Raw genomic sequence first — 72,089 nt, forward strand, 5'->3', positions numbered from 1 at the left:
TCTGGTTGCATGATAAATTCACTGATTGGCGCTTTGTTAATGTAAATGCTTAGAGATATAAAATTTCCTCTTTTTTTTTTTTTTTTTTTTTGTTTCATCCCATAAATTTTGGTGTGTTATCTCATTGTCGTCATTCTCTTTAATGAAATTATCAATCATTTCTATGATATGTTTCAATGACTATTGAATATAACTTTATTGCATTATGATCTGAAAAGGATGTATTTAAATTTCTGGGGTTTTTTGCATTTTCTGTGAAATTTTATGCTCTAAACAGTGTTAAGTTTTTCTGAAGGTATCATGGAAAACTGAGAAAGGGGTATATTCCTTCCTATTCTAATTCAGTTTTCTCCAGAGGTCCAGCATATTTAATTTTTCTAAAATTCTATTCATCTCCTTAACTTCTTGCTTTTTTTCTTTTTTGGTTAGATTTACCTAATTCTGAGAGGAGAAAAAAATCCTTCCTCAGTATACTTTTACTGTCTATTTCCTCCTGTAACTCCTTTAACTGTTCTTTTAATAATTTGAATGCTAAATTCGATGCATATATCTTTAGTATTAATATTACTTCAATGTGGAACTTTTCCACAAAATGTAGTCTGTTTATGTTTTTAATTGATCTATTTTTGCTTTAACTTTGTCTCAGATCATGATTACCTCTCCTCATTCTTTACTTCAGTTGAAACATAGTAGGTTCTGCACCAGCCTCTTTGCTCTGTATAGGTCCTTCTATTTAAAGAGTGTTTCTGCTCCAAGACCTCCAGAAAACCACCAAGAACTTTACATCTTATAAACAGAATATTGCACGATTCTGTTTTTTAATCTGCTTTGAAGTTAATTGACATTTTATGGACATGCTTATCTTATTCACATTCACAGTTATGATTACTAACTGTGTGTCTACCTCCATCCTTCCTTTCCCTCCTATTTATCTTTTTCTTTTTCTTTTCTCACCCTGTCCCTTCTTAAAAGTATTTTGTTTCTGACCACTGCCTCTGTCACTCTTCTCTTTCTTCTATTAGCACACCCCCTTCTCTTAATCCCTTCTACTTCCATGAAGCATAAGATAGATTTCTATACTCAATTGAATGTATATGTCATTCCTTCTTTGGGACAATTCCAGTAAGTTTAAAATTCAAGCATTTTCTACCCCACCCCCAATTTTTCGTCCATTTTAAAAGCTGTTTTATTCCTCTTTTATGTGAGATAAGTTAACATTAAAGAAGTAGTTCTTCCCTTCCCCTTTCTCCTTGTGCATCCTGATTTTTCAAACTTTAATTTTTTTTTTTTTTTTTGGAAATTATCCCATCATAAACAACTCACACCCATATTCTCTAAGTATGTAACTAACTGCCCTAATAATGGTAAAGTTCATCTTTCTATATAGGAATATAAAGAGTTTAACCTTATTTAATGGCTTATGATTTCTCTTTCCTGTTTACCTTTTTATGCTTCTCTTGAGTCTTGTATTTTAAAGTTAGATTTTCTATTGAACTTTGGTCTTTTCAACAGGAGTGCTTGAAAGTTCTTAATTTCACTAAATATCCATTTTCATTCCTGAAAGATTATACTCACTTTTGCTGAGGTTATTCTTGGATGTAATACTAGTTCCTTATATCCTCCTATTCTTTGATGTAGAAGCTGCTACTGTGGTTTCATGATATTTGAATTTTGTCTTTTTAGCTGCTTAGCTGGGAACTTTGGAATTTGGCTATAATATTCCTGGTAGGAGGATCATTTTGAGATCAATTTTCAGGTAACCAGTAGATCTTTCCATTTTTATTTTATCTACTGATTCTATGATATCAGGGCTGTTTTCCAAATATGATGTCTAGGCTATTTTTTTGATCATGACTTTCAGGTTATCTAATAATTCTTAAATTATCTCATCTGCATCTAGTTTTCAGGTCAATTGTTTTTCTAGTGAGATATTTCACATTTTTTCCTATTTTTTCATTCTTTTGATTATATTTAATTATTTCTTGGTGTCTAATGGAATCATTAGCTTCTCCTTTCCCGATTTTAATTTTTAAGGAATTATTTTCTTTAGTGAATTTTTGTATATGTTTTTTTCTGTTTCAACAATTCTACTTTTTAAGATCTTTTCATTAATGGATTTTTGAGTCCCTTGCCTGTTTTTAAAGTGTTATTTTTTGTGTCTCCTTTACCAAGCTCTTGATTCTTTGTATTTATGTAAGAATTTTTTTCTCTCTCTCTTTCCTTCCTTCCTTCTTCCCTTCCTCCCTCCCTCCCTTCCTTTTCCTTTTTTCCTCCTTTCCTTCCTTCCTTCCTTCCTCCCTCCCTCTCTCCCTTCTTTCCTTCCTTTCTTCTTTCCTTCCTTCCTTCTTTCCTTCCTCCTCTCCTCCTTCCATCCCTTGCTTCCTTCCTTTCTTCAGGGTTCAATCAGGGTTACATGACTTCTCCAGGATCACATGGCTAGTAAGTGTCAAATGTGCAGAACAGAAGAATTACAAGTACTTAGAAATTATTTTTCAAGATCTTAAGAATGGAAAAAATAATACATAAAGATGAAAGAAGATGCCAGCATCTACTAACATATATCTATATTTTCATCTAATTTAAATGTTTAGCAGAGTGGTCTATTTTATTATAAACATGAAAACATAATAAGGGAATAGACAGAATTTGTACATGATATTCCATAGTAAATCATCATTTAACTTGTAGAAATAATTACGATATAGAGAATATAGGATCTTGCTACTGTTTGTAATAAAAAAAAAAGATACTTTGTTCACTAGAGAAAAATGCAACTTTCAGTATATTCCTCAAATTAGATTTCTTCATATTACATACATTAAGTTCAATCTGTTTTTTGTGTTAGATTAAAAAAAAAATACTCAGGAGTTCAGTAACCTGAAACAAGGTTTCTCCATATTACATACATTAAGTTCAATCTTTTTGTGACAGATGAGAAAAATTACTCAGGTTACTGAACTCTCTTCAACAAGCTGCTGAGAATTAACATTATGCAGAGCAAACAGGAAGACATTCATATAATTTGTTTATCTGAATGAGGGAGGATATTCTAATGGCAATTGTAGAAGGATTCTCTACCCATGGGCAGATGCTATAAATATGCAATTAGTGAGGGGTTAGAATTCAGTAGCAAGAAGAAATCAAGTTGAATGACATTTGGGAAAATTTTCCTCTACTTAGAGTAATCCTAAATGTCACATAATGCAGCAAACACATTTTTCACACCAATAAGCTATTATGGTACATGATGATCTTGGAAAAAAAAATTTGCAAGTGACCCAAAGAATGATAGAAAACTAAGTGGTGGGCACAGTGGACTTCAGTAAGCTGTAACCTATGACCAGTAAAGACTTGCAAGAAGTAGTGTAAAAGATAATCAGTGATAGCATCTGTGTAGCATCTGTACACATTTCCTCCACCCCCCCCCCCCAGGACCCTGTGAATAATATGCCAGTTTGAAATAACTCCCTGTACTTTTTATGATTATAAAAATAGTTTGCTGTAGAATATCAGCTGAAAAAAATCTGCTTGTTCCATTTTATTTTCATGTCATAATAATAAAGATCCACTCAAAATTACTACCCTCCTCCTCAAAATGTTTCTTTCATTGCCGATCAGGAAGGACACAGTTCAAAATAAAAGAAAGAATTTAATCATACAGAACAGCAAATTAAGTAATAAGACAACATTCTTTCTGTTCACATGGAATGCACTATCACAACTACTAAAGAGGATACTTAGATAACATATAGGGGACATGTATGGTCAGGGAAAATGAGTTGGATTTTTGAATAACATATACCCATGGCCAAGACATATGGTAGAGGTATATGTTGCCAGTTCACCTTCATGGTCAGGCAGCATTCTTGTTTGTCTTGTAATAGCTGTATGATTTACCTCTTGGTGTGAGTAAGACTCAAAACACAAGGAACCCCAGGCAAATTGCTGAACCAGGAAACCAAGTTTCTTTCTTTTCTGTAGAGAGCTGGTGGGGTTACCTGATGCTGTGAGCAAGACAGCAAACAGAAGAGGTCCCTGTGCTCAAAGTCAAGGCGTGGAGCCTCACAAGAAGCTTAGTACAATGCTCCTTATATCCCAGGAGCAGAGCTTGACCATAAAAGTCACAAAATAAGAAAATGAGCAAGAAACAGAAAAGAATATTAGCCATAGAAAGCTACTATGGTTACAAGGAATGCCAAAACACCAATTCAGATGAGGACAAGATGCCTAGAGGGGAAACCTCAAAGAGTGTTATGAATTAGTCTCAAGCCCAAAGTGGCTTCTTGGACGTCCTTATAAAATATTTTTAAAAGTAAATAAGAGAGGTAGGAGAGAAAATTGTGAAAAGAAACTAGAAGTATGTAGAGAGAGTCAACAGATTGGAAAAAAAAGAATGAAAATTGACTGAAAAAAGCAATTGGCCAAATGCAAAAAAAAAAAAAAATCATGAAGAAATAAATTCCTTAAACAACACAATTTATGAAGTGCATTGAAGAAAGGAACACCTTGAAAAGTGGAATTAATTAAATGGAAAAAGAGATATGAGAGTTAACTGAAGAAAATCACACATTAAAAATTAAAACTGGGAAAATGGGAGCTAATGACTCTATGAGACATCAAGAATCAGCCAATGAAACAAAAAAGAATGAAAAAATGAAAGGAAATGTAAAATGCCTTATTGGGAAAACAGCCAATCTGAAAAATAGATCCAAGAAAGATAATTTAAAATTTTTTTGGTCTACCTAAAGGTCATGACCAAAAAAAGAGCATGGATAGCATTCTTAAAGAGATCATCAAGGAAAACTGCTCTGATATACTAGAACTAGAGAGAGAAATAGTCATTTAAAGAATCCATCAATCACCTCCAGAAAGTAATGCCACAAGGAAAATCCCAAGGAACATTGTTGCAAAACTCCAGAATTATAATCTCAAGGGAAAAATGCTTCAAGCTGCCAGGATTTCAATTCAATTCAAGTTCTGCGGAGTAACAGTCAGGATTATCCAAGATCTGGCAGCTTCTATAATAAAGAATCAGAGAGCCATATTTGGGAAGGCAAAAAACCTGGATTACAACCAAGAATGAACTACCCATGCTAAGTGAAATGATCAGAACCAGGAGATCATTATACACTTCGACAACGATATTGTATGAGGACATATTTTGATGGAAGTGGATTTCTTTGACAAAGAGACCTGAGTTTCAATTGATAAATGATGGACAAAAGCAGCTACACCCAAAGAAAGAACACTGGGAAACGAATGTGAACTATCTGCATTTTTGTTTTTCTTCCCTGGTTATTTATACCTTCTGAATCCAATTCTCCCTATGCAACAAGAGAACTATTCGGTTCTGCAAACATATATTGTATCGAGGATATACTGCAACATATCCAACATATAAAGGACTGCTTGCCATCTAGGGGAGGGGGTGGAGGGAGGGAGGGAAAAAAAAATCGGAACAGAAACGAGTGTCAATATAAAGTAATTATTAAATAAAAATTAAATTAAAAAAAAAAAGAATGAACTACCCAATGAGACTGAACATCATCTTTCAGGGAAGGAGATGGGTCTTCAATGAAGAAAGAGACTTTTAATTATTTCTATTGAAAAAGCCAGAACTAAACAGAAAATTTGATCATCAAACACAGAAACAAAGAAAGGTAAACACTGAAAAGTTATTTAAATGTTAAACTGTTTACATCCCTATATGAAAAAATAATATCTTTAATTCTTGAGAACTGTTATTATGGCAGTTAGAGGGTGCATAGAGGGTATTGATATGAATGAACTCTGATGTTGTCATACCAAAGAAAAAGGCATTAAGGTGTAGAAAAAGGATTGTACTGGGAAAAGAGGAAAGGGAAGGTAAAATGGGGCAAATTAAATCACATGAATAGGCATAAAAAAATCTATTAAGAAAGAAGGGAGGGAGATGAGCATTGTCTGAAGATTAATCTTATCAATTTGGGCACAAAACCAGAGTAACATCCACTCAGTTGGGTATAGAAATTTATCTTACCCTGTATGGAAGTAGTAGGAGAAAGGGGAAAGAAAAGGAAGAAACTAAATAAAAGTGAGGGCAGAAACATGAAAAGAAAAGGGTAAGAGAAGGGAGGAAGGATGATAGAAGGGAGGGCAGGTTGAAGGTGCAGTGGGTTAGAAAGAAAACTTATAAAGGACAGGGTGGAAAGAGAAAACAAATGTATATACAAGGAAGAAAATAGGAAAGAGAAGTACACAGTTGGTAATCATAACTGGGAATATGAATGAGATGAATAACAAGCAAACTGGATTAAAAACAGAATATTACAACATGTTGTTTACAAGAAACACCTTTGAAACAGAGAAATACATACAGAGTAAGGGTAAAAAGGCTGGAGCAGAACTTATGTTTCAGCAAAAGCAAAAAAAGAAGGGGTAGCAATTCTGATCTCAAATAAAGCAAAAGTAAAATAGATCTAATTAAAAGAGATTCATCTTGTTAAAGTTATTAAAGTTAAAATAAAGTCTATTCTATAGACAATGAAGTGGTATGGATACTAACTGTATATACACCAAGTAGTATAGCTTCCAAATTCTTAGAGAAGAAGCTAAACAAATTACATGAAGAAATAGAGAGCAATACTACTGGGGGAATCTCAGCTTCCCCTCTCAAAAGTAGATAATTCTAACAATAAAATAAACAAGGAAAAAACTAGGGAGGTTAATAGAAAATTTAGATATGGTAGACCTCTGGAGAAAATTGAATAAGTACAGAAAGGAATATACCTTTTTCTCAGCAGTATATGCTACCTACATAAAAATTGACCATGTATTAGGGCATGAAAACGTCACAATCAAATGCAGAAAAGCAGAAATAGTAAATGCTTCCTTTTCAGACCATGATGCAATAAAAATGACATTCAATAAAGTCAGGGAAAGATAGACTAAAATCAATTGGAAATTAAATAATTTCATTCTAAAGAATAAGTGGGTTAAACAAGGAATCATATAATCAATAATTTCATCTAAGAGAATGATAATGAGATAATGTACCAAAACCTATGGTATGTAAGCAAAGCAGTTTTTAGGGGAAATTTTATATCTCTAAATAGTTATTCTAAATATACTCTAAATAGTAAATGAAAAAAGATCAATGAATTAGGCATGAAACTAGAAAAGGGAGGCAAAGAACATATTAACCCCCTTCTCCATTAATCACCAAATTAGAAATTCTGAAACTCAAAGGAGAGATTAATAAAATCAAAAGTTAGAGAACTTGTGAACTAACTAATAAAAAAAAAAAACAAGAGTTGGTTTTATGGGGAAAAAAACAAAAAAACAGTTAAACTCTTGGTTAATTTGATTAAAAAAAGGAAAGAAAAAAATTCATCAGCATCAAAAATGAAAAGGCTGTGGGGGCAGCTAAATGGTACAATGGAGGACAGAGGGAGGACCTGACTTCAATCCAGCCTCAGACACTTTACATTGGCTATCTGTGGGACTTTGGAAAAGCCACTTTACTCCCAATTGACTGCAGAGAGAGAGAGAGAGAGAGAGAGAGAGAGAGAGAGAGAGAGAGAGAGAAAGAGAGAGAGAGATGAAAATGGTGAATTAACCACCAATGAAGAAGAAATTAAAACAATAGTTAGGAGCTATTTTACCAAACTATATGCCAACAAATTTGACAATATAATTGGACAATTATTTACAAAATATAATTTATGCAGATTAACAAAAGAGGAAATAAATTACTTAAATCATCCCATTTTAGAAAAAGAAATTGATCAAGCATCAGTGAATTTCTAAGAAAAAACCTTCAGGGTCAGATGGACTTACAAGTGAATTCTGTCAAATATTTAAAGAATAAGTAATTCCAATACTATGCAAACTGTTTGGAAAAATTGGTAAAGAAGGAATACTGTCAAATTCTTTCTATGACATAAATATGGTATTTTTACCTAAACCAAGAAGAGTCAAAACAGAGAAAGAAAATTGCAGAATGAATCTCCTTAATGAATATAGATGCAAAAATTCTAAATAAAATATTATCAAGTAAGATAATATACTATGATTAAGTGGGATTTATACTAGAATTGCAGGGCTGGTTCAATGTTTAAAAAAAAAACTATTACCATAATTGACCATACCAATTATAAAACTAATGGAAATCATATGATAATTTCAATTGATGCAGAAAAAGCTTTTGATAAAATTTAATACCCATTCTTATTGACACTATAGAGCATAGAAATAAAGGGAAGTTTTCCTTAAAATGATAAACAGCATCTTTCTAAAAGCACCAGCAAGCATTATTTGAAATGGGAAGAACCTAAAGGGATTCCCAATAAGACCAGAGGTGAAATAAGGATGTCCATTATCATCACTATTATTTAATATTGTACTAGAAATGTTGGCTTTAGCAATAAGAAAAGAAAAAGAAGGGAAATGGAAGGAATTCGAGAATAGGTAATGAAGAAACAAAAACTATTACTTTTTGCAAATAATATGATGGCATACTTAGTGAATCCTAGAGAATCATTCAAAAACCTACTTGAAACAATTAACATCTTTAGCAAAGTTGCAGGACATAAAAATAAATCCAAACAAATCATTAGCATTTCTATATTACTAACAAAGTTCAGCAACAAGTGATAAAAAGAAAAATTTTATTTAAAATAACTATAGACAAAATCAAATATTTGGGTGTCTACCTGCCTAGAAAAACCAAGAAATTATATGAACACAATTACAAAACACTTTTCACACAAATTTTCACTCAAGTCAGATTTAAAGAATTGGAAAAACATCAATTGCTCATGGGTAGGCTAAGCTATGATAATAAAATGATAATTTTACCTAAATTGATGGTCAATGCCATACTAATCGAACTATTAAAAATGTTTTATAGAGCTAGGAAAAATAATGTCAAAATTGATCTGGAAGAATAAAAGATCAAGTTTATCAAGGGAATTAGTGGGAAAAAATGCAAAGCATGGAAACCTACCAGTCCCAGACTCTATTATGAAGCAACAGTCATCACAAACATATCATCGTGGATAAGAAATGGAGTGGTTTATCAGTAGAATAGATTAGATACACATGACATAATAATCAATGATTATAGAAATCTACTATTTGACAAATCCTAAAATTCCAAATTCTGGGATAAGAGCTCACTATTTGATAAAAGTTTCTGGAAAAACTGAAAAATAATATGTAAGAAATTTGGCATAGACCTACATCTCACACCTCATACCATATTAGGTTAAAATGGGTACATGATTTGAGCATAAAAGGTAATATCATAAACTAATTAGGAGAGCAAGGGATAATTTACCTATCAGATCTATGAGAACAAGGGATTTGTGGCCAAAAAAGAACTGGAGAACACTATGAAATGCAAAATGGACAACTTTAATTACATTAAATTAAAAAAGGTTTTGCACAAATAAAATCAACACAAACAAGATTAAAAGGGAAGCACAAAACTGGGGAAAATTTTTTATGGCTGATGTTCCTGATAAAAACTTCATTTCTAAACTATATAAAGAGTTGTGTAAAATTTATAAAAAATACAGGTCAAAGGACATGAACAGACAATTTTCAGATGAAGAAATTAAAGTTATCTATAGTCATATGAAAAAATGGTCTAAATCACTATTGATTAGAGAAATGCAATTGAAACAACTCTGAGGTATCACCTCAGATTGGCCAAGATGATAAGAACCAAAAGAAAAGTGTCTTGGCTTTTAATCCCTTAAGAAAGCAAAAAATTATCACTTTCAATCTTCTAATGAAATTTAATTTAGAGTGTGATAAAAGATGCTTGAAAATTATTCTGTTTACTTATTGTACAGATAAATCATAGGATAAACGTGGGAGAACTAACTACAGTTGCAGCATTTTTCCTAATCCTACTTTAGTAAAGAAATTGCCCAAGGAAAGGAAATGTGAGTGACTATATTCAGTTTCAATTTATGATCATCATGTTTTTAATCTACTTTGTTTTATATCCTATGATCAAGAACATCCAAACAGCTCTAAATTTACTAACTATACTATAGTTAGTAATTAACTATACTATACTATCTATACTAAACTATACTATACTATCTATACTATACTAAACTATACTAAAACTATCCTATATCCCTCTATCTTTTCCACAAAAATTACAGAAGAGACAGTGATGAATGTTTTGCTAAATCTAGATAAACTACTTATAGCACTCCTCTGATCTACCAGGTCAGAATCATTTCAAAACAAGAAATGAGATAATTATGATATGACTTGTTCCTGATAATGCCATGCTACATAGCTCTTGTAATTGTTACCTTCTTTTTCAAATGACCACTGGCTATATATTTAATAATCTGTTCTAGAATTTTGCTAGGAGTCAGTCAAGCTCACTGGCCCATAGTTCACAAACCCTGTTATCTTTCTTTTTTGCCTTTCTTCAATCCTATAGAGACTCTCCTGTTTTATAGCACTACTTTTTTTTTTTAAATAACTTACAGTAGCTTAGCCAGAACATTAGCCAGTTCTTTTAGTCCTCATTAGAGCTTGGTGAACTGAACTTGCCAAGGGTGCCAATTCCCTAGCAGACATATTCTCAGAATAAAGATTGTTCTCCTTATTAATGAAAACAGAATTGAAGTGAGTTGAGCAGCTCTTTCCTTTTTACTACCCAACATCATTCAGTTTGCCACAAGCTGCTATGATGTGTTCCTTCATCCTTTTTCTGAAATCAAGAGAAAGAAATTCCTATTTGCCTTAGTTTTCTTTGCAGGCTCAATTTATAATGAGTTTTAGCATTCTTAATGTTCTTTTAGTGGAATTCACCCCACTTTTATATTCATCTTCCAACATTTACTCTTGCATCCAGCATCTTTATATGTCTTCTTAAAAATCAAGTGATTAGCAAGTTGCCTCTTCGGCATCTATATGGCTCTTTTTAGACCACTATTTCTTTTCTTCTTCATTAAAATTATGTATGTGGATTTTCATTCTTAAAAGCTTCTCATCCTTCCTTAATTCAATTCTGACCAAAATTTTAGATCATGAAAGATGTAGGAAGACTTAGATGTAATAGAAAATGTCCTTTCAAAGAACTCTATTCAGGTAAAGTATTAAGCAAAAACAGAATGCATGAAAGTCATCATGAAAAGCATCTTTTATCACACTCTAATTTTAAGCCCTGGGCAACTTTCCTTGTTTGGACAATCAGTCTTCCTACCATTAATTTTTAAAGTCTCCTGCCATTCTTCTGACATAGCTATTCTCTATTCTCTATCATTTGAATCATCCAGAAAATAAATAAAGCTTTCCACAGGGGTATAGGAGATTCACAATACTCCTTAATTCTGGTTGTCCTCCATGACTTCCATCAGAATTAATATCTGCTCTGCTCTTTTTGTAAATAAAGAGTACATATGTCTTTATGAGGGAAGAAATTCATGATATCTTTTAAGCTTATTTTCCCATGGTTGATATAATAGAACAATTTGTGGAATGTCCTCTATTAATGCAAAGCAGTTTATACAGAGAGGATAAATCTTTGGGGTACACATAGTTTTTTATTCAAATAAGATATACTGACATCAGCACCAGCAGAACTTGGCACTCTCAGGAATTGATTTGGAATATTTCACAGTTGTGGGTTTTTCTCATTAACTCCCCCCCCACCAAAGACCATATAAAATATAGAAAGCTTTTAGAATTTGAAGTATCATTATTTGGATAGGCTTGATTTTAGCAAAGATTTCAGAATCCCTTAGAATACACTTCAGATTACATTTTAATTATATTTGTAGATATTAGAGAAATATGCTGCCTAACAGTTTTCAACTTTCATTATTTCAGATGTATTTTCAGAATTAAAATAAGATACAACTTTTGGGAAGTCATCTCTTATATTTACAATAAATGTAAGCAATACAATGCTGTTAATTTAAAAATTGTTCCATACATAGAAATATGACATTATACACATATTAAACATGTTAATGAATCAGGAGACTACCTGTAAGACATCAAATGCAACTACAAAAGGCAAAGAGTGAGTGCCTAGATCCCAAAATAATATGGGACTTGACCACATCCACCGAGCACAGGAAGGAGGTTCACAGCTCTGGCTCCAGAGCAGTGTGAAGCTGCTTTCACCTGTAGAGGAGGCTTGGACAATCTCCCCTTTACCCTAAGATCAGACCTCAACATTTAAAAATGAGCAAAACAAAAAGAACTCTCACAATAGATAGCTTTTATGGAGATAAAGAAGAACAGACCTCAAACCCTGAGGAAACTAAAGGCAAACCATCTCCAGATGAAGTTTCTCACAAGGTTCTCTTGGAAGAATTCAAAAAGGATCTTAAAAGGGAATTAAAAGAAAAGTGGGGAAATCACATGAAAACTTTGAAGGAGTTTGGAAAAGAAAACATAAATATTATCTGAAGAAAAATCCTTAAATAGATTTGAAAAAAAAATTCATTGAAAAACAAAATTTGTGAAATGAAAAAAAAAAAATCTACTGAACAAAATACCTCATTTAAAAGTTTATTTGGCCAAATGCAAAAGAAGATAAAAAAAAACTGAAGAAAAAATTCACTAAAAATTAGAATTGAACAAATGGAAATAAATGACTCAATGAGACTTCAAGAATCAGTCAAACAAAAAAAAAAAAACGAAAAAATAGAAGAAAATGTAAAATACTTCATTGGAAAAGCAACTGACCAGGAAAATAAATCTAGGAGAGAAAATTTAAGAATTATTGGACTGCCTGAAAGCTATGATAAAAAAAAAAAAAAAAACGAAGCCTAAACATCATCTTTTAGGAAATCATCAAGGAAAATTGCCCTGATGTCCTAAAACCAAAGGGTAATAACCATTGAAAGAAGTCACCAATCACCTCTTGAAAGACACCCCCAAATGAAAACTCCAAGGAGCATTGTAACTAAATTTCAGAATTATCAGATCAAGGAGAAAATATTGCAAGCAGCCATAAAGAAATAATTAAAATACTGAGGAGCCATAATCAGGATTACCCAAGACCTAGCAGCTTTCACTTTAAAGGATCAAAAGGCCTAGAATCCGAAATTCCAAAAGGCAAAGGAACTTGAATTGCAGCCAAGAATCAACTACTTAGCAAAATTAAGCATTATCTTTCAGGGGAAAAGATGAATGTTAAATAAAACAGTGAGTTTCATTCATTTCTGATGAAAAGACCAGAGCTGAACAGAAAATGTTATCTTCAAATACAAAAATCAAAAGAAATATAAAAAGGTAAAAAAGGAAAGAAAAAAATAACTTTCTTTTGAAAGTTAAAAAGCTTATATCCATATATGGGAAGATGATATGTTTAACTCGTGAGATATGTTATAGGTATACTTAGAAAGTACAGATATAAGTTGATTTTATTGTAATGATATAAAAATTAAATTAGAGGAGGAAAGTTGATTCTACTGGAAGAAGAGAAAAATGGAGTTAAAATGGAGTAAATTATATCTCATGAAAAGGTAAAAAAAGAAGACCTATTACAATTGAGGGAAAGAAGGGAGAGGGGATGAGCATTGTATGAATCTTCCTTTCATCAGATTTGGCTCAGAGAAGATTATCAGACATACTTAGCTTCACAGAGAAACTTATCTCACTCTATAGCGAAGTAGAAGGGGAAACGGGAAAAGAAAAAGGGGAGGCCAATAGAAGGGAGAACAGAAGTAGAAGGGAAAAGGTATAACAAAGGGGAATGGGCTGTAAAAGGAGAGAGCTGTTTGAGGGAGATAGTAGTCAGAAGCAAAATACTGAGGAGGAGGAAAAAGGGGAAATGAAAAAAAAAAGTATAACTTGGGGAAAATAAGTTGGTGGGAAATAATAATTTTAACTGGGAATATGAATGGGATGCACTTTCCCATAAAATAGAAATGGATAACAGACTGGATTAAAAGTCAGAATCCTACAGCATGTTGTTTATAAGAAACACATTTAAAGCAGAGTGACACATTTAGAGCAAAGGTAAAAGGCTGGAGCAGAATCTATTATGCTTCAGCTGAAGCAAAAAAAAAAAAAAGAAAAAAAAAAGCAGGGATAGTTATCTTGATCTCAGATTTAGCAAATGAAAAAAAATAAATCTAATTAAAAGATATAAGCAAGAAAACTACATCTTGGTAAAGAGTACCATAAATAATGAAGCAATATCAATATTAAACATATATGCACCAAGGGGCATAGCATCCAAATTCTTAGAGGAGAAGTTAAGAGAGATACAAGAAGAAATAGACAGCAAAACTATACTAGTGGGGAATCTCAACTTTGCTCTCTCAGAACTAGTTAAATTGAATGACAAAATAAATAAGAAAGAAGTTAAGGAGGTAAACAGAATATAAGAAAAGTTAGGTATGATAGATCTTTGGAGAAAATTGAATGGAGACAGAAATGAGTTGCCTTGTTTTCAGTATTTCATGGAATCTATACAAAAATTGACCATGTATTAGGGCATATAAACCTCAAAATCAAATGCAGAAAGGCAGAAATAGTAAATGCATTTTTTTTCAGATCATGATGCAATAAAAATCCCATGCAATAAAAGGCCAGGGGAAAATAGACCTAAAATTAAGTAATCTAATCCTAAAGAATGGATGGGTAAAACAATAAATCATAGACACAATCATCAACTTCATCCAGAGAATGACAATAATGAGACAACATACCAAAATTTGTGGAATACGGCCAAAGTTGTTTTTAGGGGGAAAGCACTAAGTAGTTTCTTTGATTAAAATAAAGCCTATGAAATAAATCAATACATATTATCTGTAAGCTACCAACTTAGTCCCTTAGGAAGAACTAGGAAGAAAAAATCCATTCACTATAGACACATACTTTTAAGTATCTAAAAATTTTCAACCTTCAAAGGCATTACACAAATAAAAGGCATAGAAAATTTGAGAAATATTCCATTTTCTTGACCGGATGATACTAGCAGAAGTAGAAATGATAATACTACAATTTATAGATATGATGATATTCTAGCCAAGTTACCAAAGAGATCATCACAGAATTAGATAAAATAACAAGATGTTTAGTAATAAAAACATTAAGAATAGTAAGGTATATGGGGAAAAAGCAGGAACAAGAGGTGCAATTCAGTAATTCTCAAAATTACTTGATATTGGATTAAAAGTAATAAAACACAGAGGCAGCTAGGTGGCGCAGTAGATAGAGAACCAGCCCAAGTTCAAATCTAGTCTCAGACATTTAATACTTTGTAGTTGTGTGATACTGCTAGGAAAGTCCCTTAATAACAATTGCCTCAGGAAAAAATAAATTAAAATTAAATTAAAATTAAAATAGTAAAACACACTGAGCAAGATTTAGAAAAATATAGACAAAAGCTTAATTTATGATGATATGCAACTGGGGAAGGAACACTATAACAAGGACTATTGGCAAAATCAGTAAGAATCTATGTTAAAATTTGTATATGATTCACAACAGTAGCTTTTCCCTATACTGTGACAAATTCTAGATTTATAAATATTCTAAATTTAAACAAAAACACAAAAAATAGAGGTGAATGGGAAGTTAAATCTTTCAAAATAATAAATAAGAGAACAATTCCAACTAGATACATAGTATAAGAGGAAATAGTGAAAAACAATAGACAAAAATTATACAAAATTTTAAACCTTAAAATAAAACATAAATAGGGTTGCATTAAATATTTGTGATGAAAATTTGATATGTAAAATCTATAGGCAACTGACAAATCTTTGCAACATAGATTTTGAACAGAAATGAAATTTATAATCTAATCCAATCCCCTCATTTTTATAGATAAAAAAAATTAAATCCAAAAATGTTAAAGAACTTGCTCGTGGTCACAAAGTAGTAATCCAGATTTAATGATTCCACATTCATCTAGTTTTCCTCTGAATCATGCTAATCTCTGTGAGTTAATTCTAAAGAGAGAAGCAGGCAAAGGATATAGACAACTATTTTTAAAAACCAAATCAATAACATGAAAAATATTTTAAAATCACAAAATAAATAGATAAATACAAATTAAATAAATTTGAAGGATCTTTTTAAACTCAAATAAAAAAGTTGCTGAAATATGGGAAAATTCATTCTTGGTAAAGCTATGGAAACACAGGCATACTAATTAGTTGTGAATCTGTGATGTTTTGAAAAACAATTTGAAATTATGCAAAAAAATTAAAGTTGTTTCTAACCTTAGATTCAGGGATTCTAGGATATTTCTCTGAATTATTATGATGTTAAAACATAACATATGTTGACATTGTACAATGCTTTACATATATTTTATGAATTTTTGAGTTTTTAAACTTTTTTTGTATTGTCTGATGATCTCAAGGTGGGTGATGAATTCTGACAGAAGGATAGAAGTTATGATTTCTATCTCATTTAAGCGATGTGAATAGGGAGGGAACTCTTATGAGTTCTAGGCAGTCCCACCCAAGAGAAGGATCAGAGGATCGAGTTAAAAAAAAACAGTAATGTGACCATGATAATGATGGGTCTTTCCTCTGCCCAATCAACTCTGATCAGTTGTAAGACAGATTCAGAAAATAAAAAAGAGATAAGGAGAAAGGGCATTTAATGGCTAAACTGTACAACATTAAGTTTTTATATCTGTATTTATATCTCAGGTTAAATTGCATAAGAAGCTTCAATTTTTGATTGTGTTTAAAATATAAGAGCTCAAAGGAGAAATTCTCAAGCCATCAAGTTACATTGTTACAAAATAAGTTGTCTTAAATTATTCAACCTCCTAGATCACTTTTATTTTTTCACATAATAATTCACTTAATGAGATTTTTATGAGGGTAGCATGACACAAAAGAAGAGCATGATTTGCATTATATCTTAAGCACTAGAATGTTAAATAAGAAATCACAGATCTGTCATAAAAATGAAGTAGATAAAAAGATATTCTTGGCAGTGAATTTCATTAAATCAATATAGCTTGTGCAAAGCAATGTTAGAATCAAAAGCAATTTTGTAGAATAAGATTTGGTTTACACAAAACAGTATTTTGAAATAGAGTGAGTGTTAACTCATAGTACTTCAAAAATATAAAGGTACAAGTGGTAATGCTTTACTCAAAGAGTATGTTCAGGAGAACACTTCAAACTTCATGCTTCTTTTGAAAGGAGACTTTTAGAATATTCTAATACTCTCATGGATCTTTTATCTCAATCCAAGTACTATTTTAAACAGGGTAAATTACAAACTATACAAACCTCATTTTCATCTCATTCTTTATTCATGTTCTTTGATAAATCCTCCATATTTAATCTTATCCAATATCTTGAGAGGTTTTTGTTGTTGTTGTTGTTGTTGTTTTAGTTCTCACCATTTTCTAAGTACATCAATACAGAAAATTTGGGCTAATAACTATCCCTTGCTCTCACTATCTGAGCAATCTACCACAGTTTCATACAAATTCTGGAAATCTTTTATGTTACTTTTGGTACATTATTATAAGCAATGTGCTTTGTTCTACTTATGTTTTTTCTCTGTTATATTTGATTCATGCAGTTTTAATTCTTGGATGACTAGAGTGTTATCTAATTTGTTCCCTTTAAAACAAGTTTCATCTGCATCCAGAGAGAGAATTAAGGAGACTGAATGTGGATCATAATATAGTATTTTCACCTTTTTTGTTGTTATTATTGTTTGCATAAATGTTTTTTCTTCATTTTTTCTTCTTTTTTATTTTATTTTTCTTGTGCAGCATGATAGATGTGGAAATAAGTTTAGAAGGATTGTACAAGTTTAACCTATATTGGATTACTAGGGGAGAGGAGAGATGGGCAGAAAAATGTGCAACAAAATGTTGAAAATTATCTTTGCATGTATTTTAAAAAATAAAAAGCTATCATAAAAAATAAAACAATTTTTGCTACATTTAAAATTTTAATCTCTTCCTATATATCTCCCGACACAGACCTGACTTTACCTTTAAAACTTTTTTTTTTTTAGCAAAACTGTATGATTTCTAGTGACTAGGAAAACATAAACATTCAATATTTCTCTTTTTTAAACCAATTCTTGTTTTAATAATATTCACAGATATATATCATCATTGGGAGGAAATTAGTTTTAGAAATACGAGTTTAGGTCAAAGAATTTGAGGTAGTTGAAAGTACTATGTTCTTTATTTAATGTAAACTAGCCTTTTTGTTTCCTTCTATTTAATTGTGAGCCTAATTATTATTCATCTGCAGTATAGATCCTGATTGTAATACTGGTGGGATAACCTAGTGGTATGCTTGTAGGAATATGTCATGGTCTGGGTTTCTTGTATAGGAATGTTTCTTGAGTAGTCATGGATTTCATTGAGAAGGTCCTCTAGGATTCGGGGGTTTAGTGTTATTATTATACTGCCATACACAAACATGAACATCTAAAAGGTCTCTCCATTTATAGGGATTCTCATCCACTTGGGCTTTGCCTAGACTGTTTTCTATGATAATGAAGAATTTCTATATTATTTTTTTTTACATTTTTTATTATAGCTTTTTCTTTACAAGATCTATGCCTGGGTAATTTTTCAACATTGACCCTTGCAAAACCTTCTGTTCCAACTTTTCTCTTCCTTCCCCCTACCCCTTCCCCTAGATGGCAGGTAGACCAATACATGTTAAATATGTTAAAGTATATGTTAAACACAATATATGTATACATATCTATACAGTTATTTTGCTGCACAAGAAAAATCAGACTTAGAAATAAGGTAAAAATAATCTGAGAAGGAAATAAAAAATGCAAGTGAACAAAAACAGAAAGAATGGAAAGGCTATGTTGTGGTTCACACTCATTTCCCATAGTTCTTTCACTGGGCATAGCTGATTCTCTTCATTATTGAACAAATGGAACTGATTTGGTTCATCTCATTAGAACTTCTATATTATAAGATTGGTCCTGGTACTACTCTTGAAAGCCCACGATAGTCTCCCCTTAAGGAAAACTACAAACTTATAGAGCATACTCATGGAAAAATATCGATAATAATATTTTTCAAAGCCATATGGACCTATGTGCCTGAAATATTTCTACCAGCTTTTTTTCTCTCTGATGATAACCTCCAAAATAATATTTTGCCCTGACCCATTATAGACAAATTGGATAATTCCAGGAGAGCTATCCAAAATCAGAATATAAGAACTCCATTCTCAAAAGAGAACTTTGAAGTACACCCTCCCTACTGAAGCATGTCCTCCCTCCTGAATGGACCCAATTCTTTGTACTTTGTACTCCCCAATATAGCACTGCCCTCATGTAAATTATACTCTATGTTAATGTGTGCCTCTGAGTTGTAAATCAGGTTCCTTTTTTATTTTTTCCTGATCTTCTATTACTTAAATATTTTTATTTACTATTACTTTAAATAAATTTTTACATCAATTTTTTTCATATTATTTTACACATTATTCCAAGTATACAAATTCATTAAAGGCACGTTTTCCCCTAAGTCCTACAGACCTTCGTTTGGACACAAACCAGATTCTCTATTGATAGCCATATTTACACTCAGGAAATATGGCACTGTAAGCCCAGATGAAGAAAGCAAGGGTCAATAGAGAAAGCTTAAATCTTCCTGAGTGGGTCTTCCTTATGCCAGAAGGCTGTCACATAATATTTATATTTCATCAGATGTGGTAATAAAATGATCATTAAACAATTTTTTTAAAATGATTGTAGCTATCAAGGAATCTTTGTTATCTGAACCCCAAATCAAAAATTGCTTATGTTATATGTAAATAATGTGCTTTTGTGTAATCCATAGATTACATAATTGAGCTTATAAATATAGGTTCTCCCTCTCTAATGGTGCAGATTACAGCTCACCTATACTTTCTTATGCTTTATGTCTATTTTCCTCTTTTCCCATAAATTTTCCATAGGGAATCCATTCAATATATTAAGGTCCTTTTTCTAGACTTCTTGAAATTGTTTGAATGTCAAAATAAAATAAGTGAAAAAAACCCTCCTTTCTCTCTCTCTCTCTCTCTCTCTCTCTCTCTCTCTCTCTCTCTCTCTCTCTCTCTCTCTCTCTCTCTCTCTTTATCTCTCTCTCTCTCTCTCTCTCTCTCTCTTTATATATATATATATATATATATATATATGTGTGTGTGTGTGTGTGTGTACATATATACATATATATCTTTTTAATTTAATCCCATGATTTTAACATGTGCATGGGAGCTACCATGTTGAAGGAGAGCTTTTAGGTGACACGACTCTAAATCAAAAACTTAAAAAACAGTCAAACAATAAGCTCAGTGGAATTTAATATACTCAATACATTTCAGTGAAACTGACTAACAAGATGCTTTTTACTGTCATTTGCAAAAAAGCCTGATTAGTCCCTCCTTAGACCTTCATCAGGGATACTCCCAATATGTGTATAGATTATTTTCAAACATTTTATATATAGAGGGAAGTGCTTGGAAAAAAATAATAGACCTTACAACTTATCAAAGGCAAGCCAGGGGATGTCATTAATTATATTGACCCACATACCTATTTTCTCATCTCTATAAAAAGTTTTGAGATCCGACTTTAGCAGGTACTTTTCTATAACAGAAGCATATTCACAGTCATAAAATAAAGAATATGAGCTCCCAGTGTAATAATGCTGGACCATTACATAAAACTCTCCATTCCCAGAGTGGTCCATTACTCCCTGCTTGGTCACTTGGTGACCCCTGGCAATCTATGAAACAAAGGGAAAAAACAAAGTGGCCTTCTCTCTTAAGCTTCTTCCTTTGGAGTAATGTTGATAAATTGCTGAAAATGAAAGAAAAGAATATTAAGAATAAAATTGTGTCTTTACAATGTATTAATGTTTGCTCATTTTATTTTCTACTGTCTTTTTCCTATTTTGTTTGGAAATATTTCTCAAACAAATTTATATATTAAGCCACTTTGTCACTGACCATCACATGTCTCCACATGATATCAGCATAGGTTAAATTGTTTTAATAAAATGCAATATTCTCCTTCCTTCTAATTTCTTTTCAATTTTGATTTTCATTCTGGATGATTGGTAATCTTCCTAACCACAGAAAACTGATTTGGGAATGACTCTCACACTTCAAGATCCTAGGATTTAGAGCTGACAAGGACCATAGTCACTGTCTATCTTAAACTTCTCATTTTACATGTAGCACTCAGGACATTCCTGCCTTGTAGAAGAGGACCCTGTGAGAATGATTAGCCCAGGTTAAAAGTTTTATATAATCATATTTACTCAGACAATGGATCACGAGCCCTCACTAATGTCTCTTTTTTCCTCTAGTCAACTAGAAGATACATGCTCCAAAGGAGAGGCATTTATTGAAATCAAATAAGATTTGTAATAGAGTATTCTATATATAATTCTAGGCCTATTCTCCCATAAATACCTATGTATCATCAGTGGATAGATCTCACAAATGTAAACATTGTATAAGAGGGTCCAACTTATATCTTTAAAATACTATGTCCTTTATGTCTTTTAATGATTTATTCGTGATATGCCAGATCTAGCAAGGAATCTCTTTGCAATCTCTATTCTTACGTAAAGAAGTTTCTTTGCTGGATTTTGCTTGGTTGCACACTCTATCGACTCCAATTTCTAACTCAGCTAAAATCCTTGGCAGGATCCTGCTATACTTTTTTTGGGGGGAAGTTCAGCAATTCTATTCTTTGGGCCAGCAGGAAAACCTCCTCAAGAAGTATCTGGAACCTCCAAGGGAAAACATCTTTGTATTATTATGAAAATAATTTTGACATCATGGCCTTTCAGAAACAGTCTTGGGGACCCTAAAAGACCCTATGGTTATACTTTGTGAAATATTCTTGTACACTATTTGCATGTAAGAAATGTTTATGAGATCCAATTTATCCAGTTGATCCATGATTTTTGACTATGGGTTTCTAGGGGCTACCTAGAAATCTAAAGCGCCTGTCACTATTCAAGTAGGAAATCATAGATAATAGGAAAAGAGCAATTGCTGGTGTTCAAAAATTCCGTCATGTCCCACTCTTTGTGACTCTCTTTGGAATTTTCTTGGCAAAGAAAAGTGGTTTGCTTCCTCATCTCATTTTACAGATGAGGAAACTGAGGCAAACAACATTTAGTGACTTGCCCAGGGCCACACAGCTAATAAATAAAAATCTGAGGTTAGATTAAACTCAGAAAGATGAGTCTTCCTGATTTGGGCCTCGCATTGTATGCACTGGGCTCTATAGCATCCAAAACTATTGATTATGCCTTTATTGTACCCTAAGAAATCAGAAGGTGAAAATCAAAGAATACATTTAGCATATTACTTTTAAAAATCCTTTAGACTACAGTTGAAAAGTACATCAGTGTTAATAATGAAATATAAACCATTTTAAGTTTCAATAGTTAATCTGTATATTGCCATAGGTATGCACCCTAATTTTAAAACAAATAGAATTCTAGACCTTGTAGTGTAGAACTATCTAGGAGAATTTGCTCTGAGTTACCTGAAATAGCAGGTTGGAAGCTATATCTATATTTAACAACACATTTCTCCAAGAGTACATGTAGTTAACTATATTAATTTATATTCTTTCTTTCTTTCTTTCTTTTTCCTGAGGGCAGTTGGAGTTAAGTGATTTGCCTAGGGTCAGCTAGTAAATGTCTGAGGCAGAATTCGAATTCATCTTCTTGATTATAGGTTCAGCATTCTCTCTACTGTACCACCCAGCTGGTGGTACATATATATATATATATATATACTACACAGGAATTCATTACCTCTTGTTCCTTCCTCCCTCCCTCACTATGCTATGTGCTAATCAGATACAGACTTGGAAATTTGCACTCAAATGCAATGTTGGAAAAAAAAAAAGGTTAAGAAATTGTTGCAGTCATTTTGTGCAAATTGGGTGAGAAAATGACATGACAAGTGGCTATAAATCAGTCTTGGGCTTCTTTACATCAGTGACAAAAAGGGTTCTTATGGTAAGAAATCACAGGATATAAGCGCCTTAGGAAAAGCCTGCATGATCCAAGTGATGGAAAAATAAAATGATCTTGGTAACTGCTGAGAATTTTCTACAAAAGGGCAGACAAGTTGGCAATTTTGTGAAGGTAGGTCAGAGGCATGTACAAAATATCTAAATATAACAAAAGCCTAATTCAAATCTAGAAGGCAGGTCAGGCTTCCAACTCATGTAATGTTAAATCTAGGTCTAGAATTCAAGCCTCTCAGTTCTCAAATCTCAACCATATAGCACTGACCCAAGAGAAATAGAGCATTTGGGGGTACAATTATATGCAATTTTGATCACATAGACAGAGGTAGGGAAAGAGTTGTTTCCCAAAATTTCCAATAGAAAATGGCTAAAACATTTCAAATTTTCTCAGACACACCTCTGGTGACATTGTCAGAGGTGTCTTGAGCTAGAGAATCTTGTTCAGTCATGCAGCATAAATCTGAACCTAAATTAAAGTTTCATCATAGGCTTAAATCTTTCAATAAATTGAACATCTCTATTCTCCAAGATAGGTACCAATCATCAGACACCCCCCCCCCAACTCTTCCTTGCTCCCAACCTGTGTTCCCTACACATGATTAGAACACACACCAAATAAAAGGGAAAGGTCATTCAATTGCATACTGTTTCTTTCAGTTTTATTAGAGTCTCTCTCCTTGTTGCAGCTAGCTCAAAAATACTCATAATGGTAATTATTCATATCCTCCTTATTTCAGATGAATATCACTCCCATAAATTGCAAATGGTGGAGCAATCACCATTAGGAATATTTAAAATACATTTTAATGATACAAGAAAGTATTTTTTTAAATCAGATTTCATTATGTAGAAAACAAGTTCTTGTTATTAAAATTCAATGAAATTAGTTAACATCTTTTGAATGACTAACTTTATTTCTAATTTGGCATCATAAGACTACATGTTCCAAATCCAGATATATCCTAGAATTTTTTTCACATACTGCATTTATAATTGAGCAAACTTTGTCTTTGACTACAACTTAAATTGGCAAATTGAGGCAGGGTAGATATTAAGAACTACAATATGGTGTTGGTTTAGAAACATATTTCATTTGAAAATAGTGATATGGTTTGAGCAGGAAAAGAAAAGAAACATCTGAAATGTGTGACACATGTACAGGAAAAGTTTCAAAAGAGAATTACCACACCTCCCTTTTCTCATATATTTAATTTTATCTTGAAAATATTTCAATTAGGAGGCAACTAGGTGGCATAGTGGATAGAGCACCAGCCCTGAAGTCAGGAGGACCTGAGTTCAAATCTGGCCTCAGACATTAAATACTTCCTAACTGTATAACCCTGAATAAGTCACTTAACCTCTTATTCCCTCAGTTTATTCAACTAGAAAATATGGATAATAATAACATTTACCCCCTAGGGTCAAATGAGGTCAAATGAGATAATATTTGTAAAAGTAATTTGTAATAAATAAATAAATTAAAAAGTAATATTTGCAAAGTTCTTCAGAAGAGTGCCTGGCTCACAGTGTGCTCTTAATGTTCTCTTCCCTTCTTTCATTCCTTTTGAATTGTAAAAATTGAATTGATCTTTTCTATAGTGTCTAGCATAGTACTGGATGTTAATAGTCATTGAGTAAATGTTTTCTGATAAGGACAATGAAAAATAAAATAGGATTTGCTAACAAGATTGAAATATTTAATCTTGTTATCTGTAGCCTGAGCTCACAGCTCTATGTTAGATAAAGAAGTTTCATTTTGTGTGGGTTAAAAAAAGAATTAATGAGAAGAAAGTAATGGATTCCATTATCAGAGATAATTCTTTCTAGTATATTTGGAGACTAGAAATAGATACATCAAGGAGAATGAACATGGAATTTAGCCATGGTCTTAGGGCAAATGCTAGCTCCCAAGCAATTGCCTGTTTCATAACTCAAGATATAGAAGCACATTAAGTATTGAACAAATAGGTTTCAGTGAATATTAAATTGCTTACTATACCTGCTCTAGAATCAAGTGCATCAAGTGAACTGAGTTGAATAAAAACTTTATAAAATTAACATATTTTGGCATTCTTATTCTTAATTTTGCCCTTTTGAAAGTCCCTCATGAACTCTGGACCACTTGGACTCTGGGAAAGTTTTTAGTCAAGGGGACATGAGCCATGGCTCATTGCAGCTATGTAAACAGGCCCCAAAGCAGCCAGTCCGTAATTGAAATTCTCCTAGGAAGTTATCTCCTGTACATGTGTCACACATTTCAGATAAATGTTTCTTTTCTTTTCTTGCTCAAACCATATCACTATTTTCAAATGAAATTATGTTTCTAAACCAACACCATATTGTAGATCGTAAACTCTGTTATCTCCATTTTTAGGATTGCTGATCTTTTACCTATATTCAGAAACTGGAAGAGTAAGTTAGAAGAAAGCAGCCAGGAGTTAGAAGTCAAAAAACTTCCTTCTCAAACTAACAGGAAGTAGAGGCCCCTCTCATTTTCAAACTTCTAAGTCAGAATTGCTGGTGAAGCAATTAAGAAATATTTAAATTTTAGAATATTGATTAAATTAAATAAGTGACTTAGGGGGTGGGAAGGGGTCACAAATGAACTTTTTAGAAATAGTAAGCTGAACTGACTCAATGGCTAGAAACTATTTGTGAAGTTTCTATTCCTACTGCTGTCTCTGTCTCATAAATGATCTGATTTAGATTCACATATCCTCTAACATATACCCTTTTGCCTTTCTTCAACAAACCCTTAATTCCTTATTCATTTTTTTTTGTTTCCTTTCATAATTACTTCTTAAATTTCTTAGCACATCTTGTAGGGCAATTTGTATGGAATATGTTGTTCTACATTTTTTTTAATTTCTAGAGGAATGGAATTATTTTAGGTTTCAGAAAGTGTTTTAAGACTCACCACCCACTTAGCAATAAAGGTTTAATGATAGCTCTTTTAAGTATAATGAAAATTATTTTCTAGAATTTCATGAGTGGTCATGAAGTAAAGATTTCATTCTTTAAAAAGTTTCCTCAGGCACTTTTTGTACAGGTATATTATGGTGTTTTGTTTTTGTTTTTATTTTTTCTACAGACTTCCTTGAAAACTGATCAGAGGACATTGTTGATGGAATTGTGAATACCTCCAGCCATTCTGGAGAGCAATTTGGAACTATGCTCAAACAGTTATCAAACCGCATACCCTTTAATCCAGCAGTGTTACTACTGGGCTTATATCCCAAAGAGATCTTAGGAGAGGGAAGGGAACCCACATGTGCAAAAATGTTTGTGGCAGCCCTCTTTGTAGTGGCCAGAAACTGGAAACTGAGTGGATGCCCATCCATTGGAGAATGGCTGAATAAATTGTGGTATATAAATATTATGGAATATTATTGTTCAGTAAGAAATGATCAACAGGATGATTTCAGAAAGGCCTGGAGAGATTTACATGAACTGATGCTGAGTGAAATGAGCAGGACCAGGAGATCATTATATACTTCAACAGCAACACTATATGATGATCAATTCTGATGGATGTGGCCATCTTCAACAATGAGATGAACCAAATCAGTTCCAATAGAGCAGTAAGGAATTGAACCAACTATACCCAGCGAAAGAACTTTGGGAGATGACTATGAACCACTACATAGAATTCCCAATCCCTCTATTTTTGTCTGCCTGCATTTTTGATTTCCTTCTCAGGTTAATTGTACACTATTTCAAAGTCCAATTCTTTTTGTACAGCAAAATAACTGTTTAGACATGTATACTAATATTGTATTTAATTTATACTTTAACATATTTAACATGTATTGATTAACCTGCCATCTGGAGGAGGGGATGGGGGGAAGGAGGGGAAAAATTGGAACAAAATGTTTGGCAATTGTCAATGCTGTAAAATTACCCATGTATATTACTTGAAAATAAAAAGTTATAATAAAAAAATTAAATTAAAAAAAAGAAAATTGATCAGAGGAATTGGCTAGTATTGACTTTAACACTTGTTCACTCAGAGCAAGACTAGAGTTATCACAGAGTAATACATTGTCACAGTAACAGAATATAATTTAGTTGACTATATTAGATATGGCATGAGAAAATGCAAGCTATTTCATTGTATTTTGAAAGCTAGGAATATAAGCTGTCACATTAAATTGTACAGGTACTTGTAACAGAAGTTTTGGCCTTAGCTTTGTCCATTTATTATCAGATATGTCAATAATAATAGCTCCTATTTGCACAACACTTTTAAGATTTACAATGTCCAGTTATTTAGCCTTAAATTATTATGCAAATAGGAGCTATTTTTATTGACATATATGTCTGTATAGACTTAAAGTTCTTATCTTCCCTGATCTTTGATCTGTCTTGCTGCTATCTGAGCTCTGGCTACAAAAGAATAAGAAAATCTTATTATATTTTGTACTGAGAGGAAAAATGTGATTGAATCTGAGTTAATATTTCCATTTTTCCTTTAAATTAGGATATAGGTGCCTGGTGGGCTTTGTCCTTCTCTACCACCTCATATTATTCTTGAATGTAGAATTTGGGACTTAGGTTTTATTGTGTCCTAGTTGTTTCCATAAAAATACCAGAATTATGTTAATATGGTTTGTTAATTTGTGGGTCAAAAGTCACTTTATTAAACTTATTGTTGAACAGGCAATCTGATATAACAGAGTTGTCAATCTACTCACCTGTTTGGTGAGAAGTTAAATCTTTTTCCATAATAGCCACATATTGAGGATAAATATCAACACATCTTGCAAATTAGTTCATGAAACAGGAGACTGGACAGTTATTAACCTGTGACCAATTGGTTAAGTAACAAATTTGCCTAAGTAGACTGGTTATTCAGTCAAGCTGGCTATTAAATGATTAATTAATTAATAGACAAATTGGTTTGTGTGTATAGAAATAGCTTGCATCTATCCCCTAAACAGCTCATCTTCCTATCTTTGTCATTTTCATTTTCATTTAATTATTATTTTATTCCTTCAGAGAGCAATATTTCCATGTGTACACTTTGGAGAAAAGGAAAATGAAGAGAGTGGGAGGGAAAATCAATTTCCATTTACATTTTTGGTCATTATTTGAAAGACTATGGTATTTGTTATCAGTCCATATTTATATGTAACAAAATGTTCTTGTTAGAAGGACGGCACAACTAAATGTCTCTGATATACACTGACTTGTTCAGACACTTTATGTGGGGTTTGAATATTATTAATATGCTTGAAGCCAAATGTACCAGATGTCTAAACTCTCAGATTTTTTTTCCTTTTTTCTAACAATCTCCTGTTTCATGAACTAATTTGCAAGATGTGTAGATATTTATAACACTTTGGAAAAACTTAATGATAAGAATCCTCTTGGAGGATTTCTTCAGAAAGGACTTTTCCTCTTCCTTGAGGAACCCAGATGCCAAAATGCCTAGCAGAGGTCCAGGAAAGACAAAGTTGAAAGAGCTTAAAGTGCTAGTAGAAGATAACACAGATCTAGCTCTATCCCTCTAAAGAGCCAATTATAATTTGGAACTGTGAAGTCTGCAGGTTAAGTTTTGGGGAATTCAGCAACTTGTTAGCAATTATTGGAAAAGGGAGAAAAAGATTGACTTGGGGAAGCTATTTGGAACTAGGAAGAGACATAGTGACCCTGAATCACCAGTCAAGATACTCTAGTTAATAGATAAGAGATCAAGAAATCTGAAAGAACAGGAGATAAAAAAGAGTAAGCCAGAAGTGTGTGCCTGAGTGTCAAAGCAGGCAACCAGAATGAAATGGAGAGCACACTGCAAAAGTAAACACCTTATGATGATTCTTTCTGTATCTGTTAATCTCTCCCCACTACAATTCTTTAAAGAACTACAATCCTTCCAGTTCAGGGAAGTCCCTCTGACCACAGATACTACCTCTCAGCCCAAGTTTCTCTCTTCATCATCTCCAGGCCATTCTCACTTTACTCTATGAGCAGTTCAAGACACTTTGTGATGCTCTTAAATAGACCTTGAAAATAATCAACACTTGCTTCTCTCCGAATTCTCCCATATACAATTGCTTTTGCTTTCTCTTTTGTCTCAGGGAAGAAAAGTGCCAAATTTTTAAAAGTTTGATATACATATATATGCACACACACACATACATATATGTATATATATATACATATATGTATATGTGTGTTTTTCTATATTCACATTATACATATACACACATATATACATATTACAAATTCATATCTGAATTTCAGAAATCACAATGTGTTTACATTAAAATCCTCAAAATTTATACTTAAGGGAAGAGCAGTCTCAGTTTTTAAGAAAAGTTCTAATGAAATAGTTCAGTGGTTGAAAAATATTCATGCATTAAATTAATTGTTCAGAAACTTATAGGAAAAGTTTTTGTTTGTTTGTTTGTTTGTTTGTTTGTTTTTTACCAATTGTAAGATCTAATGTGATTTTATAGATTGTGTTTGCTAAGCTAGAAACTTGTTTCTGTCTTCATTCTAGATGAAAGCCTCTGCTCTCATATGAATGATGGTACTTCTTTATTCCAAAGGTTATCAACCCATGTTAGTCAACTCAACATGTTAAGCAATTTTTTTTAATACACATACTTTATATTAATCATTTTAAACAAGTAGGATAGATCTAGAAGGATCAGAAGTCTGGCTAATAAAATAGCTAGAATGGTCAGATAGGTTAGAGATTATGTTTGGAATGTCTAGAATGATACATAGACTGGAAATTAAGATTATGTTCAGGAAGCCAATTTCTGCATTTCAATTCTTTAAACATTTATTAAGCACTTCTAAAATGGGAGAATTATTTTGTCCTTAAAATTTATATTTTTATTTTCTTTTTTAAAGATTCTTACTCTTTTCTATTAAAAGTATCCATATCACCTATAAGGTTTAGATAAAGATAACAGAACAAATGGTGAAATTATCAAAATTTTCACACATTATAGGTACCTAAGTTGATGTTCTTCCTATAACTTTAGTGTTTATAAGATCAATTCCATAATTCCATTGAACTAGCTTTCATCACCTGAACTAATTACCAGAAGGTAAATGTGATTATGTTTTGTCAGACTGTAATAAATTATACTAGGAGGTTTTAAGTAATATTACCTAAGAAACTTTTATAACTGACTTGGAACCTGGAAAGTACATCTACTAGGAGAAACATGACTCAAAAATCTTCCTGGTCAAAAGGCTGATTCCAGGTACTGTTAACAACTAATACCTGTTAGAGAAACCAAGATTTTAGAAAAGCTCACAAAATGAGTTATAAAATGGTTCTTTTAAAAATGATTTGAAGCTTTAATAAAAATTTAGTTACAATATTAAAATTCATTATTTGTTAGAAGTATCTTTTCAGTATTTTGAAAAATTTGACTTTTTAACCAAGCAATAAGACTATATTGAAGATTTTTTCCCTTTAGAACCATTTAACTATTTTGCAATAGTAAAATGCTGTTGACAACCAATCTGTTTAATGTATGAGCTTTAACAAATTGTGACAAAACTTTTCCTAAAGCTAAGTTCTTTAAGATTTTCTAATTGTGGTGGTGCTGGAGAAGATTCTTGAGAGCCAGGATATCAAAGTTAACACTTAAAGAAGTTAATTCAGGCTATTCACTGGAAGATCAAACATTGAAGATGATGCTTAAATACTTTACTATGTATTGAGAAGTTAGAACTCATTGGCAAATACCCTGATGTCTGAAAATATGGAAGGCAAAAGAAAAAGGAGGTGGCAGAGGATACAATGGATATGGTATCATGGAAATAATTAACATGATATTGGAAAGACTTTGAGAGATAGTGGAAGACAAAAGGACCTTGTGTTCATGTGGTCACAAGGAGTTGAACACAACTGAACAACAACTGTAAAGACCTATTGTATGGTTTGACAAGGGACTTTATAGTCATCTTGATAAATATAAGCATTTTCCTTTTTTTTCTAGATGTATATCCATATAATATATGATATATTATGATATATGATATGATATAGAAATAGTAGTTTAAAAGTTTCTTGATGACTAAAACATTTCTATATGTTAAAGCTTCAATTTAACTTGAGACCTTAGCAAAAATTACTAAAACTTCTTCAAATCCTGTGTATTTAGGCATCTGTATATATTTGAATATTTAAGTGGACCTGAATGAAATTTAAAATATATCATTTAATAACATCATTTTTACTTGGCTTTTCCCATTGTTTTTCACTGGCACAATGGCAGTAGTTCTAAGATTATTAATATAATTACAAGTATCATAAATTCTTTAAATATATTCCTTTTTTCATTGAAAACATTTAAAAACTAATCACATATATTTTAGCTTTCAAAGGAAATCATTTCTTCTTTCATTTTCATTTTACAAATGAGGAAACAGAGTCCCTGAGAAATTATTTAACTAAGATCACATAAATAGTAAGCATCAGTGATGAAATTTGTTCTAGATTTTCTGATTCCATGCCTCCATCTAAATCATGATAAAAGAAATAAATTGAAATGTAAAAAGGATGAAAACAGATCCCTAAGGCACTTTCATATAGAATTCTCTCCAATTTGACAATGTTCCATTAATCCACATTTTAGTTCCATTAGTTGGTTCAGTTCCAAGTTTATCTAACTGTATCATTGTGTAACCTACATTGCTTTATCTTGTCCAAAAAGAGATCACAAGAAGCTATCAAATGACTTGACTGAAATTCAAGTATATGTTTTAGGTACATTTATGTCTACAGCTTTCTATTAATCTATCAAACTAAGAACCCTGTCATGTGTCTGAGGCAGAATTTTTTACTCCAGGACCAGTACTTTATCCACTGTACCATCTAACTGGCATTTATTTTCCTATGTAAAGAAAAAAAATACAAGTAGAATAAGGATTGAATAGTTCTGCATTTTCTCCGTTGTTTTTTATGACTTTTTATTCATCAGAATCAATAATCTTATTCCTTTATTCTAATCTCCTTTCCACAAAAGAGAGCTAGATGTTTATTAAGAAAATCAAGGACAGGGTTTATGAACTCTAATTAAACTGGAAAGCATAAACAATTTCTGAGTGGAATTAGGTAGGCTGGTGTTGAGTGTTTGATCTACTTCCAAAATCACAAACAAGTGGTGGGCTGGGATAGAGGTAAGGGCAAAATGGATTTAATTGAGCCCAAATAATAAAGACAGAGATGGGATGTGATTGCACAGGCATGATCACAGTTTGAGTTTCAATATGGACATGAGGAAACAAACAAAAAATGGAATTCAGAGTAAAAGAATGGCAGGAATGTCCCAGGACTGAGATTAATGAGGTAAATCCACACAATAGCTCAACTGGATTATCATGATTTTAGGAGAAAATCCCATACTTTCTGAACTCTTTTTTGGCATTCTTTTGTATTCTAATAAAGGTTAGAAAGTATATGCTGTTTCCTAAAGCAAGACAGTATTAGAGATTCTGATGTTTGTAATACAACTCATTGATGATCCTCTCAGTTCTAATGATAACCTTTACCAATTACTGCATAATTTAATTGAAAGATATTATGGTTCAGTTAGCTTGTGGGTAAATCCTTTAACTTCTATGAGGTTTAATTTTCTCATTTATAATAGGAGGGCATAAGACTGGGCCATGTCTGAAGTCCCTTCTCATTTTAATTCTATGAGACTTCCTTTAGGCCCAAGTGGATTATTGTTAAATATTTATTGGTTTATGTGAGGCTTGTTAGTAGTATCAGGACCAAATACAATAGTCAGTTTTGCTAGGTTTGAAAAATCTTTCTTCTGCAAAAGAACTGGTATCCAGCTCTCATTAACTAAGTACTCAGTTTCTCTTTTTCTCTTTGAAATGAAAACACTGGCTCTTTACTTCACAGATTGCCCAAAACTGAAAAGTTAGATCATTTTCTGTACATCTGTGTACATGTTATGACAAGTGTCCTTTGTGTTGATCCTTCTTTTAGCTAGAAAACAGTAATTTTCCTTTTTCAAAGGAAGAATAGGGCCTTCCCATTCCTATTAGTTCATATAAGTAAAAACTTTGTTATTTGTGATAAGCATTCTACCATCTTTAAGTATCCTGAATTATTTGGAAAGTAAAAAGATGCTGAAAAAAAATGCTGTTAACAGCAAAGAAATAGTCCCTGAGAACCTAACAGCTTTTTAAAAAATAGTTTAAGACTATTATTCCAAAAACATATTACTTTGCCTTATGATTTCTCCTTTATAGCTAGTCTTTTTTAAATAAGAAAACCTGAAGACAACACCTACCACTAAATATGAGGCTGGTTCACCAAGTAAGATTAAAAAGAAAACTCTGAGGTTCAAGATCCATGAAAAGCCAACCTTTTAATATAAAAACTAAGGACCAAAGGAGCAGCAATAAAATAAGGAGAAAGCATAAGAAAAAGTCAAAGGAAAAAATTAGGAAACTAGTGGCAGAGTTTGGGAGTCACAGTGGTGGCAATAATAGAAATGGTGATAAACATTATATGTGGTGATGAGAGATGATAAGCTCTAGACATTTTGACAGTATGGAAGAGAGCCATAAATATAGACCAAGGATAGAACAACTTTATAGTCTGGTCCTTTACTGGATAAAAACCAATCATGCTTTCCTTCTTCATTAGTTTACATTAATATTAGATCTATGAGTTACAAATATGTCTATTTCTCATAGATAGTATTTTGCATAGCTAGTCATCATTGATGAACACTTGTCATACTCATTATTTTTGAAAATCACCTTTGCTGCTTACATTTTCCACAATTGCTTGCCATTTTCATTTTCTTTTAAAATTCTCTGCTCTCTCTTTTTCTTCCCCTGCCTAAAACTCATTGATCAGAGCTCTATACTTGAATTGTTATTACTTCTTTAAATTAATCTTCTCTTCTATGATTTAATTGCTACTTCTTCTAATTGTATTTTTGTTTCTTGTAGTTTCTTTTTTTTCCAGAATTTTATGAACACAGAGAGGTCACCATGTACCATGTAAGAATAGAAAAGAATTACATATGAAAATTAATATATATTATGGATAGTTTGCTTATAAGAAAAGTATAACAGAAATTTGCCATGTTACTTTTTGAAGTTGTCTTGTTTCCCTATGAACTTTATTCCATTCTTTTTTGCTCATTAAAAATGTTTAAATAACCCACTTCAGTTTTTCTTCTCTTCTTCTTCTTCCTCCTCATCTTCTCCTCAATCCCAAATCAGGAGATAAGCAGAAGAGCTTTTCACTTCAGAAATATTCTGCTTTGAAAAGGATAAAAACACATTTTTAAAGAGAAAAATAAATAGGACCTATAACAAATATGCATAGTCAAGCCAAGGAAATGTACATATTCTTTACAGACTATTTAGTTTCCTTTTTTTTTCATTTCTCATACTGCCTCAAAGATCCTTCTAAAATATATCAGGCTCTGGTTCCCCACTGTACATCTTGGTCTTTTTTTTTAAAGCTGCACTTAAAGAATTTAAGCATTTTTTGCCTCATTTTCTTGCTCCCAGCCAATATCACTGACTCTATTTTTCCTGCTCCCTAGATTTCTTCCCTATTTTAATCAGCTCCCAATATGAACCTTTCTCTGTTGCTCCTTCTCCAAGAATGTATTCTTTTATTATTTCTCATAGTTCCCAGGATGTATTCCTGATTTTCTTTGTCTTAAAAGGCAAAACAACAGAAAAACAATAGTCACTTTACATTTCTATCTCTTTTCTTATAAGAATAAAGATTTTAAACAAAAAGCTCTCTTCTCTTTATGAACAGCCACTACACATTATTTTCAATTTTAGACACCTAGTGGTGAGTAGGTAGAAATAAGCTTCAAACTAAAGTACAGGTGCAACAATAAATTGTTGTGATCCACTAAATCTGACTGTAAAGGTGAACAGAAGATTCTGTTGTTGATAGATGGGAGAAAGTTGTCTATTTCAGTCATATTCTATTTAAGAGAAGAGGACAATAGTGTGAAATTAGATATGATTGAAGAAGCAAAGAAAGAAAATTACTTGGACCAAATTAAGCAGCAAATTGTTGTTCAGTTGTTTCAGTCATGTCTGACTCTTACTTACCTCATTTGGGGTTTTCTTGGAAAATATACTGGGATGGTTTGTCATTTTCTTCTCTACAACTCACACAGCTAGTAAATGTTAAGTGTATGAAGTTACATTTCCAGCACTGTTACTCTCTCCATTGTGCCACCTAACTACTCTAGTAGCTTATTTACTCAGGAGTTCACAAACTATATTTCTTTATGATATGATTAGTGATTTTGTGCCCAAGATAGATAGAAAAAGAGTGCAGGGAAGTCAGTGCCATTGACAAATTATATAATTATAACTGAGAACTGATTATTTTTCTAAAATTATGGAGCCTCATTAAGAAGAAAGAAATTATAGAACTAGTCAGAGAATATTGGCACTTTAGTGGGGCAAAGATAGCTAGAAAACAGTATAGCTAAAAAAGCAACTTACCAAAGTTTGTTTTAATTATTAAGGAATCACCTGCTTTTTAGTCACTGGTCAAGAAATTGTTGTCTGGAATAAAGTCTTTTGTAATAGCATACATTGATGCCACTGATATTTTTAGTTCAGATACATATAGAACAGTCACAGACTTCTCAAGGAAATTCAGGAAATTGACCTACCTATAAAATCTTTTTGGAACTAGTATATTTGGGCTGCAGAGCAGGGAGTGGGAAGATAAATTCTTTTGGGGATAAAATTTAGGTCATCCTTCTGGGTTTGACTGTCTATGACCATAGATACACACAGCCCAATTTTAAATTCTTGGCTCTATATTTCCTAAGAAAATAATAGATAAAATAACTTCTATCCCTTAAAGTAATGGATCTTTTAATGCGTTAAGTAAAGGGAGGGAAAATGAAAAGAAAGAACTGAAATAATTTTTAGTGTATTCAATGTAATCCAAAGAGTTTGATCTGGAAGGAATTTTAGAGGGCATGGATTTCAACCATCTCATTTCACAGAGGAAACAGACTCAGAGAGAAGAAATGATTTGCCCAGAGTAACACAAAGTACAACAAGTAGGAATCAAAGTCTTCTGGTTCCAAATATTTCCATGGTCCCACAATCAATCAAACATTTATTAAGTGCTTCTTACACTTAAGGCACTTGCTAAATGCTGGGGATACAAAAACAATATGGGAAATGGTCACTGATTTCAAGGAGATCATTAGATTGGGAAAATACAACATGTTAAGACATAATTTTATGCAGGATGATTTGAGGAGAAAGTCCGAACAACTATAGAAATAAGAAAAGACTTTCCACAGGAGCTGGTCCATGAGTTAAGTTTTGAATAAATTAGGGATTTTGTGAAACTTAAGTGAGAAGAAATTGCATTAGTGGGGATAGTTTGTATACATGGTTGGAGGTGGTGGATGAAATATTAAACTCAGGAAAAGGGACTTTCATTAGAAGGACTTATGGTCAGGAAGTTACCTAAGATTTTTTTTTTTTCTAATGGGGAAATATAGAGAGAAATTGGAGAGAGAAAGAGAGACAGGCACAGAGACAGAGATAGAGGAACAAAGACAGAGACAGCAATAGAGAGAGAGACAGACAGACAGATAGCCAGACAGAGATTGAGAGAAACTTTTTTGAGGAGTAAATGAATCTCTCTTCAGTTTTTGAATTTCAGTTCAGGATCGTAAATGCACCTAATGCATCAGATTCAAGAGGGAAAGACAAAGCCCAAGAGTGATTTCCATATTTAAAATAAGATAAAATTCAGCAACACTAGCCATAGAAATAAAAGGTTTGAATATTTTTGGCATTCTCAAGGAATGATTAAATTAAAGTCCTTAGAGAATAATAAAGAAAGCTGGGCTTAGCCTTCTCTATGTTAATTCATTTTTTTAAAATATTTTTTATTATTTTTACTATTACTAAAAAAAACAAAAAACATCTCTTACAAAATCTCAAAAAGGATACATATAGGTTTTTAGGGACAGAAAAATAAGAAATTATAAGCAGCAAGGAAAGAGGAAATATATGAATGAAAAAGAATCTGTTAAATATGTAACATTTGCTAACAGCTGTGATGATGGTCAATATAAATACAAAAATGAGACAGTCTTTGGCCTCAAGGAGTATATATTCCAACAAGATAACAGATATTTTCAGTATTTTCTCTTCCATGACCTATGTTTCACATTTGGCAATAGAAATGGTTAAATGAGATTATCTTTCATACCTGATAAATAGCCTGAATAAATAGAGGTTGAGAGATTCTCCTGGTTGAAACCTTCAAAAATACTATATGAATTGTTGGTCAATTTAAGTTTTTTTAAAATTTAATTTAAGTTTAATTTAATTGTTGGTGTTTAAGTGAAACAATCATTATGATTCTGACTAATTAAAGATTTTTTTAATCTGGCTTTCATTTTTACTGTTTATTCTAAATCAGTGTTATCTCTGATGATTTTTAAATGCAGAAAGAAATATTAAAGTACTACTAATGAAAGTAGTCTTGTGGTATAAGATGTTGAATATCACATCTGGAGTCAAAATGATAAGGTTTGTATCTCCTCAATTCCTGGTGGTGATGAAGTTAGTAGCAATAAGAGAGTAGTTAAAATCCCCTTTTTGGTCAGCCACAGGTTAAAAGTGAAAGAATTCACTTATTCTCGAATTATTAATTGCAAAATGAAAGTTTATTGTTGGGTAGAAACTGGTTTGCTAAGAGATTGACTTCTATAGTGGCAAAGTCCCATTAGGGAAATGGAATCTTACACTGAGAATGCCTTCTCAGTAGGCAGGGTCCTAGCAAATTGCTTGGCCCTCTTCAAGGAGTAAGTCCAGACACTGCCCTTTAAAAAGAGTCTTGAAACTTCAGGACTCAGGTTCCCAGTCTTAGATGCTTATCAATTTTCAGCCCAGATCTCCTGTTGGAATTAACAACACTTCAAAGGAGTGCTTTTTGACAAGGATTTCTAACTGAATCAAAGGCTCTGGCATCCCAGAAAGATAACTTATCTGGGGGATATGCCTTCCCCATGAGGGGCTGAGACTGAAAGGGATCATAGATCAAAAGGAAACACAGTTTCTTAAAGGGAACACAACTTCAGTAAAGGGAACAGTTTCCCTCCTACTTCAGGTTGGGAAGGGACCCTGTATGGGATGAGATCACTGGTTCAAATAAATAAAATAAATTAAGGAGATTTCTCAAGTTAAAAGCAGAAAGGAATTTTATTACAATCTCGTAAGAAAGGGCATCTCCCTCCCCACAATCAGTTGGACATGGAAGTATGGAGCCCAGTTAATAGACAACAATTATATAGGAGCCTGAGATAACACTCCCTATAGGCTGGATCTTTGCCCTGAGTAGCTAGGACAAATGATCTCACATTTTAAGTCGTAAATGAGGAAAAACTTTCAACCCCACCACATGTTTAGGATTACTAGATTACCTTATATGGGAGTTTCAGAGCCAAGGGGGCCCCAACTTAGTCTCACAAAGAAAAGGTCCCACTCCCTGTAAACCACCTGATTTCTGGAGAAAGAGATCTGGGCCTGGGGCACAGCCGACCTTCACTCAAGTCTTTAGAACACTGTCTCCATCTTGTGAGACATCTTTCACAGTTCAGTTCATTCACCCTAAAAGGTTTGGGTCACAGATGGGTGTTCCTAGGTGTCTCAAAAGAATTTGCAAGCTTCAGCCCGATCCCAAGTCAAGGGACAAAAGGTCTAAATTCCAAGAGAATTTAGCTAAATTGCAAGAGAAATTAAGCACAATAAAGGAGACACATTTATCTAGTTCTCCATGTTATTGATATGCTAATTTTATGCCCTAAGAGTAGAACCAAGGAGAGGTCTCAAAAATTTGGTTATTAGTGACCAACTGGCAGTTATGTTTGTAGGACAATTTCCAAAACCAGAAGACTTTTAGGATCATTGACAGAACAATAGCAATCTTAGATCAGAGGGCCTCAGTATCAGATTCCAAAGCCAGAAAATTTAGAATCGCTGAAAGATTGTCAAAACAGAAGCTCCCCAAGGTCAGGGGCTGTCTCCCCTAGAAGTTATATTACATCATATCTATATTTATAAAGTTCTTAGCACAAGCTACACCCAGAGAAAGAACACTGGGAAATGAATATAAACTGTTTGCATTTTTGTTTTTCTTCCCGGGTTATTTATACCTTCTGAATTCAATTCTCCCTGTGCAACAAGAAAACTGTTCGGTTCTGCACACATATATTGTATCTAGGATATACTGCAACCCATTCAACATGTAAAGGACTCTTGCCATCTGGGGGAAGGGGTGGAGGGAGGGAGGGAGGGGAAAAATCGGAACAGAAGTGAATGCAAGGGATAATGCTGTAAAAAATTACCCTGGCATGCGTTCTATCAATAAAAAGTTATTAAAAAATTAAAAAAAAAGTTCTTAGCACAGTATCTGGCACATAATAGGTGCTTAATTACTGTCTTCCTTCCCTCTTCCTACATAAATGAAATCTGTACAAAGATTTTATCCTAATGGGAGGCTTAAGCAAAATACATTGCTAACTATTTTATATATTTTTCTATTTCTTATGTTATCTCCAGCTTATCAGATTTTCAAACTTCCTCCCATCTTATTTATTTTGTGTTGCTCCCTCTCTCTCTCTTCTTCATGAATCAGAGAGGAATGGTAAATATCTTGCATAACAGAATTAGAATCTAAAAATTTCTCAGTGAGCTGAGTCTAATAATCTGAAATTCAATAGGGATAAATGTAAAATCTCATTTATTTAAGTAAACAGTCACTGAAATTCAACCTCTAAAAAAGATTAAATAAAATATTTTTGTTATTATCTTCTGTCCTTGGGGATCTAAGTACATTAAACAGATCTGACCTACAGAATGCGTTTAGTCAGGCTTTAAAGGCTATTTCTAATGGCTTATGGATTTTGTAAGGCTACTGTAATTAAGCTTCTACTCAAACATTCAAACTTCCTCCTTTATTTTCTACAGAAGAATCTAAGATGATACCACCAACATGAAAGCTTGAGATTGTAATCAAGTTAAATGACTTCAATGGGATTATTTTCTCCTTTTGGAAAAAATTAGCTTGGGGCATAATATCACTAATTTCAAAAAAAGAAAAAAAAAGGTGTTTGAAGGCTTACCTGGAACAGAGTTATTTTTGGATCTACAAGGAAAAACAAGGACATGAAATTCAATTTAATAAACACTTAAGTGCCAGACACTGGGTTAACTGCTAAGGATACAAAAAGAAGCAAAGAGACAACACTTGCCCTCAAGGAGTTTAGAATCTCATGGAGAACACAATATGCAAACAAATATATATAAAGCAAGCTATAAACAGGATAAATAGAAAATAATTAAAATAGAGAAAGTCCTGAAAGTAAGAGGAGTTAAGGAAGATTTCACGTAAAAATTATCATAGGATCATAGATCCAGAGCTGGATAGAAGCTCCGAAGCCATTTAGTCTAACATTATTTTATACATAGGAAACTAAGGGTTGGAGAAGTTAAAGGAATTGTCTGAGGTAACCCAGGAAGGGAGCCCAACCTCTGATTCTGAAGTCAGTCTTCTTTCAACTCCATATCTTTGTGAAGACAAGTCCCCAATAAGGAATTTATTTTGAGTAGCCAAAATTAATTGGGGAATTAAATTCCAGCACAGGAAATTATCATTTGCCTTTGCACTCTGAAGCCTTGTGGTAGGAATTAGTCACCTGCTTTTTCTTGTGGAAGTCACACTGTAGAGTTCTTTATTAATAATATAAGGTGAGACAGACAGTAAAAAATAGATATTTTCCTGCATATGTTTCCAATTTAGAAACTTTTATTGAGAGCTTGGAAAAAAGTAAATAGGACTGTGAGTAGACAAAATAAGTAGGACAGTGAGCAATTTAAAAGAATTTTTGAAGTTGAACAGACTAAGATCAAGTTATCTGTACTTGTAAAAAGCTTAATGGAAAACTATTTCATAAGCTATTGATTGTGAATGATGGACTCTTAGGAAGAAGGAACTTTCCACAGAAGCTGCTTTATCAGAAGTCATGATTGAAATTTGAGACTTGAGACTAAATGTGTGAGGATTTTCTTGGAAGGGTAGTGAATATGAGGGAGGGAAAAAAAAGAAGTAGGAAAAAACAAAGAAACAAATTTCTAAGAGTCCCCTTAACAATGTTTAGGAAGTTTATATTTGACCTTTTAAAAATTGAAATGTAACTTTACCTTCAAGAACATAACACAAATCTAGAGAACATAAATTATTAGGAGACCATTGATATGTAGGGAGAAAGACATCTGTCTGTATGCTTATCACTGTCACATACAATGTTGCTCTATGGCAAAGGTGATGGAGTTTTCTGTTGGCTTGTTTGTTTTAATGAAATACATTGTGGATAAAATTCTGGACTAGAATCAGGAAGACAAGTTCAAATCCTTAGCTATGTAACCTCAAACAAATCACAACCTTTCTTTTTTTAAAAAAAAAATATTCATTTACTATTTTCCCCAGTTACATTCAAAATCATTTTTTACATTTTTAAAAGATTTTTGAGTTCTAGGTTCTCTCGCTTACCCCCACCTACAATTAAGAAATCACATGTGAAGGTATTCAAAACATTTCCATAAAAGTCAAGTTGTGAAAGAAAACATGGATCTTCCCACCCTAAATAAACCCTCAAGAAAAAATAAGTTAAAAATAGAGAGATAGAGAAAGTAATAGAGAATGCTTTGATCTATATTCAGACTCCATCAGTTCCTTCTCTGGTTAGGGATAGGAATTTTCATAATAAATCCTTCAGAGTAGGTGTGGATGATTGTACTACTGAGAATAACAAAGTCATTTTTAGCTGGTTATCCTAGGACACTACTATTACTTTGTATATAGTATATTTCACTTTGTTCATGGAGGATTTTCCAAGTTTTTTTTTTTTTCCCTGAGAGCATTCTACTCATCATTTTCCAGAGAACAATAATATTCCATCACAGAAACTTGCTTTGAATTTTTTTTACAGCTACTATCATTAATTGTTTGCCCCCATTTATTCTCTCTTCTTTCACCCTGTGCCTTCTCAAAAGTGTTTTTGCTACTGACCACTCCCTCAATATGCCGTCTCTTTTATCACTCTCCCCATCCTTCCCATTCCTCTCCTATTTTCCTGCAGGGTAAGATAGATTTCTATGCACCTATTGAATTTGTATGTTATTTTCTATTTGAGCTAATTCTGATGAAAGTAAGGCACAACCTTTATTGACTTAAATTCCTTATATATCAAAAATGAGAGCTGGATTAGATAGTCTAATTTCTTTCCACCTCTAAATCTGTGATTCTTTAAGTCTAAGTTCTTTAAGTTTAAGTATCTTTAAGATACTGGCTATTCAGTATACCCTTGTGTAGAGGGTCACAGATATTGGGGGAACTGTGGGTGAGGTATAAGACCCTTCAGCCCAGAGGGAACTGCTGACAATGTCTGGTTTGGCTCCCCATCTCCCCTAAGGGCTCTCAGCCTTCCTGAGAAGTCAGGGGATGGTGACAACCTGTGTTGTAATTAAAGCAGAGTGATACCAGGTGGCAAACTATGTATAATAGCAAGTTGTTTATGTGGTCCCACATGCTCAGAGTTGTTTTTGTTACATTATAAAAAGGGGAAAGCCCTGAAAATAAATGGACTCCATTTTTCCAGTATCCTCAGGAGTCGCGCCTCATCATTTCTCCACTAGGAAAGTAAATTTATTCACCCCAGTATGGGGGCTCTAGAAAGCAATGGTACATTTTGTCACCCCAACTTGGGGGATCTAGAAAGCAAGACACAAAACCCTTCCTCAGGTATATTGGTGATACTTAATTTGATAAATACAAAGTAATGGTCAAAACATTTGCTTCTGTTAAAATAGCAAAATGATTTATGTATCTAGAAACCTACCTGTGAAAGAATCTCAGAAGTCATCTGGTTCAATTCATGCTTAAAAAAAAACCCCTCTCTATAACTTTCCTTGAGAGGATAAGAGGATACCTAGTACTCCCTGAAGCAGCCTATTATACTTTGGTACAGCTCTAAGTGTTAAGAACTTTTCCCTTATTGTAACTCTAAATTTGATTCTTTGCATCTTCTTTTTATTGCTCTAACTTCTGTAATCTGAGAACAATTAGAACAAAATTGACCCTTCTTCCAATTGATATGACTTTAATTACTTGAAGTAATTTTGGTAATGTTATAATTTTTTGCCAAACAGTATTTTATTTTTCTAATGACATATACAAATAGTTTTCAACATTCATTTTATAAGATTTTAAGTTCCATTTTTCTCTTGTCCTCTTTCCCTTCCATTTCCTCTCCCCAAAACATCAAGCAACCTGATAGAAATTATATGTGTATAATCATGTAAACACATTTCCACTTTAGTCATGTTGTGAAAAAAAATAGAACAAAAGGGAAAATCACAGGAAAAAAAAGTGAAAATAGAATGTTTCAATCTGTATTCAGATTCCATAATTCTTTCTCTGGATGTGGATGGCATTCTTGATTCAATCTTCTACATTCTTGTTTTTTGCCATTAAATTTGCACTAAAAATTAACTTGATTTTATTTGAATATTTTTGAAAAAAATAAGAAAAACGTCCTAACATTTCTATGCTTGTTAGTGTTTTTCAACACATAAAAGTATTTTATTTGTTAATAGCGATAAAAAATTACTGTAATACTTATATGTTTGTATATTGATATTATTTGTGTTTTAGTTCTTCTCATGCTAGAATATCCTGCAACTAAGATTCACTATCTTTTTGAATTTTTTGATAATTAATAATTTCTAGATTGTTTAATCAAGTGGTCCTCTAGCTCTATTTTCTTTGATTTGTATAGGTTTGAAATAATTCTATTGTTTTTATAAGTTTTACTATTATTTGTTCTGCCATGCTTGCATTTCTGTCTTCTACCTGTGCCACTGTTTTCTTTTCCTTTTGCTGAGGCAATTGGGATTAAGTGACTTAGCCAGGGTCACACAACTAGGAAGTGTTATGTGTCAGAGGCCAGATTTGAACTCAGGTTCTCCTGACTTCAAAGCTGGTGCTCTATCCATTGTGCCACCTAGCTGACCCCACTGTTTTCTTTTAACAATTCCTTGCTTAATTAGGATTTTTCACAATAATTTTAAGTTATTATTTCTCATTTTTCTCTTTTAAAAATCATTTTTGAAAGATATTTTATATATCATCCTTGGTTCTAGATCTTCATTAATATCTGTTAGTGAGTTTTTAACCTACTCAAGATTCTCAAGATAAATTTATTAGACTAGAGGGTCTAATTATTATAATGTGTTCCTTTTTTCTAAAGATTTCAACTCCCTTTTCGTTTTAATAAGATAAAAATGAGAGTGCAATTCTCTGTGTGTGTTTCTGTCTCTGTGTCTCTCTGTGTCTTTCTGTCTCTCACTCTCTCTCTCTCTCTCTCTCTCTCTTCTCTCTCTCTCTCTCTCTTTCTCTCTCTCTCTCTCTCTCTCTCTCTCTCTCTCTCTCTCTCTCTGACTATTCTGTCTCTATCTATCTCTATCCCTCTTTCTCACTCTTTTTCTCTCCCCAAATATATGTGTATACACACCCGTATATACAGATGCATATATAGATATATATAAATGGAGAGAGATAGAGACAGACACAAGGAAACAAAGGGATGCTAATTTTGCATTTTTTATTCAGGTGCACTAATAATTTTTATACCTCTGAAGGTATAATTAAGGAGTTACCAGTTAGAGAGGTTGTATAATGCATGGGAAATAAGAGTTTTTATTATGGAAGTTCTAGATGTAGAAAACTGCAGAAAATTGAAGTGAGTCGTCCAAAATAAGAAACATGGATAGAGCAGATAGAAGGAACCTAGGATTAGAAAACCAGAGCAGTTTTCTAGACTACCTCAGACACCTTTCAAGTAACATAGAAGCTATATTGGGGAAGATTTCTTCAATAAATTAGGTACAGAGGCCTTCCTCTCCAATAGGGTGAAATTAGTTAATAATACAGAGCAACAAAAACAGAGATTGTGAAGCAATTAGAATAAATCTTCAACGTACATACAAGTGATGATTCGTGGGCAGGGTTTGAGGCTATTATAATCTTTTCCAATAAAGTCTCCTTCCTTAATTGGTTGTAGGAGAGAAAGAAAAAGAAGGAGATGAAAATAATTTTTAAAATAGCAGAATACCTTTTTTCAAGGATGAGGATACCCCTGTTGGGTGAGGTATCCCTGCTGATTTGGCTTCCCTTCTGTTCACCATGCATTTGCACTGGTTTTGAAACAGGGTTATAGGTTTAAAGGATTCTTTCATATCTTCTATAGTAAATTAATTGTACTGTTAGGCAGCTTTTGTTCTTGGCTTCTGAAGAGACAAAAAGAAATCCTTCTAATTTTTCAATTTTCTCAAATCTAGGTCCTTTCCTTAAGGATCTAAGTGTAAGAGGAAAAAATATCCCAAAATAGCATCAGCTTTTGCTGCCTCATCATAAAAGTGGAGCCAGACTACTGAGACACTCCCCAGATTTTGAGTTAAGAACACTTTGGCTTGTATGTTTTGTTCATGAACTGTGAAGGGCTTTTACTGGATAAATTCCTAGAGATCAAGGATTCTAATCTTTTTTTGTGTGTGATAGTCCCCTCTGTCCATCTGGTAAATCCTATGGACCTCTTCTCAGAATTATATTTTTAAAATACATAAAATAAGATACAAAAATACATAAATTGTATTGAAATATAGTTGTCAAAATATTTTTAAAAACAAGGTCATGCATCTCAGATTAAGAACCCCTGGTGTAGAAGCTTTGAGATGTAATATAATGTATGTCTTTGAAGCCATCCAAAAATGAGCTCCTAAACCCATGTATATGCTATGAGTAACAACTTTTCAAATGAAACCCCAGCTTGTCTCCCCTTTACATCTCCTAGATCAAGTATTCTTAACCTGGAGTTCATGGACACCCAAAGGGTTCATGAATAGATTTTAGGTAATCAATATACTTGAATAGAAAAAAAATACAGCTTTATATTCACTAAGCTCAAACTAAAATTTAACACTCTTTTAATTATGAAATTAGCCAATAAATTTTAATATGAGAAATGGTGAATAAACTTTATTAGGCTGCAGAAGGTGCTTATGACACAAAAATGGTTAAGAACTGTTCTAAATCAGTCATGATGCAATACTAAAGTCTTGGGGAGGCGTATATAGATAGGAAAGTGAGAAAAAGATAATTTTATTGTAATCAATTGTGAGACTCAAAGTTCTCAAGACATAAATTGTGAAATAGAGGGGAAAGTAATAGATAAGAAGGGGCAAGGAGAACCCTTAGTTGTAAAACAACTAGGACCCAATCAGTCTCTGATGTGTACTTTGCACAGGAATATTTTTATCCTTCATATGCCCCTGGAGAGCTGAATAAGCCTGAATCAAGAAGCCAGGATCAGTCATATCACTTTTATTTCCAGATAAATTTTTCCCATCTTCAGGGAGCCATTTCTTGTAGCAAGTCATAAAAATGAGAGGAAAAAATAAGCTCAATAAAATTAACCAACCTATTGTCTGGATGTAACAGTATGTGCAATGTTCCACATTTATGTTCCTCCACCTCTGCAAAGAATAAAAGAAGGTACATGTTCTCCTTTTTCTTCAAGGCCAAGATTGGTCATTACAATAATATTTTCATTTCCTTACAGACTTTAGAAATGGTAGGAAGTAATCGCTTGGTCTTTGTTGAAAGAAGGCTTGCTCTCTTAAATATACTGCAATAATAGTCTCTTAACAGCCCTAACCAAACAGTTAAGTTTGACCTTCAGTTCAAATTGGGGCCTAGCTGGAAATATTTATGAGAGACATCTATATTTTTTACTCTGTAGGTTTCAGATATTTTAAAGGTACCAATCAGCCTTGGAAATAACAAGTACATACTTACCTAAAATTAAAATAGCTGGGCTGCTAATTTCAATGATTCATATTTTATATCATATATTAGCATTCAATTCAAAACATCTTCTATTTTATTTATGCTTATTGGATAAAATTCAGAGATAGGAAAAATATAAGATTAAATATTCTTATAAAATACAGAATGAGCCATTTACTATTGTTTTTTAATCTAGCTGAAAATAGCAAATGAACATCTAACTTTAACAAAGTGTTATTGCATACTTGCATACAGAAAAAAGTATGTTTTATGTGTATTGTTTCAACATTTGTTAAATGATGAAAAGGAATTTCTAAACAACAAATTTAAAGTTTCAAATAAGCTATAGTTTTATTTAAAGTTTTTCAGAAACATATATGCTATTTTGATTTCCTGTTTTATGTATTTGCCTAGAAGAAGTATTATTATAATGCATTCATATGTTATATTAATTATCCCTGTCAGATATGGGGACTGCTTTTAAAAACATATTTACTTTGTCTATTTCAGGGCTTTTAGAATTCTTTTATTATACTCAGGATACCCTTATTTTGTCTCAGTCCAATTAAATAAATGGCTTTAAAATAGGCATATCATATTAAAACTTTGATAGTCTTCTTTTTTTCTGTGCATTTCAAAGAAGCTAAGATTTGGAAAATCTAGAATCCAAATGGAAATTGATTATAGTCTAAGCTGTAAAATAATTGATGGGTATAAAAATCATATATTTAGTTTCAGAAAACCATCAGTACTAACCCAGAAGAAATAATAATTTAGGGGGGAGCAGGGAAAGAAGGAGAGATTTAGAAATTGGAATAAAATGCAAACTCAATATGAACTGAGACTTAATTAGCCTGGGGAGATGAAGAAGGCCCCAAGGTCAGGGTGAGAGTGAGACAACCTTTTTCTAAGGTTTCCTTACTCTCCAGAATAACACATTTTTACCCTGTGACCCCTGTATATCATTAACCTTCCATGCTACCATCCTTAGATTCTTATCGCCAAAGTCTTAACATAGGTAGAAACATCTGAGAATCTGCCAACATGGTGCTTATCCTTAGATACTAATCCTTATTGGGGAGAGGATCTGTGATAGTTCCTTCCCATCTATGCTGTTTTTCCCTACATAGAAAAAAATTTCTGGTTTTATCTCAGTCTTTCCTCTCAGAGAAAAGTACGATACTGTACAGAATAAGAGAAGTGGTACATTTGCTATATAGTCTGCTTTGGCTAGATCTTGAATAGATTATGTTCAATTAAAAATGATACATTTTAGGTAAGATATGATTTCATTTTTAAATTTGTATCCCTAATATCTAACAAAATTCCTAGAAATAGAATACTCTTAATAAATGCTTATTGAGTGAACAATTGTGTCATACTGTGGTACCTAGAAAAGGGCAACCAGCCTGGTGAGGTAAGTCAAAACTGTGCAATGATGATTGAAGGAACTAGGAATAAGAAGAGTGGGAACATGATAATTATTTTAACTATTTGGTGGGCAATCATGTAGGATTAGACTTATTCTACCTGGGCTTAGAAGGAAGAATTATGATTAATAAATGTTACAAAAAAACATATTTTGAGTCAATATAAGAAAAAGTTATTAACAATCAGAGATGTTTAATGACAAATGTAGAGAAGGAGCTGTGAGAAAACAGGTATATTGATACACTGTTGGTGGAGATGTAAATTGATCTGGCCCTTCTAGAAACCAATTTGGAATTCTACTGCAAAGTCAAGAAACCACGTACACTCTTTTATTCAATTATACCAAGACTAGGTCTAGACTTCAAAGAGATGAGAAAGAGGAAAAGGATATATACAAATATACTGGTGCTAAAGAACCATAAACTAAGGTGTCCATCAACTGGAGTATGAATGAACAAATTATGTTAAATGAATGTAATGGAATGCTGTTGTAAAAATCTTCAACAACATACTAATAACTAATCATTTAGCCTTTGTTTAAAAAAAAAAACTTCCATTGAGGGACAACCATTCTACCTCTTATTGTTGTGAATTTTATCCTTACTTTGATACTAATCTAATTAATTTTCTTACATAAATCTTGATTTGCAGATGAAGAACAAAATAGTAGGTAGAACATCATCTTTGGAATCAGGAAGACTTGATTTCAAGTGTCACCTTTGACATATATGGCTATGTAATCCTGCCAAATTGCTACTCTCTTAGTGCTCCAGGGTACTCTCTGTGACTATAATTTACAGAAGAACTGCTCATCTATATTGGTAGAAGAAATTTCACACAAGGAGTTTCTCCACATAGACAAGACCAAAAATTCAACATTTTCTTATGCCTACTCTACTCAAAGTCATATGACACATCACTCTTATTTCCATTAATCCTGCCCTTACTTTATTATAATAAGTAAATTAATATGCAAATATTATCCCAATTTTCACAAAGAAAAAATAATAGATTTTAAATGTCATATTAGAAACCTCATATTAATAACTAAAATTATAGACAGGTCATTAAATAGTGTGTGTATTTGTATGAAAATTTAGAAAATGATGCAAGCTAACATGAATTAAGTCCTGATAAACTTGACACATGGTTGGTGTGTGATAAAAGTTCATTCATTCATTCATTCATTCACAAAGTGATAGTATGGTACAATATAATGGAAAGATGTCACCTCTGGGGTCAGAAGACCGGGGTGCAAATTGTAGCTCTGTTATTTACCTTCTACTGCATATATGACTTTGAAAAAGTCATTGGACTTCATTCATTGTTTACTCTCTGTAAAATGCAGCAATTGGTTTAACATGATTCACTGCAGTTCCATTTTATCCTGTATTATAGCATAATTTCTAATTTTTACATGTTTATGGGGATGGTCAAAGAAATGCTGTAGGCATAGTCAGTTTTTATTTTGTTAAATAATTTGACAAAGTTTTCCATCATGTCCTTGTGGGTATATGGTAAAATATGGACACTTTATGACTGGCAGTTATTTAAATTCTCATGTCATAACAATTGAATTAACACCTCTAGGTTAATCTGTGGTGAAAGTCATTCTTTGGCTCTGACGTGGTCAGTAACTTGAGCAGAGATGAGCAAGGGGTGCTCATCCATCCATTCTATAGGTAACACAAAATTAGGAGGAAAATGAAAGAATCAGTTCAATACCATCCATCTCCATGGAATCATATATCTAGAGAAATGAAGATATTTTAAGGGTCATTAAATCTAACACCCACATTTTGCAAATAAGGAAACTGACTCTAAGATCAAAAGACTTTCTTAAGATCATAAAGCTGGGATTGGAACCCAATGCCATTCATGTTAAATCTAGAGTTTTTCTTGCTGTATAATGCTGGTTATAATCCTGGGTTGAAACTTCCAGAATAACATTTAACATCCTTTGTTTATGCTTAAAAATCCATAAAACAAGTAAATCTAGTATTAGGCCCCAAATTTTTTTTTAAAGAATGGTATTTTTAAATGTTAGATATTAATGAATATAGGTTGGTTAAGGCAGTTAATTGAGCACAGCCCTGGAGTCATAAAGACCTCAATTCAAATGGGGCTTCAGACGTTATAGCAGTGTGACCCTAGACAAGCCACTTAAACCTGTTTACCTCAGTTTTCTCATCTGTAAGATGAGCTGGAGAAGGAAATGGCTAACTGTTATGAGCCAGAACTTGAAACAAGGTGTTGACTCACTGGGATTGATGGAAGCAATGCTTGTGTGTTTGGGTTTGCACCTTTGAGAGTTCACACGTTAGCTCACACACATTAGTTCACAAGTTTGGGACATTCTCAAGTCAGAATTTAGTATGAGATTCACACCTCCCATAATTCCACTCTCGGAGGAGGAGTCAACCTTTGAGTTTATGCCTCTAAAAGAGCATAAAAAGGAGCTGAGTCAGGGGAGTCAGTCAGTTGGGGAGATTGACAGAGTGAGGAATCAATGGAGGAGTCAATTGGGAGATTGAGAAGCCAGGAGTCGGAGTTGAGCTAAAGACAAAGGACTAGCAACGAGAGCTCTTGGAACCAAAGAAAGCTCACTGGGCTATTTTGGAAGAAACAATAAAAGAACTTTTATCAGCTGGCTGCATTTGAGGTGATTATTGATCTGAACTGAAACGAACGCTGCCTCCAGAAACCTCCCCAAGAAACCTGCTCCCAGAGAACACTACAGCTAACCACTCCATTATATGAGAAGAAAATCCCAGATGGAGTCATGAGCAGTTAGACACAACTTGACTGAACAACCACAGAATTAATGAATATATTATTTTCCTGAGGACAAAATAGCTCCTCTACACAATCTCACCATTATTTTAATTGAATTTTATAAATATTAGTCCCTCAGAGGCTTATGATCATCTCTTTATTAAAGATTAGTAACTGAGACCAAGTAACTGCTCCACTCTCAAGTCACAAAGGAAGTTTGGATTAGAATATAAACCTCTCTCTGAATAAAGGCAAATACTTATATACAATCTTTCTTCGATCCTCAGAGCATGATATAAGATGCTATTGTTGGATGTATTTCCTTATCTATGTAATTATCTAACAGTTAAAAGAAATTAGCAAGTGAGATCCAAATCCTATCAGTATCTGAACTACTCCATATTAAAATCAAAGAAAAAAATCCTATAAATTCAAATTATTTTTGCTATTTAAAAAATATTAACAGAATTCCAATTGAGGCATGTATAATTACTAAAGAACTAGTTTCCAAAGCAACAGTAGCTAAGATAAACTCTTAAAAACGGGCCATGTGATTTGTTTATTTCTTAGAGGTTTGACAGTAGGGATAATAAAAGCAAGTACACAGTTACTTCCCCACATTAACAGCAGGCTTCTCTAAAAGAGAGAGTAATGTTAGTGGCAGAAGGAATAAATATTTTGAATTTCCATGTATATATACAATTGTTCTCACTTACCTGATCATAATGTCATGGGGAAAAAATAGATTTTCTGCAATTGCAGAAATAAGCTCAGAGCTACATGATGTTAATTACTAATCAGCTGAGAAGAATAAGGGATAAGCAGCTCAATGGATAAAATAAAAATGTGAATTCAAGAACTCTTTTAAAACACTGATTTTATCACACGTAACTGGGGGTGACAATGCCAGCTTTATGTTTCTATGATAAAGAGAAATCAGACAATCAACTTGGATCTCTGCTCTTGAGAGCTTTGCATGAAACTCAGAGAGTCTATAAAATCTATAAAATAATATAAAAATATAAAATAAATTCTATAAAAAGAGAGTCCCCTCAAAACAGGGACTGTCTTATTGAAAGTTTTTTTTTTTAATATGAAGATACCTATTAAATGTTATTAACTTTTTATGGGTCAATCATATATTCTGGTAATTAGGGGCAAGAGTTTTGACTTGTGATAGCATTCCAATTCCAATATTATTTAATAATTGAGTTCTCATGGATACTCTGAAATCTGTATTTGTAGTATAAGGATTTATAATCTGTCAGTCCAAGATAGTGAACTTCTATTGGATTGTTTTAGCTTCCAGATCAAATGTTGTTAGGTATTCTGTAAGTGATCTTCAGTGATATATTACATGGTTTCTATCAATTTTTTCATCATCTACACTGATTGCTAAGTTTGTAGTCCTTGAGGACAATTTTTCTTTCATTTCTGGTTGCTATCACCTGATCCAGAGTTGCTATCATAAATACTTCTTCTTTTTTTTTTTTTTTGCAAACCTACATGAATTATACATTGACAGAATGCTATTTATTAATATATTGATGGTTGAGTTCATATGGATGTTACTGATGGACAGTTTTAATTCTTCTCTTGTATCTTGGCTGTTTCATAGGTTATATCTGAAGGTTAATCAGTTTTGCTTAAAGTTGACAGATCCAATTATGTATACCAATTATCAACCTTCACTATTATTCAATGAAGTAATGTTTGCTTATTCCAAAGATATTTTTATACATTTTTGACTTACCACAGGTTCTAAGAATGTCAATTCTCTTCCTTCTTTTGGTGAAGAAGTATTTTTCCAGAGCATATCATGGTAATAGACTTTGTTTAATAATATATGGATTTCTATTAGGATGCTTTTCAAATCTTATGTTTCACCTAAACATTTTGAAGTATACATTAAGATTGGTAATATGTAACTATTAATTGTTTAAATACAATCTCTCTATTGAATTCTAGAATACCAAATAAATCTCTTGATATTTTCAACCAGTGCATCATGCCTGAAGGAGAAGTTTTTGTGTTTGTAAATGTTATCTTTCTAAATTGGCTCAATTTGACCTCCAAATTCAAGGTTGAAGATTGAATTTAGTATTTATCTTTTCTTGGTATGCATAAAAATAGTATACCTTTTGAGTCCAAATAACATTTTTATATTTATATTTATATTAATATAAAATTATAGCTTGATGCCATCCATTATTAATAAGATCTTTAGTTTTGACTAAATCTTTAGCTTGGAAGACAAACATTTCTATTTAGTAGAAATGATAATGGATTTAAGCCTGAGTAGAGTTATCATGGATTTAAACAGTATCCCTGAAAAATGCCATGTTTTATAACAACCCTTTTTGAAATTATTATGTTGGTGGGGTACTTTAAATAGAGAATCATTTTCCATGTGGACATTAAGTGTGTTAGAGTTATTATTATATTTGGATCTGTTTTGAATATTTATAGTACATGAACAAGCAAGCCATGAGTGTGGAAGCTAAAGGCTTTGCAATAAAGACAGAATGCATTTTATGATAATTTCTGGTGTTTTATTCAGTAATTACTGAAACCCTGTTAAACTGCTTTTAGGGACTTTTTGTATGTATTCTTTTTGCTTTTCAATTATATTTTTACAGATGACTTGTGTGATAGGAGTCGTATTGGGGGACTCCCTGGTATTCTCATCTTTTACCGGTAGTAGACACAGGATACCTTTTGTTAAGAAAAACGAAATCAGGGACAGGCAACTAGATGGTGCAGTGGATAGAGCACTAACCTTGGGGTCAGGAGAACCTGAGTTTGAATTCAGCCTCAGCTATTTAATACTTTCTAGCTGTACAATCCTGGGCAAGTCAGTTAATTCCATTTGCCTAAAACAAAAATAAATAATTTTTTTTAAAAGAAAGATGAGATCAGGCTTGTACTTGAGAGGAAAATGGCAAAGTATTTTGTTAGTAATTTATGTGCTTCCATGAAGGACTTGATATTATATGGTTTTGCTACTTTGTGGTTTTGCAGAAAAATTAGAGCTTCAATCACTTCTCTTGATTTAACTGATGTGTTGAGGGAAAAAAAAGTGAAGGGAAAGAAATAAGGATTTATTAGGCACATATGAAACACTGTGTTAAGAGCTTCTTCCTCCCCCATTCCAATGTTATCTAATTTGAACTTCACAACAACTCTAATTTTTAAGTATTATATTCATCTCCATTTTATAATTGAGGAAATAGAGGCAAGCAGAGGTTAACTGAGGGTCACATAATAAGTGACTGAGCCTAATTTTATACTCATATCTTTCTGACTTCAGGTCCAAAGCTTTATTCACTGTACTGCCAGCTGCCTCTATATTGGTTATTATATTAATAATGCCCAAAGTTTTCATCATTTTGTATGCAATCCAATTCACATTTTTGTCATATCAGACTTCTCTCTGGAATACCATATTCCAAATCTTGTGGTCCTTTAATATAGAAGTTGCTAAATTTTGTGTTATCCTGACTGTGGCTCTACTATATTTAAATTGTTTCTTTCTGGATGCTTGCAGTATTTTATCCTTGACCTGGGAGTTCCAAAACTTGACTATAATATTCCTGGGAGTTTTCATTTCAGGAAATGATTGGTGGATTTTTTTCAATTTCTATTTTACCCTCTCTTTCTAAAATATCAATACAGTTTTCCTTGATAATTTCTTGAAAGATGATGTCCATATTCTCTTTTTGATCATAACTTTCAGTTAGACCAATAATTTTAAAATTATTTCTCCTGGATCTATTTTCCAGGTTAGTTGTTTTTCCAATGAGATATTTTACTTTTTCTCTATTTTTTCATTTTTTTGGTTTTGCTTTATTTTTTATATCAGACTTCTCAAAAACCATAAGGTCAACCAAAATTTTTCCATATTTTCCTTCTTTCATCATCGTTATTATTATCTACATTTTCATGCTTTTCCTTCTTCTTGTATAGAGAAACTATGGGAGCTTAGATATGGGAACAATAACTTAAGATTATTATCTATATAATTCACTGTGTGAGCATTTTGTCCTGACAAGGACAAGTGGGAAGAAGAGTCCAGAAAGGGGAAGCCTCATTGAGCATCTAATTATTATGACTCTGATACGATCCTTATTGTTGTATTGTATTAGGACAAAGAATGGCTACAGGAAAAGGGAGTTGTTCAAATGGGTGTCTAGGAATTACAGGGAAAATTTTTAGTGTAGTGAAAAGAGCAATGAATTTGTGTCAGAAAGCTTGAATTTTGCCAGTTATTAATCTGTAACTTGATTTCTCTGAGTTAATTCTCTTATCAAAAAAAATTAGGAAGTTGAATGACATGATCTCTGAGGCTGCTTCAAACTTTAAATCTGGGATCTTATGACAACTCCTGAATTGCATCCTGAATAATATGGAGAAAAAAAAAAAAAAAAGGAAATCTCCCATAAACCTTGGAAACTGAAGGACTAGAATCATACTATGATGGCAATGGTGATCATGGATATAGGGAATAAAATGATCAGGACCACCATCAACAATTAAGGTTTATTATTTGATATAGATTTGATTGTAAAAAGTATTATATTATGCGCTCCCCTCAAAAAAAAAAAGTGTCATGACTGAAAAACAAATTAAAAGTGGTATAAGGAAGACCTAGAAACAAGTCTTGCCTCTGATATATACAACAGTATCTGAATTATTAGTGGAAACAGTTAAGTGGCATAGTGGTGCAGCCAGGTGGAACAGTGTAGAGAGAGTTAACTCTGTTCTCCCAGTTTGCTCATCTACAAAAGAAGCTAGAGAAGGAAATGGCAAACCATTCTAGTATCCTTACCAAGAAAACCCCAAAATAGGTTCATGAAGAGTGAAACACAACTGATATATGACTAAACAAAAAAGGTGGCTTACTGGATAAAGAACTAGCCATGTGACCCTGGACAAGTCCCTTAACATCTCTTTGCCTTAATCAGTTGGAGAAGGAAGTGGCAACCCCTCCATCATCTTTCCCAAGAAAACTTCATAATAGGGTCACAAAGAGTCAGACACAGCTGAACAACAACAATGGATCTGATGGTAAGAATTATTGCCATTTAGCAGCTACAAAACATTTCCATTTCTGGGGGAAGCCAAGTCTTCAGTGAACTTTGTGGATCGTTGGAAGTCACTGGATAATTGGAACTACTATGAGTGCTTTAAGTTTTCTCTATTTGGTTTTAACATTTGTTGAGCCCTTTGCATCTTCTACATATTTTATGTGGTAAAATGAAGGCTGTCCTCCCAATATGCATTTATTTGGGATTTTTTATGTGAGCTGGCCAACCTATTAATCACATTTGGAGAAACTAGAGAAACATAAATTTTACCTAAATTTTACTTTGGAATTTTTCCTAGAATACTTGGTGACAGCATAAACAACCTAAAGAGAAAAATAATCTCTTCAAGATGACTCAGTTTGTGTGAACCCAAGGTTTTTGGGGAATCCTAGGACATGGGTTACACTATAGTCACCATCATCTCTAAGGGAATGGGATTGTCTTTTCCTTCTTCCCTCTACATATCTCAGGCTAATTTTTTCATAAATTATTTTCCTCTTTAACACTGCCCTGAATATTCTTTAAATTTTTTTAATCTAATTTAATTTTTAAAGTTAAACATTTATATTTGTTTTTACATATTTTCATTTGAGTCATGTTGGAAGAGAAAAATAAGAATCCCTGCCCTCCCAAAAAAAGAGAAAAAAAAAAACAAGGAAAAAAAAGGTGGAAAATGGTATGCTTCGATCTGCATCCGGCCTCCAAAATTGTCTCTCTGAATGCATATGGCATTTTCCATCCAAAGTTTATTAGAACTGCTTTAGATCACTGAATTTCTGAGAAGAGGCAAATCTATCATAATAGATCATCACACAATCTTGCTATTGCTGTCTATGTATTTTTCTGGTTCTACTTGCTTCATTAAACATCAATTCATATAAATCTTTCCAGGCTTTTCTAAAATCAGCCTGTTCCTCATTTCTTATAGAGCATTACTTTCCCAAATGATAACTTGCTCAGTTATTCCCCAATTGATGGATATTTACTCATTTTCCAATTCTTTACCCCCACAAAAAGAGCTGCTAGAAATATTTTTGCACATGTGGATCCTTTTCACTCTTTTATGATTTCTATATAGACCCAGTAATGACACTGTTGGATCAAAGGGTATGCAGTTTTATAGCCCCTTGGACATAGTTCCAAATTGCTGTCCAGAATAGTTGAATCAATTTACAACTCCACTACCAAAACATTAGTATCCCAGGTTTTCCATATGCCTTCCAACATTTATTATTAACTTTTCCTGTGATCTTAGCTAATCTAACAGGTGTGAGATAATACCTCAGAGTCTTTTTAATTTGCATTTCTTTAATCAATAGTGATTTAGAGTTTTTTCTCACATGACTATAGATGTCTTTAATTTCTTCATCTGAAAATTGTCTGTTCATATCCTTTGACCATTTATCAATTGGGGAGTGACTTTTATTTTTGCAAATTTGAGTCCATTTTTTTTTTGTATTTTAGAAATAAGACTTTTACCAAAAGAATAACTGTAAAGATTGTTTCCTCAACTTTCTGCTTCCCTTCCAATCTTGGATGCATTGTTTTATTTGTGCAACAAGCTTTTAATTTAATGTAATCAAAATATCCATTTTACATTTCCTAATGTTTTCTAGTTCTTCTTTGATTAAAAATTCCTCTCTTCTCCAAAGATCTGATAGATAACATATTCCTTCCTCTACTAATTTTTGTATACTACCCACTCTTTATGTCTCAATCATGCACCAAATTCAATCTTATTTTAGTATGAGGTGTGAAATGTTGGTCTATGGCTAGTTTCCCAATAATTTTTATAAAATAGTTTTTACTCCAGAAACTGGAGTCCCTAGGTTTATCAAACAGCAGGTTATTGTAGTTATGGATTATTGTGCCTTATGTACCTAATCTACTCTACTGATCCATCACTCTATTTCTTAGTCATACCAGATGGGTTTGCTGACTGTTGTTTTATAATAGAGTTTTAGGTATGGTACTGCTAGGGCACCATTCTGTAATATTTTTTCTTTGATATTCTTGACCTTTTGCTCTTCCAGATGAATTTTGTTATTATTTTAGCTCTGTTAAATAATTTTTTGCAGTTTGGTTGGTATGGTACTGAATAATTAGAATAATTTTGATAGAAGTGTCCTTTTAATTATATTTTATTATATTAGCTCACTTACCCATAAGCAACTGATATTTTCCCAATTGTTTAGATCTCATTTTATTTGTATGAAGCATTTTGAAACTGTATACATATAATAGCTGGATTTGTCTTGGCAGATAGACTGCAAAATATCTTATTTTGTCAAAGAGAAATGAATTTTTCTTTTTCTTGCTGCTGGCCTTGATTGACAACACACACACAAATGCTGATGATTTATATGCATTTTTTTAATATCCTGCCACTTTGCTAAAGTGGTTATTCCTAATAAGGTTCTAATAAACTTTGGATGGAAAAGGAGAGACAATTATGGAAATTGGATGCAGATTGAAGCATACCATTTTCACCTTTTTTTCTCAGGTTTTTTTTTTGGTTGGTTCTCTAGACTTCTTTAAATATGTCATTATATCATTATATCAAAGAATGATAGTTTTGTTTCCTCATTACCTATGCTAATTCCTTCAATTTCTTTTTCTTTTCTTATTGTTAAAGCCAAAATTCTAGTACAATATTGAATAATAGTGGTGATAATGGGCAAGCTTGTTTCACTCCTGATCTTTTGGGAATGCTTCTAGCTTATCCCCATTACATATAATGCAATGCTCATAGTTTTAGATAGATGTTGTTTATTATTTTAAGACAAACTCCTTTTATCCCTATGTTTTCTAATGTTTTTAATAGGAAAGGGTGATGTATTTTGTCAAAAGATTTTTCTGCATCTCTTGAGATAATCATATTATTTTTATTTGTTTTGCTATTTATATGGTCAATTATACCAATAATTATCCTGATATTTAACCCTTTACATATTTGATGCTGGTAATTTGGTTTTCTTCTTTTCTTTTTTTAATCAAATTAACCAAAGATTCATCTCTTTTGTTGTTGTTTTTTCATAAAAATCAATATTTCTTTTTCTTTTTATAAAAGCTTTTTGTTTGCAAAACAGATAATTTTTCAACATTGACCCTTGCATAGCCTTGTGTTTCAGATTTTTCCCTCCTTCCCCATCCCCTCCCATAGGTGGTAAGCAATCCAATATATGTTATATGTGTCAAAATATATGTTAAATCCAATATGTGTAAACAAGAAGAATCAGATCAAAAAAAGAAAGAAAATGAGTAAGAAAACAAAATGCAAGTGAAAAACAATAAAAAGTGAGAATGTTATGTTATGATACACATTCAGTTCCCACAGTTCTTTCTTTGGGTATAGATGGCTCTCTCCATCACAGGACCATTGGAACTGACCTAAATAACTCACATTGAAAAGGACCACATCCACAAGAATTGATCATTGTATAATCTAATTACTGTATATAATATTCTCTTGGTTCTAATCACTTCACTCAGCATCAGTTCATGTAAGTCTTTCCAAGTCTCTCTGAAATCATCCTGCTGATAGTTACTTATAGAATAATATTATTCCTTAATATTCATATACTATAACTTATTCAGCCATTCTCCAACTTATGGGCATCCACTCAGCTTCCAGTTCCCTGCCACTACAAAAAGAGCTGCTGCAAACACTTTTGCATCCTTTTCTCTTTTTTATGTGGGTCCTTTTCTCTTTTTTATGATCTCTTTGGGAACACAAGCCCAAAAGAGACACTACTGGATCAAAGGGTATGCATAGTTTGATGGTGCTTTGGGTATAGTTCCATATTATTCTTCTGAATGGTTGGATCAGTTCACAACTCCACCAACAATGTATTAATACCCCAGTTTTCCCCCATCCCTTCCAACATTCATCATCATTTTTTCCTGTCACCTTAGCCAAGATGAAAGGTGTGTATTGTTACCTCAGAATTGCCTCAATTTGCATTTCTCTGATCAATAGTGATTTAGAGTACCTTTTCATATGATTACAAATTATTTCAATTTCTTCACCTGAAAATTGTTTTTTATATTCTTTGATCATTTATTAATTGGAGAACGATTTGAATGCTTATAAATTTGAGTCAATTCTCTATATATTTTAGAAATGAGACTTTTACCAGAACCCTTGGATGTAAAATATTTCCCCCCAGTTTACTGCTTCCTTTCTAATTTTGTCTGTCTTGGTTTTGTTTCTACAAAAACTTTTAAACTTATTATAATAAAAATTATCCATTTTTCAATCAGTAACTAGATTCAAAACTAGAGCTCTAGTTTTTCTTTGGCCACAAATTCCTACCTTCTCCACAGATCTGAGAATTGGGCTATCCTTTGTTCTTCTAATTTGCTTGTAATATCATTCTTTATGTCTTATCTATATATCTTAAGATTTATGGCACTTAGAAATGAACATAGTAATCCAGGTGAGGCCAAATAAGAACATAATGGAATTATTGCCAACCTCAACTTGGAAACTTAGTTTCTCTTAACATAGCCCAAAATTTCATTAGCTTTTTTGTTTGCTGTTTTATATTTCTGACTCATATTGCATTTAACAATCCACTAAGACTCTTAGATCTTTTCATAATCTCCCCTATTCTAATATGCTATTCTATTCTATCATTCTAATTCTATTCATTCTAATCATCCCTCCCCTATACTTGCTAAATTTGTTTTTTGGTATTTAGGTACAAAACTTTATAATTATCCCTATTGAATTTCATCTATACTATAACCTATCAAGATTTTACTAGATCCTTACTCCAATCTGTTATCTATCTCAAACACATTTGTGTTATCTAAAAAATGTTAATGAGTATTCCATATATGCTTTTTTTAAGTGATTTATAGAAATGTTAACTCAGCACCAAGCATATTTCCATGATATTATCTTTTGAAGACCCACTCTTATACTGATATTGAATGATCAATGGGTAGAATGTTGGACTTGGAGTTAGAATAAAAAAATAAAATTCCTCAAAATTCCTCAAGCCACTTACCCTCTCTTAATATCAGATTCCTCATTTTGTGGTGATCAAATTAGATAATTTTGTAAAGCACTTTGTAAGCCTTAAAACACGCAAAATGTAAGCTATTATTATTAATTGCTAGTATTTCTCTTTAAGTTCAGCCATTCAATCAGTTTTGAGTACATCTAATTGCATTATAGTCCTCATCTCTCTAGCTTTCCCATGCCAATAATATGAGGTAACTATCCGAAATTTTGCTAAACTCTATGTGAACTATATCTACATTATTCCTATCATCTACTAGTTATTATTCTGTCAAAGTAGGAACTGAGGTTAGTCTGTGTGACTTCTTGATAAAGTCAGGCTGAGTCTTGACAATCACTACTTCCTTTTCCAAAAGTTCACCAACCATTCTTTAAATAATACATTTTAGAATTCTCCCAAGAGTCAAGCTCAGAGGCCTATGGTTTAAAGATTATATATTGTTCCCTTGTTTGAAAGTTGGGACACTCCCTTCTCCTTATGCACAGCAGTCTTATGTTCATACCTAATTTTTTCATGATTTTTCAAATATTAGTGACAGTGGCTTAGCACTTATATCTACCAATTCTTTCAGTAATTCGTCTGTGTCAAAGTATTTGAATTCATCAAGAGTAGGGATTCTTTCTTAGTAAACCCTTACTTGTCCTGAGCATGTGCTCCCTCTTAGTCATTTTTGTTTTAGCTTTTCAATTATAAAAATCATTCTCCTTGTCAAAAAGAAAAAAAAGCAAAATGATAATTGATTAATGCTGACTTCTTTCTACAGTCAATTCCCCTAAACACAATTAATTTCCCCTCCCACCAAAATATTCCTAATTGTCCCGGTGCAAAGTCTAATTTTAGAAGTTATAAATTGTCCTTAACAGTCTATCTTTGAGGTGTCTACACAGGTCCTTTAACTCTGCTGTTCTTGTTGGAATCCTTACTAACTGCTAACTAATTAGAGTTGAAGATGTTTTGGGCAGAACCTGAAACAAGGTACTAAGTAGAACTAATTAATACAAGGGTTGTGTTCACACTTTTACTCATTGGAGTTCAATGAGTTCACATCTCCCTTGAAGCTCTTTGGGCCAGAGAGCACTATGGGAGAAAACCCATAATCCCTCTCTCTCGTATCCCACAATTCCTCCCTCTTGGATAAAAGAAACAGACAGAGGCTCTCGGTCAGATTTCACCAGAATGACATGAAGAGTGGAGCTGGTTGGAGGCTGAAGAAAGCAGAGGCAGAGGCTGAAGGACAGAACCTTTGGATTTGGCGACATTCAGAGAGAGCTCTTGGAACCAAGCAGAGAGATAGGCCTCTAAGCTAACTGGGCTAGAAGAAAAAGATCACTGCATTTTGGCGCCCGAACAGGGACCGATTCAGATCCATCTGAACTAGATCACAACATTTTGGCGCCCAATGTGGGGCTGACAGACCCCCTCAGTGGATTTCAGTGGAAAAGCTACGATCCTGATTCAAGTGGAAAAGCCAGTTCACTGTCCCTCAGACTGTTGGAAGGCCAGACTATAGTAAAAACAAAAACTTTGTTTTGTGGGCCTTTAAAAAAAGAAACTTCACAGGCCTGGGTGAGCGGTAATCATCCTCAGGTGCCACATCTGGCCTGTAGTTTGAGGACCCCTGCCTAGAGTCTAGGACATAGTAAGTACTCATTCTCCTGGAAATACAACCTCCAAAGATGTTGTCTGGGCCAGAAATTTTTGCTTCTTAAGGGTTAAAAAGAATGAGGACATTGCCAGTATATAATTTTTAAGGAATAATATTATATTTTATATACCCTATATATAAATAACATATTATTTATGTATATGTATACACATATATATATACATATATATTATAAGGAATTATGCTAATTAAGGAAAGATAAATTTTTAAGGAAACTCATCCTTTGTTTTAGAAGAGGGTCTTTTCCTTTTTCCTCTCAAATAAAATAAACTAAACAGCATCTTAGATGAGCAAAGTCCCAGATCACTTTGTGGGGACAGTTCTAATTCTTTGACAAAGCAATAGATAAACATTTGGTCTGAGGCAATTTAGTCTCCAGCATCAATTTAATTTAATTTCTTAAGAATCTGATTCATTCTTTCACTTTCTCTGATGAAGGTAAATGCCCCAAGGGTATGGAATTTCCACTCAATTTGCAATCCCTCCCCATTATTTCTTATAAAACCTTAGAAGTAAAGTATGCTCCATTATTTACCTATTATCATTGGTTTCTACCAATCCATACTTAGAATTTGTTACAATGTTATTCCACTAAACCCTCTTAAAGCAGCAGAACTTAATGGAATGCTTTCACCTATCCTATCAAAACAATCACTATAATTACTAAGTACCTCAGTTTTCCCACTAGGGTCATATTAGTAAAAACCTAACTTGAATTTTCTGGGGCCAGGCTCCATCCTTCTGGAGGGACACCTCCTCAAAACCTTCTTATTTATTTTTAAACATATTATACACCTTTCAGATACAATTTGTTTTGCTATTACACATATCCCTATACACCAAATTTCCTTACTTTTACTTCTTTGTTAAAGGGAGAAAGCAAGACAAATCTTAAGATTCAGAATATAGGTAAATATAAATAACTTTGTATCAAATTTCCCAAAACTTGTACCACACATCCAGCAGGACTGACATAATGTTAAAGCATAGCTCATACAATTTTTTAAAACTTAAAATCAAATACAGATTTAAACTTCTAGTAACAATACTTCAATATTGATGCACATATATTTCTAAAATCTTATACCAGAATAAACAAGTTCACAGTTTTAACACACATTAGTTAATAGTAATTATCTCATGCAATTTCAGAATCAGAATTCCAATTTGAATACACATAGCCCCCAAATTTAAGGTGGCAGAAAATTGCCCTTTCAAGTTCATCTGTAAGGGAAGGGAACATGTAAGAAGGGCTTTTAAAAACTGGCGAACTTTAAGGATTCCAATCCTGAGAAAGGGTTGGAGAAATTTGTATCTAAGTGTCCGGCTGCAAGTCCGTGTCCCAGTAAATATCCCACCCTCTATGGCAGAAATGTCGAGGACCCACTGTTAGGGCACCAGCATAAACTCCAGAAGAATCCAGGATAGCCAGGAACATCAGTCTAGCCAAGATAGATTCCTCAAGCCTCAAGGGGGGTGTTTTCTTTTGCAGTTTTTCTGTAGCCTCAGGTTCAGGCTCTAAGAAAGCTTTTAATCATGTAAATTAGATCTACTTAAAATATAATAGATAATTCAAGTTAGCTGATACACTGTGCCAAGCAACTTAATGATTAGTCTCAAAACCCCCAGAATCCACTAAAATCTTTTTAGCAGTTTTATAACTTTAACTATTTCTACATTCCCAAATGGGTCAGTTCTATATCCATAGAAACATGTTAGTTTTTTTTTTTTTTCTTTATGATGTGGCAGTTAAAAACTTTTCCTATCTCAGAATTAATCCTTCCTCTCACTAGCTAAAAGCTATTTGTATAAGTTCAATTATGTGCAAAACAAGTGCTTTTAAATCCCAAAAAGCCAGATCTTTTCCTTTGTAATTCAGCTGACTGAAATAAAGAAGACAAAAACACAATTCACACACACACACACACACACACACACACACACACACACACACAAACTGCTTTTCTAAATCAATCAAGCTTCCCTTTGCGGTCCCTCCTTGGGTAGAGGAAAGAGGAGAGTTCTGAAGCCACAGCCATAGAAGCCAGCCTGCTGGGTATTGAAGGCTCCTTTGAATTTATACCTACCCCTCAGGGGATCAACAGTTTCTTCAAAAGGGGCACCTGCCCAAACAAAACAACAATATTTAATCCTTATAAATATTGGTACTCTATCCCAATTCTTGCTAGATCTTTCCAAGATACTAGATAGGTTTTTTTAGAGTCAGCTATTTTAGATTGTCCTCTTTGATGAAGGACTCACCAGACTTAACAAAGGAAAATAGGAGCATCCTTATGGACTATAACTGCTTAGAGTTTCCTAAAATCAAAGGGAGATAGAAGCCTTTTACAGACTTTAACTGCTTAAAGTCTTCTAATCCCAATCCCAATCACCCAGGTGACTCACCAGTTTTTATCAAAGGGAAAGAACTCATAGATTTTAAACACTTAAAGAATCTTTCCCCTCTCACCAGTTTCTTGCCCTACCTGCAAAATGCACAATTTACATCACTGATTTCAAACTTTTCTCAGCTGGCTTATTTCCTGAGTCAAATCAATTGTCTATTTTCACTATCCCACTTCTGTTTTACCTTTCTCAGAATGTCTGTCTTTGGGAATTTACCCCTTTGAAGTGGGAGTAACCAAGCCAAATTCAAGGACCACTGGAAAACTCTCCAGAGGGCACCTGCCAAGAATTCTTAAGGGAGTGACCTCTCACAAACAGAAAATACCCTCAACAAATCCCCAAAACTATGTGGGACAGTGATCCTTACCCAAATTAAAATCAGAGACTCAAGGTAAAAAGCAAAAAGGATTTATTATGATATTGTGGGGAAAGGGCAACTCCCAACAGACAAGGAGTCAACAGAGGAGTGCAAAGTACAAACTGAAAAAACACAAGATTATATAGACTCTAACCAAAAGTCACCATCCCCACTTCTGAACTTTTCTCTATTGTCTGGGGAGTTCTAATTTACCCAGAGCCCAGAAACAAAGAATACTTGTTAGCAACAAATTCTTTATTTAAATGCTAATGAAAAAGTGGGGGAGAGGAAACAAGAGAGAAATGTTTGTTTATCTAAAATAATCCAACACCTGCAGTTTTTAGCTATAGCTCAATTTCTTATTGCAAAGTCTCATGTTACAATTAGGGCATAGGTCAAAGCCACATTTTTATGAGAGGTCTTTTCTCAGTTTATCCTATTCATTATTATGTCTTTAAATGAAAAAACAAAACAAAACAAAAAACCCTTTGTGTTGTCATTAGTCTTCTTTACCAGCCCCAGATTGTTCTGGTTTTTAATGTGCCACAGTTTCCTTTTATTGTCCTGCCTTGGCTTCCCCAAATTGTCCTGCCTCAGTTTCCCTGAATTGTTCTACCTCAATCCCCCCTAGTAGTAACCCCCACCCCCACCCCTTCCTGACTATTTGGACTGACATAATTTAGGACTGGGTACTCTAAAGTTATAAACTGTAATTAAGGGAAAGATCTTCTAATTCGGACATCCTGGCTCCTAAGTCCTCCCAGTTTATCAGAATTTATGATGCTACCCCCATGCTGTCAGAACTAGATTGATGGTCTGTTTCTGGAAATTCCTGTGCTCACCAGAGCTCCAACTCCACCCCTTGCCTTTGTCTTCCCTGATTGCTTGGGGCCACATATAAAAATCATTGGAATCTCACATTTGATGCTGCATTCTTTGAGAGGAAAGTCCAGTTCAGCCCTGGAGGCAAAATGGATTCTGCTCTACTTCCAGACAATCTCTCCCTCTCAGAAACTCAAATAAAATATTAAAAACTCTCTAATTTCTATCTTGCCTCAGTTTCTTTGGCATTACCTTAAAACTCATAACTATTTTTTATGAGACCATATCACATTCTTATAGTCACCTTCTGTTACCTGGTCTTGCCTTCATTTTATTTCCAAAAATCATAAAATTAATAAACAAACTAGAATAATTATAGGGATCACTACTAAATTCACTAGTCCCTAGGTCTGAGATTTATGTTTATCCTCTTTTCTCCATTCTTTTGGTATTATTCTCTTTGTGTCTTCAAAAATATATACATTAATTCCTTGATCACTGAGTTCTCTCAGTACTTTTGAAGAGGTTCAGCTCCTCTTGATTCCCAGTGGTCAGGGAATCAAATGAAGAGGTTCGGGGTTATGTCTCCCTAGAATTTGGCTCAGGGCAGCAAATTGTGAGAATCTCTTGGGCCAGCACAGAGGTCCTTTGCAAAGGAATTTACAAACCCAAAAAGTTAGACTGGCAAAAACAAGTTTATTATTGGCATTAGGAAGTTAGCCTTTGCTTGAAAGACTGAATTCCTCGGTAGCAAGGTCCTAGAAAAGGGATATAAAGTTTAGTGGAGGAATCCTGGCAGAAAGAGTTTCTAGCAGAGAAATCCTCTAGCAGAGAAAGTGAATAAGGTCTTGTTTTGAGAAAATCATTTCAGCAGGCAGAGGGTTGCAGCTTCTACAAAGGGGAGAGAGAGGTTCCTTAGTATGGCATATTAGGTCCTTTGCAAGAAGTGAGCCCCAAATTGTGAATACATCCAACCACTCTGGAGAGCAATTTGGAACTATGCTCAAAAAGTTATCAAACTGTGCATACCTTTTGATCCAGCATTGTTACTATTGGGCTTATACCCCAAAAAGATCTTAAAGAAGGGAAAGGGACCTGTATGTGCACGAATGCTTGTGGCAGCTATCTTTGTAGTGGCCAGAAATAGGAAACTGACTGAATGCCCATCAATTGGAGAATGGCTGAATACATTGTGGTATATGAATATTATGGAATATTATTGTTCTGTAAGAAATGACCAACAGGATGATTTCAGAAAGGCCTGGAGAGACTTACACGAACTGATGCTGAGTAAAATGAGCAGGGCCAGGAGATCATTATATACTTCAACAACAATACTATATGATAGTCAATTCTGATGGACCTGGCCATCTTCAGCAATGAGATAAACCAAATCAGTTCAATGGAGCAGTAATGAACTGAACCAGCTACACCCAGTGAAAGAACTCTGGGAGATGACTAAGAACCATGACATTGAATTCCCAATCCCTATACTTTTGCCTGCCCACATTTTGGATTTCCTTCACAGGCTAATTGTTTATTCAGAGTCCGATTCTTTTTGTACAGCAAAATAACGATTTGGTCATGTATGCTTATTTTGTATTTAATTTATACTTTAATATATATTAACATCTACTGGTCATCCTGCCATCTAGGGGAGGGGATGGGGGAAAGGAGGGGAAAAATTGGAACAAAAGGTTTGGCAATTGTCAATGCCGTAAAATTACCCATGCATATAATTCATAAAATGAAGCTATTAAAAAAAAAGAAATGAGCCCCAAATTTCTTCTTTTTATAATTGAAGCCTAGACTAGAAACTGGGGACAGCTCTAGATGGGGGCTGGGTATAGTTGGAGCTGGAATCAGAACAGAATATCTTGGAATTGAATGTGTCTCTGGGTTAATTTCCAACTCAATAGAGTTGGAATCTCCAGCTCCAGATAAGTAGGAGTGGTCCTGTACTCAACTAGCCCCATCTAGATAACAGAATGAAACCACTTTATCTTGATTCCCTGAGGCGGGTCTCTCAGGGGAGAACTCAGCATTTTCCCCCAAAGTCAGAAAGAGAGAGAAAGAGAAAAAGTTTCCAGGCTCCCCTTGTCACTTTGGGCCATAATTTTCTGTACTTTAAGGCTTGAACTCATTTAAAACAGGTGGTCTTCACTTCTTTTAATTTAACTACCTCCAACCATCTCATCTTGTAGTCTTATTGGTTAAAACTATGTCAATTTGAAGACCAATATCCTTGACAGAGAATAGGAAAGCAAACAGGAGTTTAGTTCAGCATTCTTTCTATGAAATGACATTATAGCATCAATCAGTGAGCCTCTCCATTTCTCCTTGCTATGAATATACTTTTAAACATGAAATTTTATCATTCTTATTTTTAACAAACCTCAGCTTATTCTAGACTTTACCTTTTTCTGATAAAGTTTTTATAATTTCAGTTCAATTCAATTTAATTCAATTTTTATGCACCTTCTAGGTTCCTGGAAGGGTGTTAGGCATTGAGGATACAAATAAGAAAAAAAAGATACTGTAGTCCCTGCCCTAAGTAGTTACAATCTAAGGGAGAGGAGGAGAAAATACACAAAATAAAAGTGTTGGAGAGGAAGAGGAATTCAACAAAATCAAAGGAAAGATTTGGGAGGAATTTAGTGTGCTACTTCCTGGCCCTCCTTTCCCAGGGGAGAGACAAGTGAGGGTGAGTAGAAAGGGTATAGGATATGCAGACCCGAGACATTCTCCCTGATGAAAACATTTCAGGTGATTACCTAGGTGGGGAGGGCATATTGTACATAAAATAGAAGCCAAGCAGAACTGTTGCTGAAAAGTGGAATGCAACTATATGAGGGCTATATGTGCCCTTTTGCATCTTGTTTTGTACCATGTCTTTCAAAAGCTCACCATAGAATTTTCTTATAGAATTTGTATCATGTTCTTCAAAAGATTAACAGTTTCCTTTCCCTGGATATCTAGCTCTCTTTTCCTCAGAGCTTCTTAAGTTCATTTGTTCTTATGAAGTTAGAATATCATTTTAACTACTCCTATCTCTCTTGAATCATCTTCCCCTTTAGAATTTCTGGTCATGGGATTATACCTATATTTTATCTGAATTCTTTGAAACCTACTTTCTTAAAGCCTAGGATAAGTGAATGACCATTCACTTTCCATGGTATTTTGAATTCTAAGGTTACCATTTTTGTCAAGGCTTCCATTATTTTCAGTTTACTAATTATATTTCTTTTTGGTTAGAATTAAAATTAAAGAATTTTTGTTCTTGAAGGATAATTCATGTGAATGTTTTCTATGACAGCAAACAAATAACTGGAGAGGAAACAAACTTTTGAGAAATTCTGGGACAGAGCTAAAAGTGGAGTTGCAAAAGATTCCCCTTTTCTGGAATTTGATAGAAGCAGTGAAGAAAGTAAGGTCCTAGATGGAGGCATTCTTCCTTATGCATGAGCCACTGCAATTCCCATCATTGCAGGAGGATCCAGATGGTAAGTAGGAGTTGATGGGGGCTGAGAGTTTTCTGGTTTCTGTTCCACAATGCATTGAAGAGTTATTTTCAGTGCTTCTGATTGGTGGCAATTTCCTGAGGAGGGAGGTGATGCAAGATGCCTGTGTGCCTTATAGCAGATAATCAACAGCAAGTTTTTTTTTTTTTTTTTTTTTTTTAAAGTTCAATGGGAATTAGAAACTATGGGCCATAAACCTATCATATAGAAGCTACTGATGCAAATACTAAGTGGTGTCACCATAGCAACTTCTTTTGCACACAGGATGCTGTATTTAACCTTAGGGGACTTTAACAGCCTTTCATTCCTTAAATAGCTAAGTATTAGAATGTTATTCTTTTAAATTAATTACAATGCTTCTTCATTTAACAATTGATTTTTGTTAGAAATTTAATAGTATCTTTTCCTACTATGAAATTTAACTAAAGATAACTACTTGTGTTTAAAGTCTTTAATTTAAAGAAATTATTTAATTTAAAGAATTGATTCTTTAATACTGTCATAAAGATGCTTCAAAAGGCAAGAGACCATAGCTGTTTAACATCTTTTATACAGTGGTCAAGCCTCACTGGAGAACTGTGGGGGTTTAATACACACAATTTAAAATCACTTGATGTTTTCTATGAGCACTCAGTAGCAACTTCAAGTGAAAAGCATGTGTCTGAGATTGAGGTTTATAGAATTGTTTCATGTTTATATCTTTCTTTTAATATCCTTTTTTTTTCTTTTAATGGAGGAAGGAAAAGCATTCAAATAAAACAGTGATTTTATGATTCTATTTTGTTGACCAAATGCTGTGGTATATAAACAGTATTAGAAAAGAAAATCTCAGAATGTCAACATTTTGATGTATATGAAAAGCAAAAGCAAAGTTAGAGATGGAAGAGGTGGAAAGGAAAAGGAAGAAGAGGAAAAGAAGAAAAGAAGGAAGAAAAGGAAGAGGGGAAAGTAAGCCATGAATAATTTTTATTTAAACAAATCTAAGTTATTGTTGTTCATTTATATACAATTGGTCATCCATCACCCCATTTGGGTTTTTTTTGGCAAAGATATTGGATAGCTCATTTATAGGTGAAAAAACTGAGGTAAACACTTGCTAATTACACAGCTAATAAGTAGACTGAGTTTGAACTCAGGAGGACCTGACTCCAGATCCTAAACTCCACTGTACCATTTAGCTGCCTGTGGCATATCTAATTTCTATTTTAATGAATCTAGGAGATGATATTAATCCCTCATTTGAGGTTTTTTATTCTTCCTAAAAAAAATAGAAGACAAAAACTTCCTTTGAACTTTATAACAGAAGTCTCAAAAATTTTCATAGGCAGAATTTTTCTAGAACTATGAACCTCTTTAGCCCTAGCAGAGGACTGGAACAAAGTCTCTTTCCACTAGTATGCCTAAATTATGGGCAGTGAAAACAGGATGGGTGTTAAGTGGCAGGTCAATTTTCCAAGAGCCTCCACAGCTGTGGATCATAGCGTCTGAAGGACTGCAGAGCAGCCTTTGCTGACACAGGTGTTGCAGACTGGGAATGAGATAAATTGAAGGCAGAGGGAAGAGGAAAGAGGTCAGACAATACAACGGACTCTCAGTCAGAGAGGTCAGAGAACAGCAACTGCCTCTCCATCTCCTTGTATCATGCTCTCACAAGAGGAGATCCATTCTGCAGGTCTGGGTTGGAGCTCCAGCAGCCACTGAAAGGTGGCTCCTGTGTATTCCAACAGATGGGGAGTAGGAGAATAGCAAAAGAGAAAAGGAGTATTTGAAATAAGCACGAGGATAATGAATTTGAAGAGGGAGATCTGCATTGGATAAAGTTGGTGACTAGAGAATCATCAACTGCCTCAGAAACCAAAGGTTTTCATTTTCTGGTATAAATTAAATTCAAACATACAAGATCAAAAGGACCTCAAAGGCTGGTTAGTCCAACCTGTACTTAACCAAAAATCTCATCTGCAACAGACCTGATTACTGATTACAGAGTCAAAGGATCAGAAAATTGGACAGAACCTTAAAGTCAACCTAGTCCAACTCCCCTTTTTTATAGATAAGAAAACAGAGGCCCAGAGATTTTA

This window comes from Antechinus flavipes, chromosome 5, assembly GCF_016432865.1.
Source record: "Antechinus flavipes isolate AdamAnt ecotype Samford, QLD, Australia chromosome 5, AdamAnt_v2, whole genome shotgun sequence".
Lineage (NCBI taxonomy): Eukaryota > Metazoa > Chordata > Mammalia > Dasyuromorphia > Dasyuridae > Antechinus > Antechinus flavipes.